This window comes from Pteropus medius, unplaced genomic scaffold (assembly GCF_902729225.1).
Source record: "Pteropus medius unplaced genomic scaffold, Ma_sr-lr_union100, whole genome shotgun sequence".
Lineage (NCBI taxonomy): Eukaryota > Metazoa > Chordata > Mammalia > Chiroptera > Pteropodidae > Pteropus > Pteropus medius.
Genome location: NW_024351732.1, coordinates 42,501 through 105,001, shown reverse-complemented (window position 1 = coordinate 105,001; position 62,501 = coordinate 42,501). Strand labels below are relative to the sequence as shown.

General features: G+C 39.2%; 2 protein-coding genes across 2 annotated transcripts; one reads left to right on the top strand and one right to left on the bottom strand.

Annotated features, from left to right (window-relative positions):
- Nucleotides 1–23,853: 23,853 nt before the first annotated feature.
- LOC120588980 (uncharacterized) lies at nt 23,854–29,839 on the bottom strand. Its single transcript, XM_039846402.1, is given in 4 exon segments — nt 23,854–24,379; nt 28,028–28,729; nt 28,768–29,139; nt 29,673–29,839. Coding segments are annotated over 4 exon segments (1,767 nt in total).
- A 2,658-nt stretch (nt 29,840–32,497) lies between these two features.
- LOC120588920 (zinc finger protein 345-like) lies at nt 32,498–57,749 on the top strand. The gene is given in 5 exon segments (XM_039846237.1): nt 32,498–32,611; nt 33,513–33,582; nt 55,337–55,973; nt 55,976–56,125; nt 56,381–57,749. Coding segments are annotated over 3 exon segments (972 nt in total). The 5' UTR covers nt 32,498–32,611; nt 33,513–33,582; nt 55,337–55,415; the 3' UTR covers nt 56,645–57,749.
- The last annotated feature ends 4,752 nt before the right edge of the window (nt 57,750–62,501 follow it).

Genomic DNA, 62,501 nt, shown 5'->3' with positions numbered 1-62,501 from the left:
AGGCCTTTGGGCTCAAACTGAATTATACTATGGGCTTTCCTAAGTCTCCAGCTTGCAGATGGCAGACCAGAGGATTTCTCAGCCTCTGTCATGAGCCAATTCTTCATTTTAAACTTCCTTTTATATCCTATTGGTTCTTTTTCTCTGGAGAACCTTGATGTCAGCGCCAAGCTGATTGAGAAGGGAGGGTTTCGATGATGAGATGCCCAGTTGAAAGAATACACGAGAGGCCAACGTAAGAATGAAACGGCAGGCACTTACTTTATCGTGGGGAGCACACTTCTGCGTTAGGGGACCACATGGGCTCCACATATGTCAGAGAACAATAGTGGCATTCTGACATAAGCTGAATCGTGCTACATGAGCTGGGCGCAGGCTCCCTACTACATTAATGTAACATTCTAAATCTGGAGTCCTATTCCTAGCCAGAAGCCTGGATCACAGCCAAACCTGAGACCAGCCAGGCCTGGGGCCCACACTCCACCTCTACAGGGTTGTGGTATGGGATCTGGCCTGGAGGGTACTACCTTGGTCCCACAACAACAATATAAAGAACAAAACTACCAGGCTACAGGCTACAAGGGCTAGGGAGGCTACTGCCCACCACCAGGAGGACCCCAAGGAATTCCACCAAGTTGTCAATGATCTTCTCCCAGGGCATGGATGGCTTGGACTTTAGCATTCATTTCCTGGAGGACTGCCTGTGACTGGTAGGCAGGATCAGGAATGTAGACACAGCATTCTACATAGAGTAGGGCACAGATACCACCCTGGGCAGCAGTTAGGGGGTCAAGGACCATGCGGTTTTGCAGAACTACTTTCTACATTTGTATGGTTTCATCTATTAAAAGGATTATAGCCTGATGTGTAGCATTCAATGCCTGTGCACTGTGCTGGGCTAAAGCTTCTACCTGCAATTCTTACACCTATGGATCCCATCCCTGGAATGAATAACATCAGGGAATAGAACCACCATGCTGCCTGTTTCTGCCAGTGCCAGCAGTGATACACGGGATCCCAAGTACGAGGCAAATGGGGCAAAATAGGTAATATGCGTCCAACTAAATACAGATGTCCCCAGGTACAATGGCTGGTCCAGTCAGTGGGCAGGTAGGGTCAGCCTTAGTGCCCTCAGACCTAGAAATACCCTGCAGGTAGCTATTACAACATAACGTCACCCATTCCACCAGACCTTGGAAATGTTAGCAAGGGTGGTGTTAGCACACATCTAGTGGTAGCCACCTCACGATATGGTTGGGCGTATCTCACTTGCTCTATGCAATGGGGGGCCTGCTCCCTCAATTCCACATGTTCTCCCTATAGCCATCCCCACCCATTGAAAATGGCATAGCCTATGAGGGGTGGGCAGTTGCGATGGTTGCAGCGGAGCAGTGCTTCCACTGCCCACTGTCACTGGTTCCATTCAGGTGTGGTGTTCCAGGTACGCAGCCATGTCCATTTTTCAGCCATGGCTAAAGTAATGCACCACCACAGTCCCTTGGCTGCTTCCATTGGCAGTTCAGTACACACTCAGCAGGGGGAAACATTGTGAACAGCAGCAAACACATGAGCCCAGGACATGACACTTCCCTGTTGTCAGCCTGGGTGATAGGACAGAGAAGACAGAGAGACCATCCTTCTGGGAGGACACAGGCCACTTGCCCATCTTGAGACAAAAGGGTGGCTGGGAGAGGAGCTGCCCCTGGCCTGTGGTACCAGTTTCTCCAAGAGTAGCAGACCAGGGGATCCCACTGGTGTTACAGTATAGTGAAATGGGCCAGAGGCTAAGGACAAAACTCTCTGTTAACAGGGAAACCTCTGCAGTCTTCAGGAGTGACACTTGCAAGGGTGTAGGCCAAATACAAATCCAGGTTCTACCTGCAACCCATTGCGTAAGCCCTGTTCCCAGGGCTCCACCAGAGCCACCCACAGTTCTTGCGTTACCTGTATAGTCCAGGGCCATGACCAGGTGGCCTGTTTACCTGCTGCTAAAGGTTCTGGGGCTGGCAAGTGCAAAGCTCCCTGGTAGGCCCAGGGCAAGAGCTGTTTAGCAGTGGTGCCCGGGCACACTTTGATAGCCCGCAGCATGTCTGCTACCACACTGTCAAGGGGGGACAAACACTGTTCGCTGGGGCTGCTCATCCAGAAGACGTATAGCCTGTGGGAAGTTAGTGTACCAATGGCACCAGCCCGGGCTCAAGGTGTGCAGTCCTTCAGCAAGCTGTTGAATCATTCTACTATTCCAGCTACCTGTGTGCGATGAGGAACATGTAACTGCCACCGCACATCATTGGTGTGGGCCCAGGCCTGCACCTTCTGTCTTGTAAAATGAGTGCCTCTGTCGCTGGTGATTAATAAGGGCCAGCCATAGGCAGCGGCGAGGTGCTCCAACATGGTCATGATATGGCGTTGATCAGCAGCTGCCACCAGCCATGCAAACCCTAGGTTGGTGGCCGTGTCCACACTCATGAACAAATAGCGGTGTTTTCAGTCTGTGGGCAAAGGCCCTATATAGTCCACTTGCCATTCCTGGAGTGGCTTAGCCCTGCAGGGAACCACCACTGGGGTATTCTTTACCCACTGTCTCTCTGGGTACTGCTTGGCACATCAAGGGCATTGTGACACAGCAACCTGGGCTTGTGCTCAGGTCAATGATAGCCCCATTGCTTCGCTACCTGTTCCATGGTATGGGCCCCTACATGCACCAACTTTTGGTGGAGCTAGAGGTCAATGTCTGCCGGAACCAGCGGTACATGGGCAGAGCAAACTTGTATCAGTGCATCAGCTACATCATTGCCGGGACCTATAACAGCCGATGGCCAGGGGCATGGTATATGGTGGCCCCTTATTGAAGACCCCACTTCCAGAGGTTTCCCTATAACCCCCGGGCCCATAGGGGGTGGTGGCCTGTTATCTACTCTTAGGCAGCGCACCAGGGCAGCCACAGAGTTAGACCTTGATATACAGCCCAACTGTTGGTGCAGCCGTGCAATGGGCCAGTTTCATTCATGAGGACCAACCACACAGCACGAAGCTCCACCCATTGGCTGGCCTGCCCAGAACCAGTTTCAAACCACAAGGTTTCTGTGGATGGCTGCAGCAGCTCATGTTGGGGGCTGCCCATGGCATGAGCTGCCTGTGTACCAGGCATCCTCATGTAAAGGGTACCAGCCTGACCCTTTACATAGGAACTCGGTACATCTCCTATCTCACAAGCTCCACCAGGAGCTCTGCTTGAAACTGTGCTGGTCTCAATAGGGAGTAGAGTTGACCTGGCAGGGGGCTTGCAGAGAACTGCTCCCACTGTTTCACGTATGCCTCCCACTTGGTCAGTGTAGGGGTCTGTGCAATTCCCGTACGGGAAGTCTTCACTCAAGACCGCAGCCACACCTCCGTGGGGTACGTGAACTACACGGTTATGGGATTAAGGCCAATGATGACCTTACTGGCCAGAAGGGCTGGATATATGGCAGTCAGTTGCTTCTCTATCAGAGAACACCGCGGTTCTGTGCCTTTCTATAACTGGGACCAGAAGCCTATTGGCCCCTTCCAGAAACCGTGCTTCTGCCACAAGCTCCATCCAAACCCTGCATCATCCACTTGCACTGTAAGTAGAAATGGGAGGGCTGAATCAACTAAGCAGAGTATGGGCTTGTGCTACAGCTTGCTTTGTAGCCTTAATGGCCTCTTTTAGCTTGGGGGTTCAATCCCACTGGGAACCCCATTGCCCTAGACGGTACAGGGGTCGCATCAAGGAGGCCAAAAAGGGAATGAATACTCTCCAAAACTCCAGCAGTCCCAAATAGGTTTGGAGCTGCTTCACAGTCTCAGGTTGGCGATATGCCTGTATCTTACCAATCACTGCCTCCAGCATTACTTTTGTCTTACCCGACCAGACAACTCCCAAGAATTTGACAGAGAACCCAGGTACTGGACCTTGTCCTCATTGACTGCCCAACCCCAGCTGGCGAGAACTTCTTTCTTGCAGGGTGGTCACTACTGCTTCTAGGTCTGTAAGAGAATCAGAGGTCAGCATTACATTATCAATGTAATGATATAAGAGCACTGCAGGTGGTCGTTTCCACATGGCTAAACCTTGAGCCACGAGGCCATGGCACAGTGTAGGGCTGTGCAGACAGCCCTGAAGAAGGACGAGGAATGTCCACTGTCACCCTTCCCAGGTGAAGGAAAACTGTTCTTGACTTTCTGGGGCTATGGCAATAGAGAAAAAGGCATTTGCTAAGTCTACCACATAATGGTATCATCCAAGTTCATGTCTGTGATGTGTAGCACAGTAGCATGCAGGGGTGGCGCAACCTTATTCAGCTCCCAATAGTCAGCTGTCCTGAACTGGGAGCCGTCAGGCTTCTTCACAGGCCACACGGAGTTGTACAGGCTATGAGCAGGACAAATAACACCAGCTTCTTCCAGTTCCATTATGGTCTGCCCTATTTCCTCATGCCTGACCCCCCAGCAGGCAATACTGTTTTGTGTTCACTACCTGATGGCCCAGGGCAACACCAGTGAGGCATGGTGTAGATGTCCCCGGATAATAGTTTTCACTACTCTGATGTGATGGCGGAATTCACCAGCAGTGGTATTCACAGTCAAGCTTCGCAAAACATCAATCCCCAAAATGTATTCCTGTATGGCAGATATGTACACTTGGTACATCCAATCTGCTGATACCCAGTGTCACAGGGACCTGCTGCATGTGAATGATTCAATCCCCACAGCCTTCTGTGGTTGCAGTGGGTCCAGGAAACTTGTCTGGATTCCCATAAAGCAGGGTGCTGTCAGCACCTGTGTTCGCGAGGGCTAATACCCTCTGAACATTGCAGGGCGACCAATGTATAGTCAGTTCCACATGCGGCCTCAGGTCAACCGGCTCCCCTACTAACCAAGTGTCCTGGCGGAATCCCTAATCAGGGAGATAATCGGCCAGCCGTACCTCACGGGTTGTGGCTTTCCTGGGAATAAGAGTGAATTGCTGGTCAGGGCACAGCTGATTCCACAGCGCCAGCAGAACTTCATTAGGTTGCTGCTCATTCTTTTCTTCAGCGACCGCTGCCGCAAGGATATCAAACCGCATTTGCCTGCATCTCACTTTCATGGCCCACTGGGCTGGGGGCTGCTTCACTCCTGCTTATCGGCCATGCCTCCATCAGTGCACTGGCCGGTTTGGGAGTTTGGGGGACAGTACTGTACACACTTGGGTAGGATGCTCCTTGCTTTTCACTTCCACATTCCCCAACCTAGCCATGGTGGATGTCACCTCATGGATCTGCCACCATGGTGCCAAAAGTACGGGCTGGGCCCAAAGTCAAAAATCAAGTCCTTCATACAGGTTGCAAATACCTCTTCAAGGGGGCTTGTATACTGGGTATACAAGGTATACAAGGTATACTGGGTATGAAACATCATCTGTCACATGCCCATTTACTGAATTATCTGGACCAAATCTAAGTATGTGGTCCATCTGCTCAGTCTCTGGCAGCTCCCCTGGGTCGGCCCACACTGTCCATGCAGCCGACTCGAGCCAGTTAATTAGGGAGTGATTGCCCATGCCCCACATCATTCTAGAGGTGCTGCCTGAGGGATGGTACCACCGTTATGGAGGCTAGCTGAGCCATCTCTTCTGGAGATAATTCAGTCCCTTTGGCCCTGTCATCCCACAGCGGCAGCAGCCACCCCAGAATCGTCTCCCCAGCTCTCTGCTGGACCTGTGTCATCAGGTCCTGGAGTTTAGCTGGACTGTATTGAATCAAGGTGGTATGCTTTTTAACCTGGGGGTGCTGCCAGCTTGCCACCCCGAGGCCAACGGCTGTTTCACTTCAACCCGGTGCCTCCTGGTGAGTGGTTGGGACATTTGGCTCCAGCAAATCCAGGGCTTTCTGGATGTCCTCTGGATGCAGCTTCACTCCATCCTAATCCTCTGAGGGCATCCACATAGCCAGATACCCAGCCACAGGATACCACTGGGAGGTGGGGGGCCACGTGTCCTCCACCTGGGTATCCTCCACCCAGGGACCATCTCGAGTGCTGGGGGCTGTCTCACCTCATCCTGTTGGCTACACCATGTGTCAGCCCTGAGCTGATAGAGAAGGGAAGGTTTCAGTGGTGAGATGCCCAGTTGAAAGAACATACAAGGGGCCGACATGAGAATGAAATGGCAGGCACCTACTTTATTGCGTGGAGCACGCTTCTATTGCAGGGAGCATGCTTCTGCATTAGGGGACTACATGGGCTCCACATATGTTAGAGAACAATAGTGGTATTCTACCACACATGCATGATATAATAAGCTGAATCATGCTTACATGAGCTGGGCGCTTTACTACATTAAAGTAACATTCTAAATCCGAGTCCTATTCCTAGCCAGGAGCCTGGGTCACTGCCAGACCTGGGACCAGCCAGGCCTGGGGCCCACACCTGACTAATAAGAGCCTGAAGATTTCTTCTTCTGAAGATGTAAATTATGGATTTAATTACTTTAATAGTTATCAGACTATTCATCTTGAATGAGCTTTGATAATTTAAAACCCATGTTAGATAATTTCAGTTTCTGTGTCATCTTCTTGTTGTATCTGTCGATTGTGTTTTGTCATTTGCTTTGAAATTTTCCCCAGTTCTTGGTATAAGTTATTTTTTTATTATATCCTAGATATTTTGGGTTTTATTTTATGAGTTTCTGAATCCTGTTTAAATCAAGTTCCTTGTTACTGCGAGGTCAGGGTAGTAGATAGGCTCCATGCACACACAGCATCTGAAGTTGCCCAAGAGCTGGGAGGAAAACATAGGCAGGCTATTTCTGGGGCAGACTGGTAGTCAGGGTCTTCTCAGAACACACAGCCTTAGCAGATTTTCATCAACCAGCTAGTGGAGCTGCCTCATTATTGCTAGGGCAGAATGATGACATTATTAGCTCTCTGGCACAGCCTCTACTGATGCTAGCATCCACTTATATAAAAAAAAGAGTACAAAAGGTCTTTATATTGTATATAGTGATTTTTCTTTTGGCTAGGGATGGAGACTAAGAATTTCAATTTTATCAAAATAACACTAAAATCTCTAAACTAACCCAATGTTATAGTGAGAAACAAAACTCATGGTAAGATAGTAAAAGTATCTAGTCTGACTTCCTTCTACCCTTGGTTTCTAAACCAATTTGTGTACATATAAGGTTATTGGAAAAGTAGTACCATGCACTGATCTCTGATTCAGAGTAAATACACATTTTTTTGAACAGTGCTCCAGCAGCACTTGGTATTCCTCTTGGCTGACAACGCAATTGATTCTTCAGTAGTTCTTTTCATCATTGTATAATATCAGTTGCTTCTGGGAGACGTGTACCTAAACCTAGTGAATCCATAGATATTAGCTCATTGATCCACTTATTTTGCTGTACAATGAGTTCCACAGTCAAAATCAATGCAGAGTGGGATGATATGATGATAAACAAGACATTAACTACTGTTCAATTATAGTTAGACAAAGGCAAATCCATTTCGAGAATAAGTGCCCGCCCTACTTCTTTAAAGGTTGTTTTTACCTAGTATAGAATTCTGGTTTGACATTTATTTTCTTTCAGGATGTTGAAGGTATCACTTGATTGTTATGGCTTTAGTTTTGTTGTTTTGGAGAAGTCAGCTCTTAGTCTCTTTGTTACTTCTTATTACTTTTAATAATTTCCCTTTTCTATTATTTTCAGCAGAGTTTTCATTGTATTTATTCTTCTTAGGCTTTTGAGAGCTTCTTTGAACTATGGTCACCTGATGGCTTTAGTTTAGGAATTTTTTTCAGCTAATACTTTTAAAAATATTCTTCTGCCCCATTCTCTTTTTTTCCCTCCTTCTGAGTCTTCAATTACATGTTTTAAATTCTGTTTATTTTGTTTTACATGATATGCAACCCTAAATTATTATGTCCATTTTAAAGTAAGATGATGAAAGTAGCCTCCAAAAGTAACTTGTCTGAGAGCAGATGGTTAGCAATTGTGATAGCTGAGATTCACATCTGGGAAGTTTGATAGCAAAGCTCATATTTAAAATTATGATTGAATATCACCTCCCAATGCCATGCATTTTTAAAATACCTTTCATCACAGTAATTCATCAGGTATATTGTTCCTCAGTAGTTCTGTGGAATATGCCATTATTATTGCTGGCAAAATATATCTTCGGTAATCATAACTTAATCTTTTTAGGTATTTATGTTTTTAACTTTTGTTTATTATATATTATTCTCTGATATACATCTTTGTAGATATGTCATTATGCATTTTATAGCTCTTTCCCTATGATAACTTCCTAGAAGTTGAATTGTTGAATAATTATCAGACATTTAGTAACTGCTCACAATATGCCAGACTAGTGTTTGGGAAATACCAGCATTAAAAAATGTAGTTGCAATCTTTTGGATCTTTATAATTGAGCAAGAAAGATGTAATTTTTATAAGGATAAATCCAAAGTAGAATATGATAAAGTCCTCTAGAAAAATTCAGGTGTATTCCTCTGAAGATAGATGGAAGACATCCTAGCAAGTTGCAAATTATTTTAAGTTCATGGGATCTTTAAGTCCATTGGGTTTATTCAGTAAGCTACATGTTTACACTTTTTATTCTACTAATGTTAGAAGAAAAATGAGATTATTAAGGTAAGATGTTTTAGCAGCTTTTCAAGAATATTATGGCTAGAAGGTATTCTGAAGCAAATAAACTCATTTCAGAAAGACATGAAAAAAATAGCAATGAGACCTTCAATACATATATTATTTAGGAACTTCTAACCATACTTTTCTATGTAGTAATCCAACATAGTTACACTTAGTTATAACCTAGTATAGTTATATATAAGTTATGCTTAGAAAAAACGGACTTTTTTTCTAAGTATGTTTGAATCAGGAGGAAATAAAGAAAAGTCATTCGAGATAAAAACACCAGCTCTTTTAAGAGTATCTTTATCTTTTCTACAAATTCAAGAGAGGGACATACTATACTATAACCCTCAATGCCACTTCTAAAAATATGCCCAAGAGAAATTAATACGTTTTGTCCACAAAACAATACAGACAAGAATGTTAATAGCAGCTCTGTTTATTTTAGCTCAGAAGTGTTCAACCAAAATGCCCTATTAGTAGAACCATGCAAAGGAAAAATTGTAATGTATTACATAACAATATGAAAGAAGAAATTACTGGGGTATGTAATAATATAGATGATGAGTCTTAGAGATATTATGTTGAGTGAAAGAAATCTGTCACAAGAACATATAATATATGATATTCCATTTATGTGACGTTCAAGAACAAGTAAAACTGACCAATTATGATAGTAGAATATTGGTCAACCTGGAGGGTACAGACTGGGAAGGGGCAGGACCAAACCTTATCTGTCAGAAATATTCTGTATCTCAATCTGGGTGGTGGTCCCCATGGTATACATATAGATAAAAACTAATCAAGCTGTATGCTTAAGATTAGTGTACTTTATACATTTATGGTATACATGTTATACCTCAATTTAAATAATAATAGGATAATTTAATAGATTAATATGGATGTGTTATGGGTACCTGGCCTTTCAACAAGGTCTGCTAATTGATGGTTCTTAATCTCAGAGTAGAGTCTCATGGATTAGGGCTTTCACCACTAAAAAGAAAATGAAAAAGACAAAAATTTATTCATTTCTGGTTAGTTACAGTGGGCTTGATTTCATCCTCCCCAGTCTGGGTCTTAAATGAGAGTGGTGAGCCCCAGGGTTCAGAGTTATAATCCTGTCTCAGAGAAGGGCACCACATGGGTAAATATAGTTCAGTCACTTCCAGGCATGGTCTGTGCGATATTGTCACTTCAGATGCAGAAGATCAAGCAGGTTCCAAAAGCCTTGAAGAAGTTCTTTATGTATGATATGGCTCCTCCTTAGGCCTGGAAGAGCAAGTCTGAACAGCCTAATCACAAGTGAACCTCAGGACCCCAAAACGTAGGAGGACTACTGAAAACTCTGTTAAAATTCCCAGATCTGTTTTAGTGCAGAACCTCTGCTAGGAGGTCATCTGTTTACATCCGGGTTCCCCAAGGTTCCCTAGACTTCCCCTAATCTTTCCAGTATATGTATATGTGGGGAGGGTTGGTTTGGAAGAAAAACTGAAGGAGAAAAAACTTGACATTTTGTGAATTCCATGGAAAATCTGGTTTTAACTGCCTTGTTTTTCCCCCTCTTCCAGATATGGTTTCCCTGGATTCTAGGCTTCTTGATTAGATGGACTCCAAGGACTGTCTAGTTCCTGCAATTATAAAACCATGGCTCATGGAAGTTTGTGTTTTAATACTAAATTTTGTTATTTTTTTAGGTTATGGGAAGATTTTAATTTTTTATTTTGAAACCTCCTTATACCCCAGAACTGCTCCCTAATTCCTCTCATTTTTGGAGGGATACAATCCAGGTCCCTTCTGTGTGCCCCAGTCTTCTTAAACCACTGTTCATAAGTGTTCTTTGAAAAATCATTCAGCCTCTCCTATGTACTCAGTCTTCTGTCGAGAGCAGAGATGGAGCAAAAATAAAGTCTCTTCAGAGAGAAGCTTGACCATTTCTTGTTAGGTCTGCAATTTGATGATAAAGAAAGGATGGTATCATCTGAAAATTATGAATTTTTCCACAAACCCAAGGCTGTAGATAAAATAGAATTTAGTATTGATTGACCTCAGTTTAGGTATGTGGTAAAATCTCAGACTTTGTGAGACCTTTAAAGCTGAGTGAGGAAATAATTTGAGCCTGATTTCAGATAAATAAAGGGATCTTTCCTGGGAATCCCTGAGAGGTGAAAACCTATAGCAGGGTCCATTTTGTATCTCAAGAGGACATACTGGTTTTAGGTGACATGTATTTGACTCTAGATTAACCTTTAACAGTATTCTCTGGCTCAGGAATGAGAATATTGTATAGGGAGGAGTAGAAGAAGGAGTAGCAAGTAAGAAGATATGGTAGGATGTTTCTAAAATGGCTCCCAGTGATCCCTGCCTCTTGGTATTCATACCCTTTTAAGGGTAAACCCCTTTTCTTTAGTGTGGGTTAGATTTAATGACTTGTTTCTAATAAATAGAATACAGCAAAAGTGATGGGATTTCACTTTTAAGATTAGATTATAAAAGTCTGTGACTTCTGTCTTGCTCACATACTCTCTGGTTCTTTGACTTGCTCTCTCTGATGAAGCAAGCTGCCATACTGGAAAGTTAGGATGCTTGATCTCTGGCCAACAGCCAATGAGAAGCAATTGTTTTTCCACACTCATAATTCATGTGTTTATCTATCATTAAATTAAATTGAGCATTTAAAATAATAGTGTAACTGGTAATTAACATGTTGTAAACAAATGCATTTAATTCTCAGTAAGTATACATTTCAGTAAATGTGTGCGAAAGTAATTTGTGGATACTGAAAATTAACTTGTGAGATATGAATGTTCAGCACACTAAGGTCCTCAATCAGTACATTTTTCAGAGGAAATGAAGTACGTTTAATATGATGGATATCTATCTGGCATATTAGTTAAAGTGGAGGACAGCTGAGTCTTGTTTTCCCTGTGTCATTAAGTAGAATGGTTAATTTTTAAATTAAAACCTTCAAAATTAATAGGATAAAATGTTCTGTTCTATTTATTATTTTTATTACTATTATATGTATAGACATATTTTCTGGATTGTTTATTGTTTAGTTTGTGTGTATTGGCTGCTCAGATCCTTTACCTGTTTTTGCTGTTGTCTCTAATATGCCCCTCATCAGTTTCTATATGCTTTTAAACTATGAAATATTAATACTTTATCTCATAAGTATTTTTGCCATTTCTTTTGATTATTAGTTTCATTTTAGATCAATGGCTTTTACTAACTATATGTGCAAATCCTTATAAATTACCTTCATGTCAAGTCTTAAATTTGTATCTTTCATAGCTCTTTGTTTCTAATTATTACTTATTTGCTGATAGATTGCTGTTTGGTATGTAATTTTATATTGATAAAGACTAACTACAACTTTTAGCAAACATAATCAGTTGGGAGAAGCTAGGGCTTATGATAGTTCTCATACTCTATGTAATCTTGAGAACCCTACAGGAAGAGCTATGTTTAAAATAAAGCTCTGTGGTTTTAATTTCACCTTCCCTCTTTTTCCTTTTCCCTACTATAAATATCCTTTCTTTTTGACATGCAGGCCAGAGTACGCACATAGCTTGCCATGTCTGCATGCATTGGGTTTCAACACTTTCTTTTTCCTCAATAAATTTTTTTTGGTTGGGAAAAAAGAACTTATTTTGGTAATGAAACATCTAATCAATATTATTTTTTATTCAACAATCTCTATCTTGGTAAGGGTTGTAATTAACTCAGGCTCTAATGTGATGTTTTCAATCAATTTTTTATACTCTACTATTTATTGAATAATTTCTTCCCCATCAATGTTTCCTACTGCCTGCTTCTGAAATATATTTGTATATGTATATACATTTTTAAAATTATATATTTATAAATATTTATGTAGATAAATATTTATAAATATATAAATATAGTATGAATTGAGACAGAAAAATGGCCTAGAATACCACACTATTATAATTATTGCTATTTTAACATCCTTTAATATATGGTAGTATTAGATCTTTCCAAACATTTTTATATTTGCATTATATAAAAATTTTTTGTAAAAATTGAGAAAATATACAGAAGAACAATGACATATATAGTTTTGGGTGCTTTATATAGTCTATGTATTGATTGGGTGCTTTATATAGTTTAGATGTTGAGTCTTTTGTTGGATTATCTGGTTTTGTTAGATTTCTGGTTGGTATGCAAATATTTTTTCCCTGTCTGTAGCTTTTCTTTTCATCCATTTAACAAGGATTTAACACAGCAAAAGTTTTAAATTTGATCAAATCCAATTTAACAATTTTTTCTTTTATGATCATGCTTTTGGTGTCATGTGCAATTTCACGTCACAACTAAAAATTAGGTTAGAAATATACTACCTATGTAATCTTCTAAAGGTTTTATATTCTTACAGTATAAAAATCTATTATCTATATGAGCTAAATTTTATATATGATGTGAGATTTGGGTAGAGATTATTTTATCTATGGATATCCAAATACTCCAGCACTATTTATTGAAAAGACTATCACTCCTCCATTGTATTGCTTACGCATCTTTGTCAAAAATCCATTGGCCATAATTGTGTGGGGCTATTTCTTTATTTTACGTTCTGTTCCATGGACATATATCCAAAACCATTATCATATAGTTGATTAATATAACTATGTAATTTTAAAATTGGGTAGAGGGATTCCTCTCACTTTATTCTTCCTTTTTACAATTGTATAAGCTATTCTGGTCTCTGTGAACAATAATATAAACAGAGCCACTTTAAAATAAAGCCAGAGCTGCCACACAGGAGGAACTGCCTTGCACATCTTATGTCTCAAATCTTGGAATGTTAAAAATAGTGCAAAATAACCTTTGTACTGGGCCTAAGCAACTTTATCCACCCCCACAAAAGGAAACTGTTTGAAAAGTAAGCAAGAAAGGAGTTATTATGACTACTGAACTGATGAATACTAGACTGAAAATTAAAGTAGTTAGAATTAACATCACTATGTTGTGCTATCTGCACCAGTAGAAATACCTTCCTTCTTTTGATGTAATTGTTACCCTTCCCTTTTTCATAAATACCCATTGGCTTTGTCTCCAAATTGGAACATTGTTTGGGCTTCTACCTAAATCAATGGTTCCCGAATAGCTATTTTTGTTGATCTTAGATAAACACTTGTTTGCCTCTCACGCTTGTTAGCATTTGTCTCTCCAAATAAATTTTAGAATATTTTATAAAAAGTCTTGCTAAGATTTTGATAGGAATTGCATTAAAACTGTTTATCAGTTTGGAGAGAATTGACATTTTTACTATGTTGAATTTCCAATCTATAAACAGGGAATATCTCTTCATTTATTTGGATCTTTGATTTTTTTTTATCAGTGTTTTGTATTTTTTTCTTTATAAAAGTCCTGTTCTCATTTGTTTGATTTACACCTACCTATTTAATTCTTGAAGCAATTGTAAATGGTATTGTTGTCTTAATTTGTTTCTATGTGTTCATTGCTAGTAAATAGAAATACAGTTGATTTTTGCATGTTGATCTAGAATATTGTGAACTTGCTAAAATCACTTATTTCTGGGAGTTCATATAGATTCCTTGGGATTTTCAACATAAACCATCACATTATCTGCAAAAAAGGAATAGTTTTAGGTGCTTCTTTCTGATTTGTATGCATTTAAATCCCTATCCTGCATTATTGCTATGGCTGGAGCTTCCAGTATTATGTTAAGTAGCAGTGATGAGAGTGGACATGCAACCCTGGAGGTAGAGCATTCAGTCATTTATTATATTAGAGAACTGTACACCTGTTGTAGATAACTCTTTACCAAGTAAAGGAAATTCCCCATTTAGTCTTAGTGTCCGAGGATTCTAAAAATCAGTATAAATGGGTTATACATTTTGTCAAGTACATTTTCTACATCATTATGATCAAGGGACATTTTTCCCCTTAGTCTATTGATATGGTAGTTATATCAATTGATTTTTCAAACATTGAACCAGCATTGCATGTTTAGAATAAACTCCACTTGGCATGGTGAATATAATTCCTTAGATGCTTCTAAATTATATTTGTTAGTATTTTCTAAGGAGTTTTGCAGCTATATTCATGAGGAATATAGTCTATAGTTTTCCTCTTTTAGACTGGTCTTGGTATCAAGTTAATACTGGCTTCATAGAATGAATAATTGCTTTTGGTATCAAATTTTATACTGATTTCATAAGAGATCTTTATGTTGTTGGAATACATTGTGTAGAATTGAAGTTAATTCTTTTTTAACTGTTAGGTAGTTCAACATGATAGAATTCCTAGTTGAAACGATCTGAGCATGGAGATTTCATTTTTGAGAGATTTTAAATTATAAATATAATTTTGTTAATTATCATATAGGGCTATTTAAATGATCTGTTTCATAAATTGTTTTTTATTATTAAATTTGTCCATTTAATCAGATTCATTTGTGTAGAGTTGTTTTATTTATTGAATCTGCAGAATGTATAGTGACATCTCTTGTTTCAGTTCTTTATTAGTAATTTGTGTCTTTTCCTTGTCAGTCTTGCTAAAAGTTGGTTCATTTTATTGATCTTCTTGCCACTTAACTCACTTTCCCTCTGGTAACCACTAAACTGTTGTCTGTGTCTCCGAGTTTGACTCTTTTTTGTTTGTTGTTTTCAGTTTTATTTCCCACATATGAGTGATATCATATGGTTGTCAACCCTTTTTGTCTGACTTATTTCATTTAGTATGATATTCTCAAGAACCATCCATGTTGTCACAAATGTCAGTATTTCATTTTTTCTTATGGCTGAGTAATATTCCATTATATATATGTACTAGCCCGTCTTACCCAACCATCTATTGAAGGACACTTTGGTTATTTCCATGCCTTTGTTACCATAAATAATCCTGCTCTGAACATCGGGTGCATTTATCTTTACAAATAAATATTTTCAAATATTTTGCGTAGATACCCAGAAAAGGGATTGCTGGGTCATATGGTATTTTAATTCTTAATTTTTTGAGGAAATTCCATAGTGTTTTCCATAGTGGATGTACCAATTTACTGTCCCACCAGCAGTGTATAAGGGTTCCTTTTTCCTCATAAACTCTCTGACACTTGTTATTTTTTGTCTTATTGGCGATAGCCATTCTAACAGGTGTGAAGTTATATCTCATTGTGGTTTTGATTTGCATTTTCCTAATACCTAGTGAAGATGAGCATCTTTTCATATTTCTGTTGGCCATTTGTATGTCTTCTTGGGAAAAGTGTCTGTTTAGGTCCTCTGCCCATTTTTTAATGTTTGTGTGTGTGTGTGTGTGTGTGTGTGTGTGTGTGTGTGTTGTTGTTGTTGAATTGTATGAGTTCTTTGTATATTTTGTATATTAGCCCCTTAACAGAAGTGTTGTTTGCAAATATATTTTCCCATTCTGATGATTGTCTCTTTAACTCGTTGATGATTTCTTTTGCTGAGCAGAAGCTTTTTAGTTTGATGTAGTCCCATTTATTTATTTTAGCTTTTACTTGCCTTGTTTTTGAGGTCAAATTCATAAAATCCTCTTTAAGTTCAAGGTCCTTGAGTCTAGTTCCTATGTTTTCTTCTATGCATTTTATTGTTTCAAGTCTTATATTCAGGTCCTTAATCCATTTTAAGTTAATTTTGGTGTGTGGTGATAGACAATAGTGTATTTTAGTTCTTTTGCAGGTGGCTTTCTAGTTTTCCTAGTACCATTTATTGAAGAGGCTTTCTTTTCTCCATTGTGTATTTTTGGCTCCTTTGTTAAAATTATTTGCCCATATATATGTGGGTTTCTTTAGGGGTCTCAATCCTGTTCCACTGGTCTGTATGTCTGTTTTTCTGCCAATAACTTGCTGTATTGATTACTGTCACTTTGTAATATACCTTGAAGTCAACCAGTGTCATACCTCCAGCCATGTTCTTTTTTATTTTTTTCAGAATTGATTTGGCTTTTGGGGGTCTTTGTGGCTCCATGTAAATTTGATGATTTTTTGGTTCTATTTCTTTAAAAAATGCCATTGAGATTTGGATGGGGATTGCATTAAATCTGTATAATGCTTTAAGAAATAAGGTCATTTTAACTATGTTGATTCTTCTAATCCATGAACACAGAATATCCGTCTATATCTTTGTCTTTTTTTCAATTTCTTTTAATAATGTCTTATAGTTTTCACTATACAGGTCTTTCACATGTTTTAATTAGTTTATTATTAGGTATTTTATTCTTTTTGTTGAAATTTAAAAAGTAACCGTTTTTCATATCTTTTTCTGTAATTTCATTGTTAGTGTATAGGAATGAAATAGATTTTGTACATCAATTTAGTATTCTGCAACTTTACTGTATTTTGTTTATTGTTTCTAATAATTTTAGGTGGAGTCTATAGAGTTTTCTATATAGAGAATCATGCCATCTGTAAAAAGTGACAATTTGACTTTCTCATTCCCAGTTTGGATGACTTTTATATCTTTTCTTGCCTGATTGCATTCATTAGGACATTCAATGTTCTATTGAATAATAGTGGTGATAGTGGACAGCCTTTTCTTGTTCCTGATGTTAGAGGAAAGGTTTTTAGCTTTTCACCATTCAGTATAATGTTGGCTGAGGGTTTGTCACATATGGCCATTATTATGTTAAGGCATTAACAATTTTGTTAAGGGTTTTGGTCATAAATGGATGCTGAATCTTGTCGAAAGCTTTTTCCTGCATCTATTGCTATGACCATATAATTCTTATTCTTTGTTTTGTTCATGTGGTGTATCACATTGATCGATTTGCATATGTTGAACCAGCCTTGCTCTCCTGGAATGAACCCGACTTGATCGTGATGTAATCATGGTATTCAATTTGCTAGTGTTTTGTTTCTTTGTGTGTGTGTGTTTTTTTTTATTGTTATTTTCATTGAAGGATCAATACTGTAATTTGCTCGTATTTTATTTAGGATTCTTGCAGCTGTATTCATCAGAGATATTGGTCTACAGTTTTTTTTGTGTGTGTGCTATCCTTACCACATTTTGGTATCAAGGTCACATTGGCCTCATAGAGTTAGAAAGTATTGCCTCTTCTTCAAGTTTTTGGAAGAGTTTGAGAAGAATGGGTATTAAACCATCTTTGAATGTTTGGTAGAATTCACCAGCAAAGCAATCTGGTCCTGGACTTTTACTTTTGGGGAAGTTTTTGATGATTGTTTCAATTTCCTTACTGTTGATCAGTTTGTTTATATTTTCTACTTCTTCATGATTCATTCTAGGAAGGTTGTATATTTCTAAGAACTTGTCTATTTCTTCTAGGTTATTGAATTTGGTGGCATATAATCTTTCTTTTTTCTTAAAATTATTTATTTATTTTAATTAGTTTCAAGTATACAGTCCATTGGTTAGACATCTATATAGTTCATAAAATGATCCCCCAATTGCTCTCCCCCTTCCCAGCCTTCCACCTAGCCAACATATTAATGCTAACTGCATTCTGTCTGTCGTGCTCCCCATCCCTGTGACCATCTAACATTACTAATTTGTACTTCTTTAACCCTTCACCCAATTCTCCCAGCCCCCCAACCCCCTTCCCCTCTGTCCATCACCAAATTGTCCACTATATTTGTGAGTCTGTTTTTGATTAGTTTGTTCTTTTTGTTCCTTAGATTCTGCATATAAGTGAAATCATATGATATTTATCTTTCTCTGTCTGACTTATTTCACTCAGCATAATAACCTCTAGGTCCATCTATATTGTTGCAAATGGTAGGATTTCATTTTTTTTTAGTGACTGGGTAATATTCCATTGTATATATGAGCCATAATTTCTTTATCCAGTCTTCTGTTGATGGACATTTAGTTGCTTCCATATCTTGGCTATTGCAAATTGTGCTGCCATGAATATTGGGGTGCATAGATTTTACAAATTATTGTTTTAGTTTTCTTTGGATAAATACCCAGAAGTGCAATTTTTGGGTCTAAAGGTATTTTCATTTTTAATTTTTTGAGAAACCTCCATACTATTTTCCATAGCAGCTACACAAATTTGCAATCTCACCAACAATGTATGAGGGTTCCCTTTTCTCCACATCCTCACCAACACTTGTTTTTTGATTTATTATTGATAGCCATTCTGACAAGTGTGAGGTGTTATCTCATTGTGGTTTTAATTTGCATTTCTCTGATGATTAGTGACCCTGAGCATCTTTTCATGTCTATTAGCCATCTGCATTTCCTCTTTGGAGAAGTATCTGTTCAGATCTTCTGCCCATTTTTTAATTGGATTGATTGTTTTTTTGTTGTTATGGAGTTGTATGAGTTCTTTATATATTTTGGCTATTAACTTCTTATCAGATGTATCATTTGCTAATGTCTTCTCCCAATCAGTCAGTTGTCTCTTTGTTTTGTTGATAGTTTCCTTTGCTGTACAAAAACTTTTTAGTTTGATGCAGTCCCATTTGTTTACTTTTTCTTTTGTTTCTCTTGCCTGGGGAGATATGTCTGAAAAGAAATTACTGTTAGTAATATCGGATTGTTTACTGCCTATGTTTTCTTCTAAAAGTTTCATGGTTTCAGATCTTACATTTAAGTCTTTAATCTAGTTTGAGTCTATTATTATATATGGTGTAAGGAAGTGGTCCATTTTCTTTTCTTTCTTTTTTGCATGTATCTCTCTAATTTTCCCAACACCATTTATCTTTACCCCATGGTATATCCTTACCTTTTTTGTCATATATTATGTGAGCATATAGGCATGGATTTATTTCTGGGCTCTCTATTCTGTTCCATTTATCAGTGTATCTGTTTTTATGCCAGTACCATGCTGTTTTGATGACTGTAGCCTTGTAGTAGAGTTTGATATCAGGCTGTTGAGTGTCTGATAGAGGCTGATAAGGTTCAGGGCCAAGCTAACACAAAAGTGGAAGAAGAAATTGTCATTCTGCATCAGGTTCTGACAGCCAAAAAGAGGCACTGTGGAGAGCTGAAAAGGAAGCTGAGCCTCTCGCCTCCTCCCTACATTACCACCAGGGTTCTCACTGGGATCACTGGCGAGTGTGGACACACAGAAATAGCTCCTGACCACCTTCCCTGCCAGTCCACGTGCTGGCAAAATCCCACTTGGAAAATGTTAGTTCCTTACTCCCCTTCCCCATAGGTTTGGCTGGTAGGAGTCATTTCACTTCGAGTCTTAGACTCACTTACCTGACTCAGGGGCCCCCTCAAGGCATGGAATGTTCTGCAAAGACTGGCGCAGGACCTCTCTGGTGGTCCTGAAAGGGCCCGCGTGCAAACTGGACGTTGCCTGGGTACAGTGGACATTGGGAAATGTAGTTGGGACCTGGACAGCCTTTCAGAGGCCAGAGCCCGACTGGCTCAATTCACAGGCTTTGGACTCCATCCCATCAATCAGCAAAGATCCTCGCACTCACACCACTCACAACTGTGACCAAGAGCTTCAATGAATTCCAGGCCATGATTGGAATGCAAGTCTCAATTTAGGCCTCCACGCTGGTCTTCTGCAAACTTTCCACTCGAAATAACTTTGGATGTAATGGCCACTGGGAAAAGTAGTCCAGAGCCTTAGAAATACCTGAGAGGGAGGGTGCAATTCTTTTCGGCACCAGCTCAACACCTGGGCATTTGACAGATACAGTGTGGCAGAAAGGGCCTGTAAGGCTGTGCCAAACAACTGACACGTCCTCACATTCTCCCCCTGAGCTTGGTATATATTTCCAAGGATCTTTTCCCAGTGGAGACACATAGGACATTAATTTCCCCAGCAATGAGTTGTGACAACACTCGTGAAATGTTGCCAACCAGAGAAACTCATTAGAGACTCAGTACCTAGAATTTTTATTGGGGACAGTTCGCATAGGCAGCTTCTGCCTGGCACATACCAGAAGGAAGGCAGGTATTTCGCATAAACTATATTGTTTGCACAAACAGTTTAGGCATAGTGGGCCTCTCTTACCAGTTATGATAGTGAGAACCCTCTCAAACCTAAGTTCTATATGGAATCCAAAGGGCGACCTTGCAAGCAGGCCTTTCTAAGGATAAAAAGTCTCAGGTCTGCTATATTAACACTTTTCTGCACACTACTGTCCTAAACAAAATGTCTGGTTTTCAACAACAACAAAATTTATAAGGCATATGAAAAAGCAGGTAAAATCAAAACACTCTCAAGACACAAAGCAACAATCAGAACCAGACTCAGGTGCATAACTTCAATCTCTGCCTGTGTCTTCACATGGCCTTCATCTATTCTATGTCTTCTCATCTTCTATTATAAGGACAATTGTCATTGGATTTAGGAAACACCCAGATAATCCAGGATGATCTTATCTAGAGATCCATAACTTAATTACATCTACAAAGACCCTTTTTCCAAGTAAGTTCTCATTTATAGATCTTGGGGGTTTGGACATAGACATATCTCTGGATTGTCATTATTCAACCCACTACAACTTGTTATTTTGTTTAGTCTTAATCTTTAGTAGATTTCCTTAGAATTCTCAACCTGTCTTGTTACTATAAATTACGTCTAGATACTGACAACACACAAATGTTTCTCTTTAGCATGGAGTATCTCAGTGGTTTAGCAGAGCAAAGACCTTGATCTACCTCCTAAAACTTGCTCATTCCATAGTTTGATCTTAGTAAATGACGATCCTGGTCTTGCAGTTGGGTCAGCCTAAGTTCCTCTTTCTCTCATTTTCCACATCAAATCTATTACCTGATCCTTTCAGCTCTATCTTCAAAATATATCTAGAATCCAACTACTTCTCATCACTACCACTGCTATCACCCTAGACTGAGTCACCAATATCTCTAATCTGAATTATTCTAATAGCCCATAAACTCATTTCCTGCTTCCTTCTTTGTCTCCCTATACCTTACTCTCTACTCAGCACCCCAAGTAATCTCTTTTAAATGTAAGTTATATCATGTCACCTCGCTGTTCAAAACCCACTATTGCTTTCCCATCTCACTGAAAATAGCCAAACTTCTTACAAGTCTCTCCAAGAACTTCTATACTCTGTCCTCTCATTAGCTCTTTCACCTCATCTACTGCTTTCCACGTTGTCACACTGGTCTACTGCTCCTTGAATACACTAGGCTTGTACCAACCCATGACATTTATGTTTTGCTTTTTTCTCTGCTTATAATGCTCTTTATCTAAATATCTTCAAATGCCACTGCTTCTTCCTTTTGTTTGTGCTCAAATTTCTTCTTAGTAAGGCTTTTCTTAAAACAACCTACTAAAATTGCAACTCCCTTGACACTCACTATCCCATTTCCAAGCTTTATTTTTTTCTACAGATCTTACCTTTATCTGAAATAGTATATTTATGTGTCCATTGGCCACTTTCACCTACTAGAATGTAAACTCCTTTAAGACAGGAAATTTTGGTTGTTTTGTTCAATGATGCTTTCTTAGTGCCTAGAACAACACCTGGCACAAATAAAGGCCTCAATAAATATCTGCTGTATGAAGAAATATAGTGTTTGACAGGAACAGGATATAGTCACTTTCATAATTTTTTGGGTGGTAATGGAAAGCGATTCATCTTCTCTGGATTGCAATATTTATGCATAACCTCTGACCCAACACTTCTTAGTGGAATTTATTACAAAGATGTACATTCACTATCTTTGCAAAGCTGAATATACAAGGATATTCATTCCATAATTGCATAAACCTGAAAACATCTTAAATATTCAATAATATGGTATTATGGTATTAATACCATAAGAAAGAACAATATGGACTGTCTTCTAAGACAGAATGGTGAGTGAAAAACAGGGTGCTTTATAGTATACTAACATTTGTGAGAAATAAAGTTGAGGGGCTATATAACACAGATATGTTGGTATAATTGTAGAAAAACTCAAAGTAGTTTACATAAGAAACTAATCACAGAAGGAGGTGAAGAGAAATAATGAAAAGAATACTTTTTTCACTATAACCTTATTTAAATTTTTTAAATCAATGAGATGATTTCTTTAAAAACAATTATGAAATTAAAACAAAACTGGCAGAAAAGAGAGCTAGGAGGAAAACAGCAATAATTTCTAATCTAGCAGCTTCCTCCTGAATTTATTTTAATTGTGGCTGATGCTCCTGATTGAATTGAACAGTCATATCTCTAAATATTTGCCCCACCAGTATCTCCCAAAGAACAGAGAAAGGAAAATGTCTGGGAAAGTTTGTGGACAAAACCCAAAACAGATACCCATGTCTTTAAACATTTTGTTTTAAAAGTCATATTGATTTGGTATTCTATTCCAGAACAAATATTGGGAATCTTAAGTATTTTTATGAAAGTGCTAGAAGGAAGACATACTCTTATTAGAGCAATTTGAAGAGGAAATGAGGCTTGGAGTATTCAGATTCTTCCATAATCTCAGCTACCCATGTAGTGACATGCATTCAGGTGATCAGACACATACTCGTGTACATATATGCAGATACATACACAATCTTGCTCCGCTACTCACATATACACACAATTACTCCCACCACACATGCCCACCATCTCACAAAGTCACACATAATTTTGATCTCATCTCTCTCACACTCATCAATTTTAGGTACACTTAGTTTCTCTTTCATTCAACTGTTGGAGGACAGGGTAAATTTCCTCTAGTTGATGGGGAGACCTAGCCTTGCACCGAGAGAAGAAGTCCTTTGGCGGAGAGTGAAGAAAGAATTCAATATACATAAAAGTTAGAGTCAAAGGAAAGTTTATTAGAAAAGAGGTAACATTCCACATACAGAATGTGTTCTCTCAGATGCAGAGAGTGAGACGGACAGTGCAAGAGACAGAGACACACACACACACACACACACACGTAACTTTTTGTACAAAGATAAATGTAGGGGGTCGGGGGGGACTCTCAGATCAAACAGGGCCTAGTAGACAGTTTTATCATCTGCACCTTGGAATGTTGTGCTTCTCCCTGGGGGCTGGTGCCTGGAGATATCACCTCCCTGAAACTAGAGAATTTCTACTTTTACATTCCCCACTGGTTTTCGAAGGGAAATCAAATCATTGATTCTTTGACTTGGAGTGGTTGATAATTTGTTCTGAGGACCATGAGTTTTACTGCCTAGACCCACTTTCTGGCATAGACAGTTATCCAATTAATTACACAGGGGCCAAATAGCAACTCCTGAAATACCAGCATTAGGGGTCCTGTGATGGAGGTAAGCAGTGCAGTTAATCAAGGAGATTCGTTGAACAGGTTCTCACACCAAGACCCTGTCCGCTGACGTTGTTCTTCTCTGTCACAGAGTCTTTGTCTAACCAGGGCTAAACTATCTCTAATAATACCTGAATGATTAGCATAGAAACAGCAGGTTTCACCCAGAGCCATGCAGAGACCTCCCTGTTTCAGGAAGAGGAGATCCAGTCCTCTCCTATTCTGTAAGATTACCTCTGCTAGGGAGTTCACGGAGGTCTCTAGGTGAGAAACTGATGTCTCTAAGTCTTGCAAGTCCTTATCTACTTGTTGACTCAGGGTCCGGTAGTTAGAATCTCCTGTTACTAAGGCTGCCACTCCAACAGCAGTTGATCCTGCCACACCTAGGCCTACTAGTGCAGGTATTAGGATAGGCGCCCTCTTTGCAATGTGATGGTCTATGTACTGGAAATGTTCACGGCCCCCTTCCCTGGAGTAGAAATACACTTGAGGGATAATGTGAACTAGTACACTGAAGCCATATGTCTCCTGACACCAGTAGTTGGAGCTGATACAGGGGGTTAGACCAGTATTACAGGCAAACCAGGTGCCTTGTGGGGCAACTAAGTAAAACGGAGGAGTAGTGTCTATGGGAGTGATGCTGTCACAATTCTGGGCATAGATAGGGTGAAGTGCTTAAGGGATAGCTAGTAGAGTGGATACAAGTGCCCTGGCCTTGTATAAGTCTCCCAGAGTGAGCTTTGGGGTCCTACCCCAAGGGCACAAAGTGCTGCTATTGCTTACTGAAATATTCCTTATCTGGTGAGTAGAATTTCCAAAAGCAGCAGTAGCTCTGAGCCCTACATAGTATGGTGGGGCCGGGTTCAAGCAAAATCAGCAGTCACTGGTGATACTAGGGCTGGTCTGATTAACGAAACCAAAAACTGTGTCTAACATACTTAACACTGGGTTGGGAAGTTGTGGTGGCCAAGGGATGCTCTGAATAGTGAGGGTGGTGGGGGCAGCACTTTCCAAGGAGTTAAGGGGCAGAGATAGTCCCTTTGGGGGTGTGGAGTGAGGTAGAGATGGCAGGGGCAAAGGGATCAAGGGGTTTAGTAGGTGATTGGGTCCTATCGGTAGAGGTGAGAAGTGGCGGTTTACCTGCCTCTGTACAGTGATGAGTATACCAGGATCAATTCCCGACACATATAACTGAAGGCTCCATGTTTTCCCTGTAGCCCAGGCCTGTGCATTCTATTGTTTTACAGTGAGGGTTACAGGGTTACAGCTTCCTAGGTTAGTACATACAGACTGAATAGGGCAGCTGAGAGATATGTAATGATCTCTCCCACCCAGTTCACTCTCCCATGGTGCGATTGTTTTGCAGCCCCAAGAGTCACAATAATATTCATTTGGCTTAGCACATGTGGGGCTTCCTTCCTGAGGACACATATAAAGCTGTGTTCCTTGAAGGCCTTCTTCCATAGCGAGGTTTCCACACCCATATGGGGATGACCAGAGTCGGCCCCTTGCCTTATAGTGAGCTTTGCCAGGCTGCCTGAGGATGGCACATAGATCTACATTGAAAATAGGTTGGCTAGAGGTATTCACTATGGAAATAGGAACGCCTGTCTTGGTTCTAGTTAACTCCCATCTATACACTTGGGGCCAGTGAGGATCGCTGGAGTGACATTGAGTGACATGTAGGAAGATAGAGACAATTAAGATGGTCCAGTCCGAACCCTTGAAAGTCTTATCTTTAATGGGTCCTCTGACCAACGCAGGGTCCATTGTTCTGATGTCTGTGGTGGATGCGCAGCCTTGATCCTAGTATGGTGAATCCAATGACAGTGACCAACTACCTTGACTTCGTTGGGTGTTGTGAGGATGACAGAGAAAGGTCCATCCCAGCAGGGCTCAAGAGAAGCAGGCTGTACCTTCTTCACCCAGATCCAATCAGCTGGAGTGTGGTTGTGTGGCTGGACTGGATGCTAAGCAGTTGTTCTGGTGGCAGAGACCAGTTGGTGGGTCTCCTGCTGTGCGAGATGGAGGGCCTGCAAAGACTTAAGCAGTGAAAAATTATGAACTTCTGTTAGCTTTTCTTCCCCTAACTTGGGGAGGAGAGGAGGGGATCTTCCAAACATTATTTCATAAGGCATGATGCCCTTGAAATAGGGTGTGCGCTGTGCCCTTAATAGGGCAAAGGGGAAGAGACTCAACCAGTTTTCGTCAGTTTCCAGCTTGAACTTAGTTAAGGTTTCTTTCAAGGTTCTATTCATTCTTTCTATTTGCCCTGAACTCTGCGGCCTATAAATGCATCGCAATTTACAGTTGATCCCTAACACCTTTGCTAGAGATTGGCTGGTCTGGGTGATGAATGCCAGGCCGTTGTTGGACCCAATGTTATGGGCAGGCCAAATCGAGGAACTATTTCTGAGACTAATTTCTTTGCTACTACCTGAGCTGTCTCCTGCTTGGTGGGTAAGGCTTCAATCCATCCTGAAAAAGTGTCAGTGAACACAAGCAAGTACTTGCATCCAAAAGTTCCCGGGCTGACCTCAGTGAAATCCAACTCCCAGTGTTCCCCCGGTGCCCGTCCACGAAGCCTCGTCCCTTGTTGTACTTCCTTGGAGGGCCCTGGATTCACTTGTGAGCAGATGTGGCACCGGGCTGATACCTGCTTAGCCATTCATTGCAGCCCCGGGATGTAATAGTCTCTTTTCATCAGTTCAATTAACTTGGTCTCTCCCAAGTGAGTGCTCTGGTGAACCTGGGTTATAAGGTCTTGGCCCAGGTTCAATTCCCGACATTGTAGTACCGGCCTCAGGTACTACAATGTGGCTGTCCAGGAGCCTAACCCACCCATTAGATTCCTCTTTGCCTCCCAGCTTGTTGCATAGTTCAACTTCCCCTGGAGTGTAGATAGGGGTGTCTGTTAGCACTCTGGGCGGTAGGGCCGGCAGAATGTCAATTGGCCCCACTGGTTTTCAGGCAGCCTCCTTTGCTATCTGATCAGTGAAGGAATTGCCTTGTGCTACCTCAGAGCCCAAGTTCTGGTGCCCTGGGCAGTGGGTGATTGCCATTTTCTTTGGCAGCCAAATTGCCTCAAGCAGGGCTAGTATTTCTTCCTTATTCTTGATTTCTTTTCCTCCCGAGGTCAGTAGCCCCCTTTCCTTATATAACGCCTCATGTACGTGTGCCATGGCACAGGCATACCTGCTGTCCGTATAGATATTAACAGTTTTGTTTTTACCCCATCGCAGAGCTTGAGTCACTGCTACTAGTTTAGCCCGCTGAGCTGAAGTTCCATGGCTTAGGGCTTGTGCCCAGATGACAGTCTCGGTGGTAACCACTGCAGCCCCAGCATACCTGACTCTTTCTGAGATGAAGCTACTCCCATCCGAAAATAGAGTAACGTCCAGGTTTGGCCAAGGGCTGTCTGTCAGGTCCAGTCTGGTGCAGGTGACTCAAGACAGTCATGTAGGGGTTGGCGAGGGTCATCGTCAGGCAGTAGGGTGGCTGGGTTGAGTGTGGCAGGAACTGTATGTGGGGAACTGTATGTGGGGTGGGTTGAGAAGCAGGACCTGATACTGGGTGATTTGAGCATTGGAAATCTACTGGTCTGGTGGGCTGTGAAGCACTGACTCAACTGCGTGTGGGGTGATGATCTGGAGGGTCTGCCCTAGTGTCAATTTTAGGGCTTCCTTAGTGAGGATTGCAGTGGCAGCAATTGCCCCAAACAGTTGGGCCATCATGCTGCCATGTAGTCCAATCTTTTGGAGAGGTATGCAACTGGTCGCTTCCAGGGTCCTAGGGTCTGTGTCAGGACCCCTTTCGCGATTCCTCGCACCTCGGTTACAAAGAGTTGGAATGGCTTTTCCAGGTTAGGCAGGGCTAATGCAGGGGCTGTGGTTAGGACTGCCTTCAGGGCTTCAAATGCCTTCCTTTCTTCCTTTCCCCAGGGTAGGTCTTCTCTTTTCCCTCTGGTACTGGTGTACAGGGGCTTAGCTATTTCTGCGAACCCCGGAATCCAAAGCCTTCAGTAACCTACCGCTCCCAGGAACTCTTGAACCTGTCGCTTGGTGCGCGGCTGGGGTATCCTCAGAATAGCCTCTATCCAATTAGAGGACAGGGCCCTTTTCCCTTTCTGTAGATTGTACCCTAGGAATGTTGCTTGGGGAGTGCAAAGTTGAGCCTTCTTAGCAGACATCGATACCCATTCTTGTCTAACTCCTGGAGTAGGTCTTCAGTAGCCTGTTTACACTCTAATTCTGTTTCAGCTGCTAGCAAAAGATCATCAACATATTGTCGAAATACTACTTCTGGGTGCCTCTGGCGGAATTTGACTAAGTCCTGATTTAGGGCTTCATCGAACAGGGTTGGGGAATTCTTGAAGCCCTGAGGTAGTCGAGTCCAAGTCAACTGTCCTGAGTAAAGTCTGTCTGGGTCTTCCCATTCAAAAGCAAAGATGGGCTGGCTAGCCTTGGCCAGCAGCAGAGTAAAGAAGGCATCCTTCAGGTCTAGGACAGTATATACTTGATGACTTGCGGGTAGCTGGCTGAGAAGAGTGTAAGGGTTGGGGACCGTTGGGTGGATGGTCTCAACTCGCTTACTGACCTCCCTGAGATCCTGGACAGGTCGGTAGTCATTGGTGCCGGGCTTCTGTACTGGGAGCAAGGGAGTATTCCAGGGAGAGTGGCAGGGAACTAAGATTCTTGCCTCCCTCAACCTTTGAATATGGACAGCAATACCTGCTCAGGCCTTCTGACTGACAGGGTATTGACATACCCGGGCTGGAGTAGCTGAGCTGGACAGAGTCACTATAATAGGAGGATGATGTGCTGCCTAGCCGGGGGGATTTGTTTCTGCCCAGACACCAGGAATCTTTTGTTGGAATTCAGTTAATAGGGGCTTGTATGTAAGGCTCCCGGTGAGTTTATTAGGGGCTCCTCTAGCAAAAGGTATTCCTTAGACAATGGGCAGGTGAGTAGAATGGTTGGTGGGCCTGACCCGACAGTCAATTCAGTATGCCCTTCCTTGAAGGAAATTGTGGCCTGTAACTTCTGTAGCAAGTCTCTACCCAGCAGCAGGTATGGGCAGTCTGGCATAACTAGAAATGAATGGGTAATTGTTCCTTTTCCCAGATATGTTATCCTGGCTTGGGTCCAAGGGTAAGATGTTCTTTGTCCAGTGGCCCCTTGTATAAGTGTCTTTTCCTTTGAGAGTGGTCCCTGGGCACTCTGTAGGACAGAGTAGGTAGCTCCTGTGTCTACCAAGAAGTTCACAGGCTTGCCCCCGACTTGTAAAGTTACCCTGGGCTCCCGGGGGCTTATAATGTAAGAGCCCCAACCTCCTCATTCTGTGTCCTCGAGGAGGACAAGGGGGGCCTTATTCTTGGGGGCTCATCTTTTTTCAGGGCACTCATTCTTCCAATGTCCCTTTTTCTTGCAATATGCACATTGGTCCTTCTCTAGCCCGACTCTCCTAGGTCCACTGTTCACTCTGGGTGCCTGTCCCTGGCCTCTGCCTTTTCCTGTCGGTCCCTGTGGATTGGTTCCTTGCATGGTTGCAAGCAGGACCTTGGTCATCTTCTTGGTCTGTGCTATATGTACCTCATCTCTATTGTTGAATACTTGTTGGGCTATCTCGACCAGTTCAGACAGGTTCTTTCCTTCAAACCCTTCCATCCTCTGCAATTTCTTTCTAATATCCAGGGCCGACTGACTGACAAAGGCTAAATTCACAGCCCTCCTATTATTAGAGTCCTCTGGGTCAATAGGGGTATATAACCTGTACGACTCTAAAAGTTGTTCCAGGAACACCGCCGGTGATTCATCCTTAGCTTAGATGACCTTGCTTACCTTAGATGAGATAATGGGTCATCAGGCGGCAGACTGGAGGCCCTGGAGCAGAAGCTAGCGATACCATTGGAGAGCCTCCTTACCTTGGTCGGTGTTGGGGTCCCAAGGCAGACGAGTGTTCGGGAAAACATGCTGGACACGGGCCGGATCGGTGGAAGGCTGCCCATTGGGCTCTAATACCATTCTTGCAGCCTCCCATAGGATTCATTCCCGCTTCTCTGAGGTAAACAGGATCTGGAGAAGTCTCAAATCGGCTGGTGGGTAAAGAAAATAGTCTCTAGGAGAGAGCTTAATCCCTGGGGTTTCTCTGAGAACGAGGAGTTCTGGTGTTTCCAATTGTATAGATCACTGGTGGAGAAAGGGACATAGACCATGAATGGCATCTGGGTTTCTCCCCCAACCGGGGGAGCCAATTGCCGGAGTGGGGCCAGGACTACTGCCTGGTTCGATGAGTCAGGGACAGGATCAGGGTCTTGTGGGGGCCGATACACAGCTCCAGTGTGGGTATGGGGAGGGCTCCAGAGAGGTTCTGCCTCCTGGTTGGACAGAGACAGGACGGGTTACGAGGGGAGAAAGGGGGGGCAGTAGTGATCTCGGGGTCCTCAGGGAGTTCCTGTAAGACAGGATAAAGAGAGTTAGGTGTCTGTCTGGACGGTTTCTCCTTTTGCCCTTTTGGAGCTGAGAGAAAGATAGGCTTGGGAGTTGCCCTTGACTTTTGACCACAGCGGCAGCCCTTCAAGTACTTGGGGGCATCGGAAACAATATCGACCCACACATCGATATGTGGAGCCTGATCAGGGTGGCCAGGATCTCTGTAGATGATATCCCACACCTGAAAGGCTGCTTGCAGGTTGAGTGACCCCTCTGATGGCCACCCTGTTCTAAATGTGGGCCACTCTACCTGGCAGAACCTTTAGAGGTCGAAGGGAGTGACATTAGCTCCGTAGGCTTGGGCTCATCTCTTAAAATCCTTAAATTGGTTAAGGAGGCACTGCAGGGGGATAGGATGATTTGAGGAGGAAGTCTGACCTATGTTAGTAAAGACAGACAAGAAAAGAGAAAATCCCCACAAAAACCAAATAAGCCAGGGCTAGGATCAGCCTCTGACCTAACGTTCAGTTGGGCGGGGCCACGGAGGCCAGACCTAAGGAAAGAATCAAACTAAGTAAACTTATGAAGGCTAAAGCAATAGGAGGGTAACAGTACATTCAGCCGGTCCGGAAAGACAGACACAATACAGACAGACAAGACAAACTACAAGTAACACAAAACGCTAGCGCACCAGAAAACAGAATACCTGGACTCAAGTCTGACGTCTCAGACCTTGACTGGACTAGGGAAGGATTGCTGTGTCCAGCCTTCCACTAGTTCTCTTTAGGGCCAACTGACAGACAGATCCAAGCGCAGTCTTACTCACCGGTGAAGCTGCTCCAGATGGTTCGTGCCCAATTGTTACAGAATTAAACCTTTTTGTCCACCTGCCCTCCTGGGCGACTCTGCCTGGAGTCTGGGGCTGAGGAACATCTCTCAGCGGCCATCCCCTGGACGGGGCAGGTCCTCGCCCAAGGTGGCCGGTGGCGCGGGTCTTAGGAGAGCTCCCCCTATGGAGAGATCTCGCTGGGGCCTCCAAATGTTATGGCGTGAACGATTCTAAGACCCACGCAGCCAATTGAGATTAATTATGAGCCTTTATTAGTCAGCCAGTGACTGACTCTCTACCACGCAGGGTTAGAGGAGATCAGCCCCGAGCTTCCAGAGGAAGCAGCTTATAAAGCCTCCAACTACATCCTTGAAAAAGCAGATTACAAGAAGCAGAAGTTAGCCATTAACGTTTTTGTACAAAGATAAATGTATCCGGGGGACTCTCAGATCAAACAGGGCCTAGTAGACAGTTTTATCATCTGCATCTTGGAATGTTGTGCTTCTCCCTGGGGGCTGGCGCCTGGAGATACCACCTCCCTGAAACTGGAGAATTTCCACTTTTACACTCCCTACATTATTCCTCCCTCCAAAACCAGTCACACACACAATCTTGCTACCGTCTTACACATTTGCCCATTCTCACATACATCACTTTCTTTCAAACTTCCCAGGGTGGTTTGGTCTCAGACACTCTGTTCTCACATTCGCATTTGTTCTTCTAGCTCCACGACATGCTCTGAATCAGCCTGCCTCGATAGCATCCTTGCGATCCCAGGGCAGAGCAGAATTCCGAGCAGCCCCCCAGGCACTTAAATGCGACCTGCGACATCTCAGTGCCTAGAGGTTGCAGCTTACCGTGGCCTGATCCAGTCCTAGTGAAGTCCAGGGCTCCATTTTCCAGGAGTCTGTGGGGCCCAGTATGTTGCACAATGAGCGGCCAAAGCCTGAGAGAGCCGCACTTTAAGGCTGGGCGGTGTCAAAGAAAAAATCCATGGACAAGTTAAACAGGTAAGGAAGGCTTTATTAAAACTATCATAATAAGTAAGAGAGATTGAACTCAACTTGGTAAATAGCAGTAGCTGGGATTTATAGCCAATTGGGGGGGTAGGTCAATGGATGGAAAATGTTAAGAAGAACTTGGTTAAATATCAATACTCTGGGATCTGACCTAGAGGCAGCCGGTCAAGGACAAGGGAGGGGACTCAAAGGAACCGTATCAGCTGAAACTCCCGGAAGCCTCCGGTGTTCGGCCCAGCTGGAGAAAGCAGTTTTGGCCAAGTACGGCCTCCGCTGCGCCACAGGGAATCAAAATAACCTGGAGATAGGATTTTGGACTACACCTCCCAGAGGCCTCTAGGCCCAGTATTCCCTCCCGCGAGAACTACACCTTCTCCAGAGGATTGGGCGAGATCTTCCGGTGGATTAGGGTAAAAGGCCTCAGGGCACTGTGGGAGCTGCAGAGTTCAATGGGGTCCTGTTACAGTAGAGCAGTACTGACCAACTCCGAGGAAGTGTAGGTGAGGTGGCCAGAGGTTGGGGCAAGGCGTGTCTGGAATCTCCGGCCTGTACGAGTGTGGGGAGAAACCAGCTGAGAAGGGGAGAGTATGAGGCGTGTGCGTGTGTGTGGTTGTGTGTGATTGTGACTGTGAGTGTTTCTGTGTCTGTGATCATGTACGAAACTTTGAGGGCGGGAGAGGAGGGCTTAATTTGCGGTTATGACTGTGCATGTGTGATCGGATTTACTTGTGTGACAGGGTGTGGCATTGTTTGCAAGTATGCGGTACCTTGACCGCGGTTGTAAAACTGTCCAATTTGGGGTGTGTGTGTGTGTGTGTGTGTGCGCGTGCGCGCGCGTGTGTGTGTGTGAGTGATATTTGCTGCACTGTGGATGAAAGTGTGGGATGCCTTAACTGTGAGATTTCTGACTGTTTCCCCGAGGTGTGTGTGTGTGTGTGTATTGTGATGTTGGTGTTGGGTGCATGTGAATTTGTTGTCATCACTGTCCTATGATGTGTGGAAATGGGAATATGAGTGTGTGAGGTTCCTATGACTTTGTGGTTGTGACTGTCTTTCCCCATGGTGTCTTTGCTTGTGTGGCCTCATGTGGCCCATTATACGTAGGTTTGGGGTGCCTGTGTCCCCGTGGTGTCAGTGAGTCTGTTGATTATGTCCGTATGGCACTGTAGGTGTGGGGTGCCTCTGTGCCTTTCTGGCTTCAGCTATCTAGAGACAGATCTCTGTGAGCTCAGGAACAGATTCTGCCCAGAACTGCAGTGACTCTGCACCTGTCTGTAATGCTGGTATTGAGCAGGAGGCCCTAGTTTTGTTTGACCTACATCTGCAGGTGGTGGGTGGTAGGTTGACTGGGCTCCCAGAAAGAAGAGCCTGCTGTTTTCTGACTCCTTTCTCCTTCCCCAGCTCTGCTGTGCTTGCACAGAGGCTTCTAGAGTAAAGAATGGCTGTTGAACATCCACAAGGCACCTGCAAGGTAGCTGGTCGTTTCCCCTTGTTTCCTGAAATCTCCTTTTCTTCATTTGGACATGACTTGCTTTCCTTTTGAAAATTCTTGCCTGCAAGACCTGATCCCTGGAATTTCCCCTTTGAGAAAATGTGATTGGCTCCTAACTCTAACTCACACACACACCTGATTTTTTCTTAATAATTTGTCAAATGGTTTAATTTTTCTTTATGTTGTCTTTTAAAAATAATAGTTTCTGATTATACAAGTAAAACATGATTATTTTAAACAATTTAAAAAGTACAGGCAACACCCAGTGGAGAAAATTTTAATGATCAGTTTTTAAGCCAGTGACTTTTTACTATTTTCTTCTCATTATGTTTTATATACAAATATAAAATGTGATTTTTAAAAATTGAATTCATTCAGTATTTACCATATTATAGCCTACATTTTCACATAAATTATGTTTAAGTATTTTCCCATATAATTTAATATTTGAAACATTTTTAGAAGTGCATATTTATTTGAATGTCAGTGGCTTATTATTTTTCTTTCAAATTAGATACAGAAATGACATATAATACTTATTTATGTAGTTTAACAAATAACTGTAAAGACCCATATAAGGAATAGCCAGATCAAGAACTAGAAGACAGCCATCTTTAAAGAAGCCCTGATGTGCCCCTCCACAATCACGAACAAGTGTGTTCCTCTGGTGATAACCACTGTGATAATTTCTTTGCCTTTTATTAGAAATTCATATCTATGTATGAATTTCAAAATCATCTAGATTGTTTTTGTCTTTTTAATCTTTGTATGAATAGACATTCTTTTGTCTTTTTATAAAAAATGTGAGCTTCACTCATATTTTCCATAATTACAGTTCACTTTTTCCCATTGCTGTATATATACTATCTCATTGTATGATAGTATCACAATTTACTACTTATTTATTCTACTCTTCATGGACTTTAGATTTGCATCCAGTTTTTAGCTATTACAGGCAATATGACTATGAACATTTTGTGTGCATATTTTGGTACATATGTGCTTGTGTTTATTATTTGTACTAAAATTGTGATTAAATTGCTGAGGGATAGGGTTTATACATCTTCAATTTTACTAGACAGTGTCAAACTGTTTTCTGAAAATACTGTGTAAATTTCTTTACTTGTAAAAGCAATTTACGAAGGTTTCTTTTGCTCCACATCCATGCCAGCCCCTGGCATCATCGTACTTTTTAATTTCTGCCAATTTGGTAGATGTTAATGTTATCACATTTAATTGATATTTGCTTTATTAGCAATAAAATCAAACTCCATTTCTTGCCTACCTGGATGTCCTCTTTTGTAAAATGCTTGCTCAAATATTTTGCCAATTGTTAATGGGGTGGTTTTGTCTGATTTATAGCAGTTGACATATATGTGTGTGTGTGTGTATCTTCTACATATTATTCTATTGTCAGTTGTATGTGTGACTTTTTTTCTGCTCTGAATTGGTTTTTCATTTTGTGGTGCCTTTTGATGAATAGAGATTCTGGATTTCAATGTAATCAAATCTTTTTCAATGGTTAGTGCTTGTTTAAGAAATTTTCTGCTACCTTGAGATAATGAAGATTTTCTTGTGTTTTTTCCCCCTAAGTTTTCTGGTTTTTGGCTTTAATATTTAGGTATTCATACTACCTGGAATTGATTTCTGTAGGGCAGGGATTCAATTGCATTTTATCTCCCATGTGGGTATCCAATTGCTCCAGTATCATTTACTGAAAAGTTAATATTTTCTGTATTATTCTACATGCTATTTTAGTAAAAAATCAAATGACTGTGTATGTTTACATTCTGTTTCATTGCTCTATTTGTATCTCCTTGCAGCAATACCATGTTATCTTATTCACTGTGACTTTATAATACCTGGAGCAAGTCCTCTTACTTTCTTGTTCCTCAACAGTGTCTTGGCTATTTGTATTCCTTTGCATTTCCATATAAGTTTTTGAAATAGCTTGGTTCCACTCAAACATCTTTTGGGATTTTGATTGAATTACATTGTATCTGTAATTACGTGAGTAGAAATTTGGGAAATCTTCTAATAATGAGAACCTCTTGAATGATTTAGGTCTTCTTGTTTCTCAACAAGGTTTGCTTATCTTCTGTGAATACTCCTAGGCAAATAGGAATCATATAATTCATTGGATAGTATTTTCCATTGCATCGACTGCCAGGAATCTGAGCACTTCAGATAATAATTAGTCGTAATAGTTTTAGTCTGGGAGTTTGATATTGTGTACCTATAACCTTTGCGTATGGTTTAAATAATTTTCTTTTATTCTTAGACCCCCTCAAATTAATGTTTGGAAGTTGAGGACATAAAAATTAGTTATAGACTTAGATATGCGTGTAGATATTTATTTTTATTTTAATAGCATTTTGGTCCAATCAAGTCTGTTTTCTATGGTACCTTTTACTGCACTCTCCATATCTTTTTAAAATTTTTTACTCTTTTTTAAAATTAATTTTTTATAGTGACATTTATTAACGAAATCCAGAAAGCTTCAGCTGTACATTTTAACAGTAAGGCATATTTATATTTACATTGTGTGTTCACGTCCCATAGTTAGATTTCTTTCTGTCACCACAAATATGACCCCTTTAACACCAGCTCCTGCCCCTTCCTCCCTCCTCTCTGGTAACCACTGGTCTATTGTCCATGTCCATGAGTCTCTGTATGTCCTGTTCATTTGTTGCTCTTAGGTTTATATCCCACATCACATATAAGTGATATTATGTGGGTTTCAATTTTTCTGTCTGGCTTATTTTACTTAGCATGATTATCTCAAGATCCATCCATGTTGTCACAAATGGTAGTATTGCATCTCTTCTTATGGCTGAGTAAAATTCCATTGTATGTGTAACCCAGCTTCTGTATCCAGTCATCTATTGTAGGACACTTTGGTTGCTTCCATGTCCTGGCCACCATGAATAATGCTGCTGTGAACATCGGTGTGCAAATATCTTTTTGTATATTAGTTTTTAAGTCTTTGGATGAATAACAGGTAGAAGGATTATTGGATCATATGGATGTTCAACTCTTAGTTTTTTGAGAACCTTCATACTGTTTTCCATAGTGGCTGTACCAATCTGCAGTCCCACCAGCAGCATATGAATGAGGTTCTTTTTTCTCTGCATCCTCTTCAGCATTTGTTATTACTTGTCCTGTTGATTATAGCTATTCTAACAGGTGTGACATGGTATCTCATTGTGATTTTTTTTTAAATTAAGTTTATTAGGGTAACATTGGTTAATACAATTATATAATTTTCAGGTGTACATTATAATTTGACATCTGTATATTCTATTGTGTTTACCACCCAAAGTCCAGTTTCCTTCAGCTACCATATATTTGATTCTCATTGTGATTTTGTTTTCCATTTCCCTAATAGATACCAATGTGGAGCATCTTTTCAAATATTTGTTGGCCATTTGTATGTCCTCTATGGAGAAGTGTCTGTTCAGGTCCTCTGCCCATTTTTTATTGGATCATTTGTTGTTTTGTTGTTATTGAGTCGTATGAGTTCTTTGTATGTTTTGGATATTAGGCCCTTATCGGAGGTGTTGCTTGCAAATATATTTTTCCATTCTGATGGTTGTCTCTTTAACTTGTCGATGGTTTCTTTTGTTGTACAGAAGCTTTCGAGTTTGATGTAGTCCCATTCATTTATTTCAGCTTTTACTTGCCTTGCCTTTGAGGTCAAATTCATAAAATCTTCTTTAAGTCCAAGGTCCTTGAATTTATTTCCCATGTTTTCTTCTATGGATTTTATTGTCTCAGGTCTTATATTCAGGTCCTTAATCCATTTTGAGTTAATTTTGGTGTGTGGTGATAGACAACAGTCTAGTTTCATTCTTTTGCAGGTGGCTTTCCAGTTTTCCGAGCACCATTTATTAAAGAGGCTTTCCTTTCTCCACTGTATGTTTTTGGCTTTTATGTAGAAAATTATGTGCCCATATAAATATGGGTATAATTCTGGACTCTTGATTCTATTCCACTGGTCCGTGTGTCTGTTTTTTGCCAATACCATGCGTTTTTGATTATTGTTGCTTTGTAGTATAATTTGAAGTCGGGCAGAGTGATACCTGCAGCCTCGTTCTTTTTTCTCAAGATGGCTTTGGCAATTCGGGGTCTTTTGTACTTCCATCAAATCTGATGCTATTTTGTTCCATTTCTTTAAAAAATGCCTATGGGATTTTGATGGGGATTGCATTAAATCTGTATAATGCTTTAGGTAATATGGTCATTTTAATGATGTTGATTCTTCCAATCTAAGAACACAGAATATCTTTCCAATTCTTTGTATTTTCTTTGATTTCTTTCAGTAGAGTCTTATAGTTTTCATTATATGGGTCCTTCACATGTTTTATTAGATTTAGTCCTAGGTTTCTTATTCTTTTTGTTGCAATTGCAAAATGAATTATTTTTTCTTCTTTTTCTGACACTTCTTTATTAGAGTATAGGAACGCTATAGAGTTTTGAACATTAATTTTGTATCCAGGAAATTTACTGTATTTGCTTATTGTTTCTAGTAGTGTTCTTGCGCATCTTTAAGGTTTTCTAAATAGAGGATCATGTCATCTGCAAATAGTGACCATTTGACTTCTTCGTTTCCTTTTTGGATGTCTTTTATATCTTTCTCTTCTGATTGCACTCGCTAGAACCTCCAATGTTATATTGAATAACTGTGGTGACAATGGACAGCCTTACCTTGTTCCTGATCTTAGGGGGAAGGTTTTTAGTTTTTCACCATTAAGTATCATGTTGGCTGAGGGTTTGTCATATATGGCCTTTATTATGTTAAAATATTTTCCTTCTATACCGATTTTGTGAAGTTTTTTGATCATAATTGGATGCTGTATCTTGCTGAAGGCTTTTTCTGTATCTATTGATATGATCGTATGATTCTTATTTTTTAATTTGTTTATTTGGTGTATCACATTAATTGATTGGGGTATGTAGAACCATCCCTGTGCCCCTGGGATGATGCCCACATGCTTGTGGTGTATAATCTTTTTCATATGTTGCTGTATTCGGTTCGGTAGTATCTTATTTAGGATTTTTGCATCTGTGATCATTGGTCTATAGTTTTCTTTTCTGTGTTATCTTTACCAGGTTTTGGTATCAGAAAATGAGTTGGGAAGTATTGCCTCCTCTTCGATTTTTTTGGAAGAGTTTGAGGAGAATAGGTATTATATCTTCTTTGAATTTTCGTAGAATTCACTGGTGAAAAGTCCTGGACTTTTACTTTTTGGTAGGTTTTTGATGATTGTTTTAATTCCCATACCGCTGATAGGTCTATTTAGATTTTCTAGTTCTTCTTGATTCAGTCTAGGAAGGTTGTATGTTTCTAAGTACTGGTCCATTTCTTCTTGTTATTAAATTTGGTGTTACATACTTCTCAGAGTATTATTGTATGATACTTTGTATTTCTGCGGTGTGCGTCATCATTTCTCCTCTTTCTTCCTTGTTTTTGTTTATTCGTGTCCTTTCTCTTTTTTCTTTAGTGAATCTAGCCAGAGTTTTGTCAATTTTATTAACTTTCTCAAATAACCAGCTTTGTTGCAAATATTTATTCAATTTTTTTCCATTTTCAATTTCATTTAATTCTGCTCTAATTTTGATTATTTCTTTCCTTCTGTTGACTTTAGGCTTCATTTGTTCTTCCTTTTCATTTCTCCCTTTAGTTCTGTTAGTAATTGCTTTACTTATTTCGAGGCTCCCTGATTGGGAACATAGATATTAATAAGTGTTATGTATTCTTGGTGCATGATTCCCTTTATCACAATGAAGTGTCCCTCAGCATTTTTCTTTACCTTTTTTATTTTGAAGTCTATTTGTCTGATATTAATACCGCTACTTCTTTCTCCTAATGTCATTTGCTAGAAATATCATTTTCCACCCTTTTACTTTGAGTCTATATTTGTCTTTGGAACTGAGATGTGTGTCCTGGAGGTAGTGTATGGTTGGGTTTTGTTTTTTGATCCAATCTGCAACTCTGCGCCTTTTTATTGGTGAGTTCAGTCCATTTATATTTAGGGTGATTATTGAAATATGAGGTCTTCTTACAGCTATTTTAGGTTTTGCTTTCTGGTAGCTCAGTGTTTTCATTGCTTCCTTGTTTTTGTGTTTCTGTTTTCTTTATTTTGATTGGCTTTTGTGGGTTTTCCCTCTGGTTCTTCTCATTTTATGTTATATACTTTAGTTTTGAATCTTTGGAGTGTGGGTACCATTACGAACATGTAAAGGACAGTTATATATATATATACAGTCATTCATTTTTCTGCGCATTCCTCTTTGCGAATTTCAATCTTTGAATCTTCCCCTTTTCAGTCATTCTTGTCTCAGTTTGTCCTTATGTATGCTCAACATTCATTACTATCTTGTTATAGGAAATCTCTTCTTATTTTGTAAGCTTATAATGCTCTATTTTTGGTAAGGGTTGCAGTCCTCTGCTTCTATTTGTCTGACAGTCACCTTCTAATTGTGAAATTTTTTTGTCATTTTGTTTTAGGTGAGCTGACCCCTTTCAGTATTTCCTGTAGTGCAGGCCTCGTAGTGGAGAATTCCCTCAATTTTTGTATGTCTGGAAAGATCCTAATTTCTCCTTCATATCTAAAGGAGAGCTTAGCTGGATACATTATTGCAGGCTGATAGTTCCTTTTATTAATTATTTGAATATTTGATTCCATTCCTTTCTGGCTTGTAAGGTTTGTGCTGAGAAGTCCGATGATAATCTAATGGATTTTTCTTTATAGGTTACTGTCTTTTATCCCCTGGCTGCCCTGAGAATTCTTTCTTTGCCGTTGACTTTTGACCATTTTAATACAATGTGTCTTGGAAAAGGCCTTTATGGGTTGAGATAATTGGGTGTTCTGTTGACCTCTTGAATTCCAAGCTTCAGCTCATTCCATTGATTTGGGAAATTCTCGTCAACTATTTGTCTGAAAATGCTTTCTAATCCCTTCTCCTTTTCCTCCCCTTCGAGAATTCTCATTAGTCTTATGTTTCCTCTCCTGATGGTGTCAGCTAGTTCTTGTATTTGTTTCATTATTTTTCATTCTTCAGTTTCTCTCTTCTTCCTTTTGATTTATTTCTAGATTTCTGTCTTCGATATCACTGATCCTTTCCTCCATTTGGTCAACTCTATTTCCCAAGCTTGTTATTTCATTTTTTAATTCTTGCAGTGTTTTTTTTTTTTTTTTTTTTTTTTATGTCCAGTAGATCTATTCTGTTCTTCTTAAGGGTTTCAATCTCCTTGCTCTGCTCATCTAGTTGTTTTTTCAATTCCTGAAATTGTCGATATGATTCGTTTTGGATCTCATTGAGTTTTTCAGAATTACCATCCTGAATTTTCTATTTTTCCAGTTGCATATTTCTATGTCTTTAAGCGTATTTTCTGGATATTTTTCTCTTTTTCTGAGGTGCATTGTCACCTTGGTTGTTCATGGTGTTTAATGTACTATTTTTCTGTCTGGGCATTAATAGAAGTGTATTATGCTGTTTTTCAGAAAGAAGGTTTATTATATAAAGGTCTGTCTGTTGCAAAGAAGGCGTTTTTTTTTTTTTTTTTTTGGTTTCCAGTAGCTGGTGTCTAAGCCTCTTGAATTCTTGCTTTATATTAAGTCTTAATAATGCCTTTTTTTTCCTTATAGATATTCAATCACACTTGCTACCCTCAGTCTCAGTCCCTGTCAGTGTTAGCAACAGTTTCAGTAGCGTTTCCTCAGATTCCCTTGGGGCTCTGTGGTGTTTCTTCTTGGAGGATATTGGGGGAGGGGCCCCTGGATTTGGGGACGGGGGCTGCAGTTCAGCCTTACATTTTGCAACAGTGGCTGGTAATAATCACCTGTTGTTCTTCTGCCTTCCCCGCCTCTCTGCTTTCTGCCTGATTCCTTGGTGCTGCTGCTGGCTGCTGGAATTCTCAGCTCTCCCAGGCAGGTTTGTTCAGGGACCTGCCGCACCTTCTTCTCTCTCCCTCCTCCTGCAGGGAGCTCTGGTTGCTACAGTTACCTTCTTTGTTTCTCCTAGTCTACTACTTGGATCCCAGAGATCCTACCTGTGGTAGCTATTATGAACAGATTTTATGCTCATATGTACTGGTGTGCTGTTTGTGTGGTTTTTTTTTTTTTTGGCCAAGTTTTAGATATTCAGCTTATTATTGTTTCAAGTGGAGAAACCTGGGGACATCTTTCACACTGCCATGTTTCTGACTTCTCCCAATACCATTTATTGAAGAGACCATCCTTTCATCTTTGTATATTCTTGGATCCTTTGTCATAAATTAATTGATAATACATGCTGTTGGTTTATTTCTGAGCTGTCTGTTCTGTTCTATTGATCTATGTGTCTGCCAATATCATACTATTTTTATTACTATAAGTTTGTAATACAGGCATAACTCAGGGATTGAGGGTTTGGTCCAGACCACTACAGTAGAGCAAATATCACTGTAAAGTGAGTTATACAATTTGTGTGTGTGTGTTCCAGTGTATATTAAGTGTGCAACAACATCATGTGTAAAAACACAATGTACATACCTTAATTAAGAAGTACTTTATTGTGAAAGAAATGCTAATCATCACCTGAGCCTTCAGTGAGTCTTAATCTTTTTGCTGGTGAAGGGTGTTGACTGATCAGGATGATGGTTGCTGAAGGCTGTGGCAATTTCTTAAAATAAGACAGCAACGAAGTTTGCTGCATCAATTGACCCTTCCTTTCCCAAATGATTTCTCTGTAGCATGCAATGGTGTTTGATAGCATTTTAGAACTTTCAAGAGTCAGTCTTCTCAAACCTTACCACTTCATAGTCATTTCAACAATCTTCACAGTATCTTCACCAGGAGTAGATTCCATCTCAAGAAACCACCTTCTTTGCTCATCTGTAAGAAGCAACTCCTCATTTGTTAAAGTTTTATGATGAGATTGCAGGAATTCAGACACATCTTCAGGTGCCACTAGAACTAATTCTAGTTGTCTTGCTGCAGTTATTTCCTCTAGTGATGTCTTGGACCCCTCAAAGTCATTCATGAGGGTGGGAATCAATTTCTTCTAGATTCCTATTATTGTTGATATTTTGATCTCTTCCCGTGAATTATAGATGTTTTTTATTGAAATATAATAGACAACTAGTTGCTCGTATTTATGCTGTACAATTCAGTGAGTTTTTTCAATTATAGGTGGCATACAATAATATATTAGTTTCAGTCATACAGCATAGTGATTAGAGATCTATATAACTCACAAAGTGATCACCCCATTAAATCTAGTGCCCCTCTTCCTCCTTACATATTTGTTACAACATTGTTAACATTGTAGCATTTTTCGTATGCTACACTTTATATCTCAATTTCTGTTTTGTAATTATCCATTTGTACTTAATTGCTTAGCCCTTTTTTGCCTTTTTCCGTAATTCCCCCTCCCATCTAGTAGACCTCAAAATATTCTCTGTATCTATGAGTTTATTTCTGTTTTTGTTATTGTTGTTTATTTTGTTCTTTAGATTCCACATGTACATGAAATCTGTGATATTTGTCTTTTTCTATCTGATTTATTTCATTCAGCACAATACCCTCTAAGTCCATAAAGGCAATATCTTTTTCCATCCCCTTCCTTTTAGTCTGTGTATGTCTTTCTTAATCTGAATTGAGTCTCTTGTAGACAGCATATGTAGGGATCTTGTATTCTTATCTATTGAGCCACTCTGTCTTTTGGTTGGAGCATTTAATTCTTTTCCATTTGATAGAAATGTAGTTATTACCATTCTTTATTTCTGTTTTTGATACACGTTTTTTTCTCCCTGTAATATTTCCTGTAATAGTGGCTTGGTGGTGATAAATTCCTTTTTGTCTGGGAAGCTCTTTATTTGTCCTTCTACTCTAAATGATAGCTTGGCTGGATAAAGTATTCTTGGTTGTTGATCCTGGGTTTTCATCACGTTGAATATTTTGTGCCAAGTCTTTCTGTCCTGCATGGTTTCTTTGGAGAAATCAGCTGCCAGTCTTATGGGTGTTCCCTTGTAGGTAACTAACTGCTTTTCTCTTGTTGCTTTTAAGGTTCTCTCTTTGTATTTAACCTTTGGCATTTCAATTATGATGTGTCTTGGTGTGGGCCTCTTTGAGTTCCTGGTTTTTGGGACTTACTGAGCTTCCTTCACCAGGTTAGGGAAATTTTCCATCACTATTTCTTCAAATAGCTCTTCAACATCTTGTTTTTATCCCTGTACCCCTATGACATGGATTTTTATATTTTGTGTTCCATAGGCTCCTTAAATTATTATTATAGTCTTGGCTTCTTTTTTCTTGCCATTCAGATTGAGTGTCCTTGGCTTCCCCATCCTCTATATTAGTAGTTCAGTCCTCTTTTTTATCCACTGTGTTGATTCTCTCTAATATACTCTTCATCTGAGATAATGTTTTTAATTTCTGACTGGTTCCCTTTTATAATTTACACTTTATTTTTATGTTTTTAAAATATCTTTGCTAAGGTTCTCACTGAGTTCATCTACTCTTCCCCTAAGTTCATTGAGCATCTCTATAAGCAGTATTTTGAACTCTGCATTTGTTAGATTGCTTGACTCCATTATTCCTGGATCTCTGTTCTGTTCTCTCATATGGTTTCTGCTTCTATGTCTTCTCATTTTGGCTAGCTTTCTGTGTCTGTTTCTATGTACTGAGCAAAGCTCCTAAGTTTCTTGGTCTTATTCGTGTAGCTTTATGTGTAGTAGGTGTCCAGTGGCACAGTCCTAAGAGGAGTTCAGCTTCATGCCAAGTTTATCCCCAGCCTGTGCCCTTCCAGGGTCACCTGTTAAGATTCAGTGAGCAATCCACAGATGCTGTGCTTATAGCTGCCTCAAGAAACCACACCGGAAACTGAGGTCAGCTTCCACCATTGTGAGGCTAGGTGTTGCTCAGCAAAGAGCACTGGATTTGCAGAGGACACAACTGGATGTGGCTTGGGTAGGGGCATGAGTGGGGGAGGCAGAGTTTCAGGGAATCCTCTTGGTGGAGCGACCTCTGTTATCCAGTTTGATATCCACTAGCCAATCTATCATAGGACACTTCTCAGCTATGGCAGCGCTGCATTCGCATACTGGGAAGGGATGAGGGCTCAACAAAGAAACAATGGATACCCCCAGCACTTCTGCCTGGGAGAAAGCCATGCCTTGCCCTCTCTCCAATAACTCAGTGTCCCCCTGTAAGTCCCTGGTGACCCCCGTGGAGATGACCTGGTGCTGGTGCTCAGATCGAGCAAGTCTGTCACTGTGAAAGTCCACTCATGGACACAGCCCCTTTAAGAGGCATCTGCAGCTGTCCTACTTAGCTCCTAGGGACTGGGCAACCTCATGTCTTCGCCCTGTCCTACCTACTCCTGTTGCATGGTGATTTATTTCTCTCCCTAGTTATAGTTCTCTCCTAGTTGCTTCTGTTCTTCTAGATCCAGGTGACTTTGCTTGCTGTTTGCTCCATCTTTCTGTTACAACTTTGATTTGGTCGCAAGAGGGATGAACAAATCCTCTATCATCTATTCCATTTTTCCCTTCCCTCACAGACGTTCTTAATGACTTCTAGAATGGTGACTTTTTTCCATAAGGTTTTAAATTTACTTTGCTTAGATCCATCAGAGGAATCACTATCAATGCCTGCTGTAGCCTTACAAAATATAGTTCTTAAATAACAAGACTAGAAAATCAAATTTACTCCTTGATCCATAGGCTAAGAATGGATATTGTGTTAGCAGGCATGTAAACAATATTAATCTTGTACCTCTCCATCAGAGCTTTTGGGTGACCAGGTGCATTGTTGACGAGCAGTAGTATTTTGAAAGGAATCTTTTTTCTGAGCAGTAGTCTCAACAATGGGCTTAAAACATTCAGTAAATCATGTTGTATACAGATGTGCTATAATCCAAGCTTTGTTGTTTCTTTTATAGAGCACAAGGCAAGTAGATTTGGCGTAATTCTTAAGGGCCCTATGATTTTCAGAATTGTAAATGAGCATTGGCTTCAACTTTGTCAGCAGCTGCTTTAGCTCCTAACAGGAAAGTCAGCCTGTCCTTTGAAGCCAGGCTTTGACTTCTTTCCAGCTATGAAAGTCCTAAATGGCATCTTCATCTAATATAAGGCTGTTTTGTCTATGTTGAAAATCTGTTTAGTGTAGCTGCATTCGTCCATTATTAGTTAGATCTTCTGGGTAACTTCCTGTAGCTTCTACATCAGCACTTGCTGCTTCACCTGACACTTTTATATTATGGTGGTAGCTTCTTTCCTTAAACCTAATGAACCAACTATATTTAAACTTTTCTTCTGCAGCTTCTTCACCTCTCTCAGCCTTCATAGAATTGAAGAGGGTCTTGCTCTGGATTAGGCTTTGGTTTAAGGGAATTTTGTGGCTGTTTTGATCTTCTATCCAGAACACTAAAACTTTTTCCATATCAGTAATCAGACTGTTTCACTTTCTTATCATTTATATATTCACTGGAGTAGCACTTTTAATTTCCCTCAAGAACTTTTCTTTGCATTCACAACTTGGTTAACTGACACAGGAGGCCTAGCTTTTGGTCTGTCTCGGCTTTCAACCTGCCTTCCTTACTAAGCTTAATCATTTCCAGCTTTTTTTTCATTTAACTTTTGAATTTTTTTTTATTATTATTATGATAACATTGGTTAACAAAATCCAGTCAGTTTCAAGTGTACAGTTCAACAGTAAGGCAAATATATATTGCATTGTGTGTTCCCCACCCATAGTTAGATTTCTTTCTGTCACCACATATATGACCCCTTTTACCCTATCTACCTTTCCTCTCCCCTCTGGTAACCACTAGTCTGTTGTTCATGTCCATAATTCTGTTTGTTTGTCCTGTTCATTTGTTGCTTTTAGGTTTATATCCCACATGTAAGTGATAAGTGATTTTCACCTTTCTCTGTCTGGCTTATTTCACTTGTGGTCCATCCATGTCGTCTCAATAGGCAGTATTTCATCTCTTCTTATGGCTGAGTAATATTCTATTGTATCTCTGTACCACAGCTTCTTTAGCCAATCTATTGTAGGACACTTCGGTTGCTTCCATATCCTGGACAGGGTGAATAATGCTGCTATGAACATCGCTGTGCAAATATCTTTTCAGATATGGGTTTTCAAGTCTTTGGGGTAAATACCCAGTAGAGAGATTGCTGGCTCATATGGTAGATGAATTCCTAGTTTTTCTGAGGAACCTCCATACTGTTGTCCATAGTGGCTATACCAATTTGCAGTCCCACCAGCAGTGTAAGAGGGTTCCTTTTTCTCTGCATCCTCTCTAGCATTTTTTATTACTTGTCCTGTTGATTATAGCTATTCTAATAGGTGTGAAATGATATCTTGTCGTGGTTTTGATTTGCATTTCCCTAATAGCTAGCGATGTTGACCATCTTTTCATATATTTGTTGGCCATTTGTATGTCTGTTCAGGTCTACTTCCCATTTTTTAATTGGATCATTTGTTTTTTTTTGGTGTTATTGAGTTGTATGAGTTCTTTGTATATTTTGGATATTAGGCTCTTATCGGAGGCATTGCTTGCAAATGTATTTTCCCATTCAGATGGTTCTCTCTTTACTTTGTTGATGATTTCTTTTGCTGAGCAGAAGCTTTGTAATTTGATGTAGTCCCATTCATTTATTTTAGATTTTACTCCCCTTACTTTTGAGGTCACATTCATAAAATCCTTTTTAAGTCCAGGTCCATGAGTTTAATTAGTTCCTATGTTTTCTTCTATGCATTTTATTGTTTCAGGTCTTATATTTTCAGGTCCTTAACCATTTTGAGTTAATTTTGGTGTATGGTGATAGACAACAGTATAGTTTCATTCTTTTACAGGTGGCTTTTCAGTTTTCCCAGCACCAGTTATTGAAGGAGCTTTATATTCTCCATTGGATGTTTTGGCTTTTTTCTGAAAATTATTTGCTTGTACAAACATGGGTTTATTTCTGGACTCTTGATTCTGTTCCACTGGTCCATGTGTCTGTTTTGCTGCCAATACCATGTGTTTCTTTTGGAATTGTTTTATTTATTATTATTATTGTTATTCTTGTTGTTATTATTATTATTATTATTTTATTTATTTTTTTTTTATTGCCTACAGCACTTGGTATTCCTAGGTGGTGTCCCATCCAAGTACTAACCAGGCCCGACTCATGTTGTTTTGATTACTGTTGCTTTTTATATAATTTGAAGTAGGGCAGAGTGATGCCTCCAGCCTTGTTCTTTTTTCTCAGCATAGCTTTGGCAATTCAGGGACTTTTGTGCTTCCATACAAATCTCATGATTTATTATTCTATTTCGCATATGGGATTTTGGTTGCATTGAATCTGTATAATGCTTTAGGTAATATGGTCATTTTAACAAATGTCGATTCTTCCAATCCAAGAACATGGAATAGCTTTCCATTTCTTTGTATCTTCTTTGATTTTTTTAAATAGAGTCTTATAGTTTTTATTATATAGGTCTTTCACATGTTTTGTTAGATTTATTCCTAGATATTTTATTCTTTTTGTTGCAATTGCAAAAAGAATTACTTTTTCCACTTTGTTTTCTGACACTTTGTTATTAGAGTATAGGAACACTATGGATTTTTGAACATTGGTTTTGTATGCAGAAACTTTACTGTATTTGCTTATTGTTTCTAGTAGTGTTCTTGTGGAGTCTTTAGGGTTTAAATATAGAGAATCATGTCATCTGCAAATAGTGACAGTTTGTGTCCTATGTAGATGATTTTTATATCTTTCTCTTGTCTAATTGCATTCGCTGGGACCTCCAATGTTATATTGAATAAGAGTGGTGATAGAGGACAGCATTGCCTTGTTCCTGATCTTAGAAGGAAGGTTTTTAATTTTTCACCATTAAGTATAATATTGCTGAAGGTTTGTTATAGATAGCCTTTATTACATTAAGGTACTTTCTATACTGATTTTGTTAGTGTTTTGATCATAAATAGGTGCTATATCTTGTCGAAGGCTTTTTCTGCATCTATTGATATGATCATAGGATTCTTATTTTTAAATTTATTTGTGTAGTGTATCAAATTAATTGATTTGCATGTGTTGAACCATCCCTGTGCCTCTGGGAAGAAGTTCACATGATCGTGATGTATAATCTTTTCCATGTTTCTATATTCTGTTCGCTATTATCTTATTTAGGATTTTTGCTTTGGTGTTCATGAGAGATATTGGTTTATAGTTTTTTTGGTTTTTTTTTTAAACTAGATTTTGGTATCAGAGTAATATTGGCTTCATAAAATGAGTTGGGAAGTATTGCCCTCTCTTTGAGTTTTTGAAAAAGTTTGAGGAGAATAGATATTATATCTTCTTTGAATGTTTGGTGGAATTCACTGGTGAGACCATCCTGTCCTGGACTTTTACTTTTTGGTGGTTTTTGATAATTATTTCTATTTCCATACTGCTGATCAGTCTATTTAGATTTTCCAGTTCTTGATTCAATCTAGGAAGGTTGTATTGAAAAATCTAAGTACTGCTCCATTTCTTCTAGGTTATTATATTCGGTGTTTTATACTTTTCCACAGTATTCTTGTATGATCCTTTGTGTTGCTGCGATGTCAATTGTAATTTTCCCTCTTTCATCCCTGATTTTGTTTATTTGTGTCCTTTCTCTTTTTTTTTTTTTAACGAGTATAGCTAGGGGTTTGTTAGTTTAATAACCTTCTCAAAGAATCAGCTCCTTGTTGCATTTATTTTTCTATTGGTTTTTTTTTTTTGTTTGTTTGTTTTCAATTTCATATATTTCTACTCTAATTTCTTTCCCCTCTCTTAATTCCCCCTGCTCCACTTCCACCTCTGACCTATGGATGTTGCCATCTCCTTTTAAGAACTGGATCTCTGAAGGCAGGGCATCTCCCCCCGCATGCACTCGCAGCCTGGCGCACCCAGGGCCTGGTGCCCCTGGCGCACTTGGGGGGCCTGGCGCACCTGGGGCCTGCCACACCTGGGGTATGGTCTGTGGCTCCACCTGGGGCGCAAACCCAGGACCTTCTTCGTGTAAAGCAGACATGCTAATCACTACACTATGGAGCCACCTCTGCTCTAATTTTCATTATTATTTTCCTTCTGCTGACTTTAGGCTTCATTTGTTTTTCCTCTTCTAGTTTTTTAAAATGAAGTGTTAGGTTGTTTATTTGAGCTCATTCTTGTTTTCGGAGATAGGCCTGTAATAATGTGAACTTTCTTTAACAACTGTTTTTGCCATCTCCCAAAAGTTTTGATATGTTGTACTATCATTATCATTCGTTTCTATGTATCTCTTGATCTCTTTTTATTTCTTCTCTGAGTCAGTTATTCTTCAGTAGCATGTTGTTTAATCTCCATGTATTTGTGGTTCTTCTTGCTTTCTTTTCACAGTTGATGCAGGCTTCAAAGCAATATGATCAGAGAATATGGTTGGTATGTTTTTCACCTTCTTATATTTGTTGAGGCTACCTCTGTGTCCCAGTATGTGGTTGATTCTTGAGAATGTTCCTTGTGCACTAGAGAAGAATGTATAAGCAGCTGTTTTGGGATGAAAGCCTCTGTGAATGTCAATTATGTCCAGTTGGTCTAATGTGTCATTTAAGGATGTTATTTCCTTATCGATTTTCTGTTTGGACGATCTGTCCATATCCGACAGTGGGGTATTTTAGGTCCCCTACTACGATAGTGTTTCAGTCTGTTTCTCCCTTTAGTTCTGTTAGTAATTGCTTTATATATTTCTGAGCTCCTTGATTAGGAGCTTAGATATAAATAAGTGTTATGTCTTCTTGGTGCATGATTTCCTTTATCATTATGAGGTGTCCCTCAGTATCTTTCTTTACCTTTTTTATTTCGAAGTCTGTTTTATCTGATATTAGTACCGCTACTTCTGCTTTTTCTCTGAATGCCATTTGCTTGAAATATCATTTTCCACCCTTTCACTTTGAGTCTATATTTATATTTGGAGCTGAGATGTGTAATATCACAGAAATACAAAAGATCATAAAGAATAGTATGAAAAAGAATATAACACCAAATTTAATAACCTAGAAGAAATGGAACAATAATTAGAAAAATGTAATCTTCCTAGACTGAATCAAGCAGAATTGGAAAATCTAAATAGACTGATCAGCAGTATGGAAATTAAAATAATAATTAAAAACCTACCAAAAAGTAAAAGTTCAGGACCAGATAGCTTCACCAGTAAATTCTACCAAACATTCAAAGAAGATTTAATACCTATTCTCCTCAAACTCTTCCAAAAAAAAAAATTGAAGAGGAAGCAATACTTCTTAACACATTTTATAAGGCCAATATTAGTCTGATACCAAAACCTGGCAAAGATAACACAAAAAAAGGAAACTGCAGACCAATATCTCTCATAAACACAGATGCAAAAATCCTAAATAAGATACTAATGAAATGAATACAGAAAGAGATGATAAATATTATACACTATGATCAAGTGGGCTTAATCCCAGAGGCACAGGGATGGTTCAACATATGCACATCAATTAATGTGATACAGCACATAAATTAAAAAATAAGAATCGTATGATCATATCAATAGATGCATTAAAAGCCTTCGACAAGATACAGCATCCATTTATGATCAAAACACTTAAGAAAATCGGTATTGAGGGAAAGTACCTTAACATGATAAAGGCCATGTATGACAAACACTCAGCCAACATTATACTGAATGGTGAAAAACTAAAAACCTTCCCTCTAAGATCAGGAACAAGGCAAGGCTATCCACTATCGCCACTGTTACTCAGTATAACATTGGAGGTCCTAGTGAGTGCAATCAGACAAGAGAAAGATATAAAAGGCATCTAAATAGGACACAAAGAAGTCAAACTGTCACTATTTGTGGATGACATGATTCTCTATATAGAAACCCTAAAGATTCCACAAGAACCTACTAGAAACAATAAGGAAATATGGTAAAGTTTCTGCATAGAAAATCAGTGTTCAAAAATCCATAGCATTCCTATACTCTAATAATGAAGTGTCAGAAATACTAGTGAAAAAAATAATTTCTTTTTCAATTTCAAGAATAAAATATCTAGGAATAAATCTATTAAAACGTGAAGGACCTATATAATGAAAACCGGATGACCCTCTTAAAAGAAATCAAAGAAGATACAAAGAAATGGAAAGATATTCCGTGTTCTTGGATTGGAAGAAAACAACAAATGATCCAGTCAAAAACTGGGCAGAGGTCCTGAACAGACACTTCTCCCTAGAGAACATACAAATGACCAACAAATATTTGAAAAAATTCTCAACATCGCTAGCTATTAGGGAAATGCAAATCAAAATCACAATGAGATACCATCTCATACTTGTTAGATTAACTATAGTCAACAAGACAGGTAATAATGAATGTTGGAGAGGATGTGGAGAAAAACGAACCCTCATATACTGCTGGTGGAACTGCAAATTGGTACAGCCACTATGGAAAACAGTATGGAGGATCCTCAGAAAACTAAGAATTAATGTACCATATGATCTAGCAATCCCTTTAATGGATATTTACTCCAGAGACTTGAAAACCCGTATCTGAAAAGATACTTGCACATTGATGTTCATAGCAGCATAATTCACAATGGCCAGGACATGGAAGCAACCGAAGTGTCCTATGATAGATGACTGACAAAGGAAGCTGTGGTACATACATACAGTGGAATATTACTCAGCCATAAGAAGAGATGAAATACTGCCATTTGCGACAACATAGATGGACCTCTAGATAATCATGCTAAGCAAAATAAGCCAGACAGAAAAAGTTGAAAAACATGATATTACTTATGTGTTGGACATAAACCTAAAAGGAATAAATGAACAAGACAAAGAGAGACTCATGGACAGGGACTATGGACCTTGGATACCAGAGGGTAGGGCATGGGGAATTAGGGGGTTAGGTAGATGTGTTAAATTGGATCAAATATAGGAGGATAGGGAGCGACTTAAGTGGGTAAAGGGAATCAAATATATGGTAGCTGAAGTAAACTGGACTTTGAGAGGTAAACGCACAATAGAATATACAGATGCCAAATTATAATGTACACCTTAAAATTATGTAATTGTATTAAACAATGTTATGCCAATAAACTTAATTTTTAAAAAGATTAAAAAAACAAATAAAAAATATGTTATCTCTTCTCTTTGGATGTCGAGCTGCCTTGTACGACCTCCCAATTTTATATTTTGTATTTTCATTTTTAAAAAATTTCTTTCATTTATCTTTTAACCCTTCTAATGATTTGTTTTTCATTCTCACTTTTTATTTTCATTTTGTAATTTTTTTTGTGTCCTATTTCTTTTATGTTATCCTATTTTTTTGTTATGTGAAATCACTTTTAATATTCCTCCGAGGATATTAATGGTGGCTTCTTAGATTGTTCTTGTTTTCCTATGTAGTTATTCTTCTAAGGTCCTTTGTGCTTTGTTTAATCTCTTTTAAATTACAGGCATTTCTCAAAGATGGGGTGATATTTGCCTATCTATATTTTAGAGCAGATATGGGAAACTGATTTAACTTTTGTGTGCCAACTGGTAGACTTTCTTAGGTATGTAGTACCTCCATTTTAAACCTTTCTGGTGTTCTGATGTATAAATCATCTCCTTCCGAGTTTTCCTTATTTTAGGGTTAGGTTTCAGCTTTTGGTTTGTTAAGCTAGTCATCATTTATCGTCATGCTTTCCAGCTTCAAAAATTTTTGCCTGTTTCCTCTTTAATTCTCTTTGACTTTGTGGGTTCGTTCATTTTTTTTAAAATCCATTTTATTTCTTTTAGTGAGGTTTTAGAAATTGCAGAAATAACTGCATGTGATTCACTTCTGTTTGAGAGAAAGTATATTCTCTTTCTACAGAAATTTTATTTTTAGTTTATTTTTAAGGATAAGTTTCAAAAGTAATTTATTATATTAGCCATTTAGTAAATGTATTTTGATCGTGTTTCATGTGCCATGGTTCAAGCTGAATAAAGAAATAGATGTTATCCTTGCCTTCCTGAAGATTGGTTCTGTTATATTAGACAGACATTAAGAAAAATTAAAAAAAACTCATGAAATTTGCAGCTGTAGGGGACAAATGTGTAATTACCCATTACCAAAACAAAACACAAAGTAAGGAGGCAAAAAAGGGAAAAGTGCTTTGAAAAATAATGATGGGATGTGCATAAAGATTGAATATTCAGAAAAGATCTTTATTAGGATATGTCTTTATGCAGAGACCCAAATAATGGCTAGGAACATGCAAGGCCAAGAGTAGGGGCATTGGGGAGGGAAGAAGTATAGAAGAATATTTCAAGTAAGTGAAACCATTGAGGGATGGTGGTGGTAGTATTACAGTTTAGTGCACTCAAAGAACTGATAAGGTCAGTGTAGCTTTAGCTTATTGTTGAAAGTTGAAAGGTATTAAGTTGAAGAGGGAGGTAGGAGGCAGATCACTGAGCAGTTTTAAGACCAAGTTAAGAATGTGGGTATTATCCTAAGGACAATGGGAAACCACTGAAGCATTTGAGCAGAACAGTGCTAGGCTGAATGTCACTCTGGGTGATGAGGGTGCAAAACTGGAAATGCAAGCAGCTAGATAAAATGGTGTTTCATGTACCAGTAAAAGATAATTTTGGCTTGATTTTCCTATTGACATTAGAGATGGAAAGAACAATTTCAAAACATTTAGGTCTACTTTAAACAAACTTTCTGTATGAATGTTACAGAAAGAGAATGGAGCTATGAAGTTTTCACCGTTTGGGACTTGAGGCATTTGCTCAGAGTCTTAATTGATATCTTTACAATGTTTCTTTTCTTGGTCTTATATGGCATATAAGTCTTCCAAAATAATAGGTAACAAACACTGTGCTTTTACTTTCTACAACTACATAAATACATTATGTGTGACTTCTGAATCATTCAATAATTGTCAGAATTGGGGTTCAGAAGACTCGTCTATCTGCATCCTTCTTGTAATCTAATAGCATCACATTACCTTTTTTCTCTTCCCTTCTCTCTGACTTTAAAATTAGATTCTCAATTATTCTGCTGTAGCGTTTGCTGAGTCTCCTCTTTTGTTCTCCCAAGTTTAGCCTCGTAGACTTCCTGGGCAACATGGATTTTATCAAATGCCATGAACAAACCACATTCTAACCACAGAAGAATCTTCTGTCTCCATCGCTCATTCCAGACTCATTTAGAACATTAATCTTTCATCAGCATATTGCTACATTTGGCGTAACTTTCTCTTCTATCTCCTTCAGATTATATGCAATTTATATTTGTTACTTGGCCTAAGAAACACTATCCTAGATTTTCCCTTCCAGGTATAGTTAATGCTCAAGTCAACCCTAAGACATGGCTTAAATGGTAATTACCCTCATTTTTAAATGTATATGTTACTAGATTTATTCTTTAAAAAATTGAGATGGAACCTGGACATCTTTGTATTTGTCAAGTTCCCCACAGCTGTAGAAGATTTTTATCTAAATCACTATTTAGGAATAATTGCCTTAATCTGTTTTCCTAAATAACTCCTTTACAACTTCCAGTGTGACTTCTCATTCTTTTTACTTTCCTTATGTATTTGTCAAGTTATCCAAATATAGTTAAGAACTGTATAAGCCACTCACTTTTTCTGAAAATCAATTTCAGTTAAGTCTTCTCATAATTATTATAAAAGTTTCATATCCCCCAGAACATACACAAAAATGAATGTTTGCTTTTATATTTTCTTTCAGAATGTGAATCAAGGTTGAGACCAAGAAATTATTTCTGGAAAAGGATATTTATGGAGTAGAATCACTCTGATGGGAGATAATGGAAAGACTTATAAAAAACAGCATTGAGTGTTCAAGTTTCAGAGGTGATTGGGAATTTAAAAGCCAGTTTGAGAGAAAACAGGAATCTCAGGAAGGACATTTCATGATATTTACTCCTGAAGATATGCCCACTTTCAATACCCAGCATCAGAGAATTCATACTGATGAGAAACTCCTTGAATGTAAGGAATGTGGGAAAGATTTTAGTTTTGTATCAGTCCTTATTCGACATCAGCAAATTCATACTGGTGAGAAACCTTATGAATGTGAAGAATGTGGTAAGGCCTTTGGTAGTGGTGCAAACCTTGCTTACCATCAAAGAATTCATACTGGTGAGAAACCTTATGAGTGTAATGAATGTGGGAAGGCCTTTTGCAGCGGCTCGAACCTTACTCATCATCAGAGAATTCATACAGGTGAGAAACCATATGAATGTAAAGAATGTGGGAAAGCATTTAGTTTTGGATCAGGCCTTATTCGACATCAGATAATTCACAGTGGTGAAAAGCCTTATGAGTGTAAGGAATGTGGAAAGTCCTTTAGTTTTGAATCGGCCCCAACACTTTTCGGCATCACAGAATTCACACAGGTGAGAAACCTTATGAATGTAAAGACTGTGGGAAGGCCTTTGGCAGTGGTTCAAATCTTACTCAACATCAGAGGATTCATACTGGTGAGAAACCTTATAAATGTAAAGCATGTGGAATGGCGGCACGAAAAGTAGTAGTTCAGCCTTACTCAGCATCAGAAGGAATTCATACTGGTGAACCATATATTTGTAATGAATGTGGGAAGGCTTTTAGCTTTGGATCAGCCCTTACTCGACATCTAAGAATTCATACTGGTGAGAAACCTTATGTATGTAAGGAATGTGGGAAGGCTTTCAATAGTGGGTCAGATCTCACTCAACATCAGAGAATTCACACTGGTGAGAAACCCTATGAGTGTAAGGAATGTGAGAAAGCCTTTAGAAGTGGTTCAAAACTTATTCAGCATCAAAGAATGCACACTGGTGAAAAATCCTATGAATGTAAAGAATGTGGGAAGACCTTTATTAGTGGCTCAGCTCTAAATCAGCACCAGAGAATACACATGGATGAGAAGCCCTATGAGTGTAAGGCATGTGGTAAGGCTTTTGGGAAGGATTCAGAGATTCGAAGACATAAGAAAAGGCATACTGGTAAAGAGCTCTGTGAATTGGAAAGTTTATCAATTGGAATTAAGTGATTAAGGAAAGACACATGACATAAGAAAATCATGCTACTGAGAGTCCCTACAAATGTAATTAAGGTACCAGTGCCTTACTTTTGCTTTACCACTAAGTCAGAGAAAATTAATGTGGAAAAAACCAGGAAAATAAAAATCTGAAGATCTTTACTTTCATTACTTTGTAAAATTCCCACTTGTGAATATTAAAAATTGAAAAACCTTTTACTGTAGTTTTGGCTTAATTTTATAGGGTTGTTTTTTTATTTTTTTTATTTTTATTTTTTATGCCTACAGCACTCAATCTTCCTAGGGGTCTCTCAGCCAAGTACTGACCAGTCCCAACCCTGCTTAGCTTCTGAGATCAGACGAAATCGGGCTTGTTCAGGGTGGCATGGCTATAGTTGGCTTAATTTTAAACATTGAAAAATTAATTTGGGGGCTAATTCTGCTTTTATTATTTTTAATGTCCTTTTTGTGGATTATACAGAATTATCGACCCATCTCAAAATTGTCTTACATTTTTTACTGAGACTCTAAATTTACCCTTATTTCCCTTTCCCACTTCTCATTCTAACAGCATTTGTTCAATCATCATATTTATTTTTGTATTTTTTTATTGCCTCTTTAATGGTAAGTTATATTTTTATACATGTAAGGCTTGGATATAAGGGCAACCTTTGTTTTTTAAAGTTGTGTATGTATTCATATTTGTTTCTCCTTTTTTGCATTGTTACTGTTACTTTAATATCTTGTGGATTTATACTTTTTGTTTTGGAAGATTGTTTTATTTTTTTTTATAAAGTTTATACTCTTTGCAAAGCAATGTTTGTCTATAAAGTGTAAATATAAACAAAAAAATTAGATACAGTTGCCTGTAATCTTACCATTCATAGAGACTCACTCAAACTTTTGGAGCAAGCCCTTTAAGACTATATATCATTGTTTTTGAAAGAATGTGTGATCGGGCTATTCTATGACTAGCTTTTGATATTCTGTGTAAATATATTGTTATTATTCTATTGGTTTGAAAGTATTCACCTGTCTTTATCAAACCCCGATTTTGTCAAATGCTGAAAATATTGCTATTATAAAGAGTTAATAAAAAGGAACCCTGATGGCTCTTTTTGGATGTGTCTGCTTAATTTGTTGTGAATTTCAGAGAAAATATGTGGATCTCTTCTGCTTTTAAAGAGTTATGCATCATAGATAAAACTGTTTCTCTTTGATCAACATCCCTGACCTTAGTTATTTCCCCATTAACTAGCTTATTTTAACTTCTAGATCCTTTTATATGTATATATGATGTGGTTATGGTAATGTCAGCATAACTGATGTACTTCAGAGGCTTGTTATGTGGATTTTATAACTGTTCCTTTCACATTATTTGGTTAGTATTAGTTATCATCTCAATCTTTGTTATTTATGGAAAAACTTTTAACTATTATCCATACCTTACTCAACATCAAAGATATCATAATGAAAAAAATACATTCATGTAAGTGAATATAGGAAAAGTTTGATCAACATTCATTCCTTATTAAACAAGGGATAATTCATTTTAAAGAAAATAAGTTTGTAAAGTGTAAGCAGGCAAAATGTCAAAATTTACCAAGGTGAAAATAAAAATAAAGTAACTCCTTCATAAAAATCTGAATAGTGAGGAGTTAAGATGCCTTTGTTTTGCCTCCTTCCCTTTTGACATCTAAAATTTGGTATCCATTCACAAAAGTGCCTATGTGGAAGTAATATCATACACCAAGGGACCTGAGAGGAGTCTTGCCACCTGCACATCAAATAATAGGCACACAGTCCTTGATACAGACTATGGAACCAGCAGGAGTCTCTGAACCAGCCCCCGCCCTTCTTGGTCACAGTCAGGGAGGCTCTCAACTTGGAGAGTGAAGATTTTGGCAGATACACACAGATAGATTATTTATGGAAGTCCAGGTTTCTTGAGGAAAAGTACCAGAACTCTTTGAGCAAAAAAGAAAATAGTTTGGTTGAATTTAAAAGGCTAAGGTGAACTTTGCCAATGCAGCACAGCATGGAGCTGAACTAGCTAGCAATGATTTTTCCTTAGGGGAAAGAGAGAGAGCAGTGAGTGCCCAGCTTCCTAAGCTGTACAGAACACGGAGAAATCTGTTTCCTGAGGCACCTAGGGTATTGAGGCAGTACCTCCATAACGTGGGGAGGAAGTAGATTGGGAGAGACAGTTAAGAATATCAGAGTGAATTAAAGTATTGTGTTTCCTATTGATTGCATTCAAAACTTCAGCAGGAAGCCCACTGTAAGCCACTGGGAAAAATCTCACCTGAGGATCACCCCCACCTGGCTTATAAGCACCCCCAAATGCCTCAAATGTTAAACCGACACCTCTTTTCCATTCTGTAGCTGGCTTCTTATGTACGTTCCCAAATGCAGCAGTGAGAGCCAGTTCTGGTAGACATGATGTGCATGCAGAATACAGGCCAGATTCTGTGGGCAAGGGAGAAAACCCAATCGTGAGCTGTAGTTCTATCTTAGGGAAAACAAAATAGATTTCCCACAGCCAGCATGGTGAGTTGCCAGATTGAGAAAAGATGGAAAAGCTTAAGAATTTTGCCATGAGAGAGCAAGAAACAATGAGCAGATGTATTCACATAAGGTCAGAGAAAACCCCAGGCAATTAGTAATGATTGGAGGAGGCAACCGCTACTTCAGATGTGAAAATAGCAATACAAAACTCCAAGGAACACGAAGAATTAAGGAAACATGACACCATAAAAAGATCTCAACAATCCTCCAGTAACTGAACCCGAAGTATGTGATTTGCCAAATATAAAATTCAAAATATCTGTTTTGAGGAAACTCAATGAGCTAAAATTTAATGAATTTAACGAATCAAGACAGACAATTTAATGAATCAGGAAAACAATATGTGAACAAAATGAGAAATTTAACAAAAACATAGAAATCATAAAAAATGAACCAAACTCTGGAGCTGAAGAACTGAATGAATTAAAAATGTAACAGAAAGCACCCACAGCAGATTAGACAATACAGGAGATAGAATCAGAGGCTGAGGATAGGAACTTTGAAATAACCCAATAAAAGCAGGACAAAGTAAAAAAGAATGAAAAAAGAAAAGAAAGCCTACATTATCTATGGGACGCCATAAAATGGACAAATATCAGAATCACTGGAGAGAAGGAGAGAAAAAGTGTGTGTGGGGGGTTATTTTAAAAAATAATAGCTAAGAACTATATAGAAACCCAAGAAGAGACTTGAACATCCATGTTCATGAATCTAATAGATCACCCACTTATCCCAATTCAAAGTGACCTCCTAGATACATTGTAATGAGAATTTCAAAAATTAAAGACAAAATCCTAAACTCAGTAAGAGAAAAAATTGTAATCTGGAAAGAACTCCCATTAGATTATTATCAGATTACTCAAAACACAACCTACAGGCCAAGTGATTGGAATGATATATTTGGATTGTTGAAAAAAGTGCCAGTTTAGAATATGCTATTCATTCTCGGCTCTGGGTCAGAAACATGGCGGAGTGAGAGACATGCCCAGATTTCTCCCATTGAAACAACAATAAGCTGAACATCTAAACCCTAGGGGTGGGGAGCCCACCCAAACTGCACACCAGCATGTCTGAGCGTGGGATCTGCAAATAAGAGCTACCACAGGTCAGAACCCTGAGAGTCCAGTGGTAGGCTGGAAGAAACAAAGAAACTCTCTCTCACGGCTGGAGCTTCTGCAGGAGGAAGATGAGGGGAGAAGGTGCAGCAGGATCCCTAAACAACCCTGCCAGAGAGAGGTGTTAGATTCACTCGGCCTGCAGCAGTGCCCAGGCATCGGGGCAGAAAGCAGAGAAGTGGGCATGGCAGAGAAGCAAGGACGGCAAAGAAACAACAACTGATTATTACCAACAGTGTTTGCAAAATGCGAGGCTGAGCCACAGCCTTATTCCCTAACCCAGAGGGCCCCACCACCTGTCCTCCAAGATTGACACTACAGAGCCCCAGGGGAATATGAGCAAATGCTAACAAAACTGTTGCTAATATTGGCAGGGACTGAGACTGAGGGTAGCGAGCATAATTTAATATTTATAAGAAGAAAAAGGGTATTTTAAAGACTTTATACAAAACAAGGATCCAAGAGGCATAGACACCACCTACTGGAAATCAAAAGAAAAACACCTCCTTAGTAATGAGCTAAAGAGAGACCTTTATATAACAAATCTTCCTGGAAAAAAGGCAGAATACACTTCCATTAATGCCTAGAGGAGAAATAGTCCATTAAATACCATGAACAACCAAGGTGATAAGGCATCTCAGAAAGAAAGAGAAAAATCTCCAGAAAATAGACTTAAAAGATGTAGAAGTATGTGACATAAATGACGGAGAATTCAGGATGGTACTCCAAAAAACTCAAATGATATCCCAAACAATTCTCATCAACAATTTCAGGAATTGAAAAAACAACTCATCAGCAAAATGAGTTTTTTAGCAAGGAGATTGAAACCCTCACAAAGATGAAGAACACACTGCAAGAGATGAAAAATGAAATAGAAACCTTGGGAAATAGAGTCATCCAAATGGAGGAAAGGATCAATGATATCGAAGACAGAAATTTAGAAATAAATCAGAAGGAAGAAGAGAGAAACAAGAATGAAATTAATGAATGAGAAATACAAGAACTAGCTGATACTATCTGGAGAGAAAACATAAGAATAATGGGAATTCTCGAAGGGGAGGAAAAGGAGCAGGGACTAGAAAGCATTTTCAGAAAAGTTGTTGAGAATTTCCCAAATCTAAGGAATGAGCTGGAGCTTGGAATTCAAGAAGTCAACAGAACACTCAATGATCTCAACCCATAAAGTCTTTCTCCAAGATGCATTGAATTAAAATTATCAAAAATCAACAAAGAAAGAATTCTCAAGGCAACCAGGGAAAAGAAGACAGTAACCTATAAAGGAAAACATATATTATCGTCAGACTTCTCAGCACAAACCCTACAAGCAAGAAATGAGTGGAATCAAATATTCAGACTATTAAGTAAAAGGAACTAACAACTAAGAATATTGTATTCAGAAAAGCTCTCCTTAGATATGGAGAAATAAAGACCTTTCCAGATAGTCAAAAATTGAGGAAATTCTCCATTACGAGGCCTGCATTCCAGGACATACTGGAAGAGATCAGCTCAGCTGAAACAAAATGACTAAAAAAATACATAACTAGGAGTAAGGCAACTAGCAGGCACATAGAAGAAGAGGAATGCAACCCTTACTAAGAACAGGGCATTATAAGCTTACAAAATAAGAAGAGATTTGCTATAGCAAGATAGTAATGAACATTCTGCATACACAGGGACAAAATGAGACAACAATGACAGAAAAGGGGAAGATTCAGGATCCAGATTCGCAAAGGGGAATGGAGATAAGGCACACGCAGAAGAAAATGGACGACCGTGTGTGTGTGTGTGTGTGTGTGTGTGTGTGTGTGTGTGTGTGTGTATAACTACTCTTTACATATTTTTAATGGTAACCATACCCCAAAGATTCAGGCTGAAGCATATATCACAAAACAGGAACAAGAGGGAAAACCCATAAAAGCAAATCAAAATAAAGAAAACAGAGGCACAAGGACAAGGAAGCAATGGAAACACTACCAGAAAGTAAAAGAAAATGGCTATAAGAGCTACCAGAAAGTAAAAGAAAATGGCTATAAGAAGACCTCATATTTCAATAATCACCTTAAATGTAAATGGACTGAACTCACGAATAAAAAAGGCACCGAGTTGCAGAATGGATTAAAAAACAAAACCCAATCATATCCTCCAGGAGACACATCTCAGCTCCAAAGACAAATATAGACTCAAAG